Below are 65613 nucleotides of genomic sequence, written 5' to 3' on the forward strand. Positions count from 1 at the left end.
TGCTCGCAAGTCTTGGCATACTGTATTGCTTCTTCTTGCATCCTTGGCCAGTAGAGTCCCTGGCGGAGGATTTAGTCGGCTAAGGCTCGGCCACCCATGTGGCTTCCACATATCCCTTCATGGACCTCTGCCATGGCATATTTGGCTCCCTTGAATCCAAGGCACCGAAGTAGTGGTGCTGTGACCCCTCTCTTGTACAGTACGCCATCTAGGATGGTGTACTTTGCAGCTCTCATCCTTATCTTTCTTGCCTCGACCTTGTCTTCCAGTAGGATGTCATTCTGCAGGTAGCTGAGTATAGGGTCCATCCAGCTAGGCCCTTCCTCGATCTCATTAACTTGCTTTTCTTGGTATGTCGACTCATGTAGTATCTCGACGTAGACAACACTGGCCAAGCTTCGGAGCTCATCATTCACTAGCTTGGATAAGGCGCCGGTTGCGGTATTCTCGATCCTTGGTACTCAAACCATCTCGAGCCTCTTGAACCCCGCGATCATCATTCAAACATTTGCTAGATATGTGGTCATTCGCTCGTCTTTGGCCTCATACTCTCCATTCACTTGATTCACTACGAGTTAGGAGTCACTCTGGATGGATAGGTGTGTAACTTGGATGGCCTTGGCCACCCGGAGTCCAGCTAGTAATGCCTCGTACTCTGCTTCATTATTGGATGTTTGGAATGCGAATCGGAGAACATACTGGATTCAGAAACCTTTGGGGCTAGTGAGTATGAAGCCAACCCTGCTTCCTACTGCGTTACTCAAATCGTCCACAAACATCTCCCACAATCCGTGATCATGCTTCTCTGGTTCCTCTGCTTCTGGCTCGATCTCAGATAGGGTGCATTCGGCGATAAAGTCTGCCAAAGCTTGGCCCTTGATGGCCGTCCGAGGTTGGAACCAGATGTCATGCTCACTCAATTCTACCAATCAGGCTATCAACCATCCGGAGATGTCTGGCTTGTGCAGTACCTTCTTCAGTGGAAGGTCGGTGAGGACTATGATAGTATGGGCTTGGAAGTATGGTCGTAGCTTCCTAGCCGCGATCACCAGCGCGTAGGCTACCTTTTTTATCTCTGTGTACCTAGTCTCTACATCGATCAGAACATGGCTGACATAGTAGATGGGTCTCTAGACCTTGCCTTCTTCCTTTAGTAGTATAACGCTTACTGTAACAGGGGTGGCGGCTAGGTAGAGTTGTAGTTCTTCATTGGGCTTTGGTCGCCCAAGCAGTGGTGGACTCTCCAGGTACCCCTTCAATGCCTCAAACGCGCTTTGGCACTCTTCTGTCCATATGAAGTTTTTAAGACTTCGGAGGTTCTTCAATATCTTGAAGAATGGTAGGCATTTATCTCCCGATCGTGATACGAACCTTGAAAGGGCTGCGACCCTTCCATTCAACCTCTGCACCTCCCTGACCGTCCGAGGTGGTGCCATCTCTTGGATGGCCTTGATCTTGGATGGGTTGGCTTCTATTCCATGTACTGAGACCATGAACCCTAGGAACTTCTCTGATGTCACACCGAAGGCGCACTTTGTAGGGTTTAGTCTCATCTAGTTCCTTCTCAGTACCGTGAATGCTTCCTCCAGAACGGTCAGGCGTTGGTGGGCTTGGACGCTTTTCACGAGCATGTCATCCATGTACACCTCCATGTTAGGTCCGATTTGTTCCTTGAACATCTTATTGACCATCCTCTGATAGGTGGCCCCTGCATTCTTTAGTCTGAACGGCATGACGCGGTAGTAGTAGTTCTCCTTGTCCGTCTGGAATGCGGTGTAGGACTCATCATCCTCATGCATGAGGACCTGGTTATACCCAGAGTAGGTGTCCATGAAGCTTAACATCTCATGGTCGACAGTAGCATTGATCAACATGTCTATCTTGGGCAGTGGGTACTCATCCTTTGGGCATGCCTTGTTCAGGTCTGTATAATCGGCGCACATCCTCCATACCATGACCACGTTCGCAAGCCATGTTGAGAACTTCTCCTCCCTGACAAACCCAGACTGGCTCAACTTCTCGACCTCTTCCTTGATAGCTGCTTGTCGGTCAAGGGCAAAGTTACTCCGCTTTTGTTGGATGGGCTTTCTGGTTGAATCTACATGCAGCTGGTGTTCGGCTATGAACCTGGGTATGCCAAGCATGTCGGCGGTTGACCATGCGAAGACATCCATGTTGGCTTGGAGTAGTTGTCCTAGTTCTTCTTTCTGTTCATCGTTCAACAACGAACCAATTTGTACGGCTTTGGAAGGGTCATCCTTGCTAAGTGGCCATGAGATGAGGTCCTCCACCGGCCTTCCTCTTTTCTCGGTCAGTTCATCTCTTTGGTCGCTGACTAGGTTCTCCATGCATAGTGCCATCCCTCGAGTGTTGCCATTGTTCTTCTTGACAAAGGTGATATAGCATGCTCTGGCCTTCTTCTGATCACCTCAAACTTCGCCCACTCCATTGTCAGTAGGGAACTTCATCTTCAGGTGGAGTGGTGATACGACTCCTCTAAGGGCTATCAGAGATGGTCGCCCTAAGAGGTCGTTGAATGACACCACGGACCTGACGACCATGAAGTTTACCATGATGGTCACTTGTTGAGGATGCTCTCCAAAGGTGACGGGTAGCTCTATAGTGCCTCTGATGGAGGCAGTGGCGCCCAAGAATCCGTGGAGGTAGGTGGGCTCTGGCTTGAGTTGGTCATCCCCAAACCCAAATTGGCAGTAGGCTTCCAATGAGAGCACGTCCACAGACGCCCCTGTATCTATCAGTACCCTGTGCACTGGTCGATTGGCTATCTCCACCTGCACTACTAAGGCATCCTCATGTGGGAAGCTCACACCTTCCAGGTCTGTATCCGAGAAGGAGATCATCGTCTCGGTCTTTGCTACCTTGCTTGGCTTCTTTGCCACCCCCACTAATCTGACATGGGCTTTGGCCTTTCTGGTAGACTCTCGCCCCGGTCCTCAAAGTATGGTGAGGATGGGGGCTCGCTTGGTGCCACTTGGTTCTGGTACATCTCTCCTCTCTTCTATGTGCTCTCTCTCCCTATCTCGATCCGTCCTCCTTTCTTCCATTCTTGGTTCTTCTCTTTCTCGCTCAAGACCTCGATCTCCTTGGCCTAAACGGTCGTCACGTCTTCCTTTGATGTACTTGTTCAGACTTCCTGTCCTTACAAGTTGCTTTATCTCCCTCTTCAGTTGGTAGCTGTCTTCTGCATCATGCCCATTCTCCTTGTGGAAGAGACAGTACTTATTAGGGTTGCGCTTCTCTGGTCCTGCTAGCATGGGTCGTGGCCAGCGGAGTAAGTCACGGTCCTGGCTCTGCATAAGGATCTGAGACCTGGTGGTGTTCAGAGGTGTGAACTCAGGGCTGCGTGCTCTCTCACTTCTCTCAGGACGACAGTCGGTTCTTCCTGATGGGCGGTCGCCCTTCTCCTATCGACGTTCAATCCTCGACCTCTTACTTTCTTTACGTTCATTTGGTGCTGACCTCTTGTTGTCTTGTGGCTTGGCCTCGAACACCTTCTTTCGAGCTTATAGTACCTCGACCATGTTGGAGAATTCGTTACACCGCTCCAGAAGCTCTTTCATTGTCCTAGTCTCATGACGTGTCAGGTCTTTGATCTAGTCCAGGTCCCTGATGCCCCCAGCCAGGGCTGCATGCTGGGTCTGGTCGTCTAAGTCTCTGACCTCTAAGGACTCCTTGGTGAACCTGGAGACGTACTCCCTGAGGGACTCCCCAGGGTTCTGTACCACGTTCAGTAGGTTGACCATGGTCTTTTTCTGCTTGACGCTGCTCTAGAAGCGGGTGACGAATTGATCGCACAGCTCTGCGAATGAACCTATCGACATCGATCGTAGTCTGGAGAACCATGAAGTGGCTGCACCCTTGAGGGATGTAGGGAATGCACGGTAGGAGACCACGTCTGATCCCCCATATAGGGTCATCATCCCATTGAAGTAATTGATGTGGTCATTAGGGTCAGTGGTACCATTGTAGAGTTCGAACGTGGGTAACCTGAACCTGGAAGGGAGTGTGGCTGACATGATCTCTGCAGAGAATGGATGTTGTCCGGGTATCGAGTGTGTCTCGCCCTTGGTCTGCTTCTTCAGTCCTTCCAACTTCTCATCCAAATCTTGAAGTCTATTTGCTAGCTCTTCATCCTGTGACTGTCCCTCACGTTTGGCTGGTCGTTCACTACGACCTCGTTCTGGTCCTCTCCTTGAAGTCCCTTCCCTTCTTGAATGTTGGCGGGATGGTGAAGGGTCACATCGCAATGAACTTTGACGTGAACACGAGGGGCTCTCATCCCTATAGGTTTGGCTTTATCTTGGTGTGTGACTCCCTCCTAGTCGACCTTGGAACACCGACCTCTTGATGGACCCTTCTAGGTTGGGTACCACGGATCAGTGTGATGGTGTTCTCCCATGGTCTGATCGCACTGGAAGGTCTGCTGTTCTTCTGGGAGGTAGGGATGCCTCCCCCCGCTGCCTGGTGTTCCTCTTCGACGTATCACCCCTGGGAGGTGACCTCCTAGGCTTTGCTCTTGTCGAGGATCCATCCTACGACGGTGTGATGTTGTACGCCGCCTCAGGTAGTCGCGGAAGAGTTGTTGGTCGTGGAGGATCTGTCACTATAAGTCATTGATCTGACCCACAGTCGTTGGTGCATTAGGATCAGGTACTGGCTCCACAGCAGCTTCAATGGCTACTTCAGGGTTGAGGTTAACTACCCCAACTTGTTGGTTCTCGGGGACCTCCCTCTCTTAAGAGACATGGTCAGTAGCTTTGCAATGTGAGCTCTCTGGAGGAGGTTATCCGTTCCCCTCCCTCGTAGCATTGTTGGTGGAGGGAGCGGTCTTCCTGCCTCGTGGTGCCATGGAATGATTATGAGAACAAGCTAGTAGATACGATGGCTAGCATTGTTCCCACAAATGGCGCCAATCTGTTGCGTCAGGAAATCATCGATGGTCCTTTGAGTGCTGTAACCTGCAAAAGAACCTGGGTAACAAAGGAGAACTGGTGTGGTTCCAGCCTAGGACTCTCCGATGCCTAGGTTAGATCTTTCTGAGCAAATAGACGAATGAATAGAATTCAAGCTCGGCTGATGGGGTAGAATACCTTCCCTTTTATAATAGAGTATGGCAGTGTGGAGAGTCCCAGTTGATGTAGAGTGGCCTTCGTAGTTGATAGAGTCCCTGGGTAGCAGGGTTCCTCCTTGATTGGTTGTCTCCTTATGGGAGGTATTGTCCCAGTAGGGTTGATGTCCTTAATAGATGGATGCTTGCGTGTGGTGATAAAATCCGTGGTGTTTGAGTCTATTAGGGATTATATGACTGGTAGGCGGTGGCCTAGAGTCCTTGAGACGGTGCATGTCTTGTTGATGGCAGCGATGGCTTGGTCTTAGATAAAGAGTCTGGCGACGTTCGTAGGCCACGCTTGGTGAGGAGGCCTAGCCCGTAGGGGGTCGCGCCTGGTAGGAGGCTGCGCCCGTGGGGAGGCAGCGCTCGTGGGGAGGTCGTGCATGTGGATGAGGCCACGCCCATGGGGGGTTGCGCCTGGGAAGAGGCTGTGCCCGCGAGGAGGCCACACCCGTGAGTGAGGCTGTGCCTGGGAGGAGGCCGCGCTGGTGGGGAAGTCACCCCCGTGAGTGAGGCCGCGCCTGGGAGGAGGCAGCGCCCTTGGGGAGGCCGGGCCAGTGAGTGAGGCCGCGCCCGTGGGAGGTCGCTCCTGGGAGGAGGCCGCGCCCGTGAGTGTCTTTGAGGTTCACGTATGAGCTGGTTCTGAGACGGCCCACCATTTGGACCGGGACATGTGGCAACTCCCGATTGGTCCTTATAATCTTGGGCTTATCAAGAGGTATGAGGACAAGCAAATGAAACTGCATTGATAGTGAAACAAATCTTATCTCACCGTGGACGTAGGCAATCTTGCCGAAACACGAAAATCCTTGTGCGTATTGTATGATTGCTATTTATGTTTCCATTCTTCATTGCATCGTGTTAGGTTCTACAAAAACTTGAAAAAATCATAGAATTTTAGAAATCTTTATTTCTTCTTTCTGATTCCAATTTCTAAGACTTCAACAAATTGTAGAAACTATGGAGGCCAATTTCTTATGTTTGAAATCTTGTGAGACCTCTTTATGCAAGTGGCATAGGGGAATTGTACCAATAAGGGATGACATCAAAGGCAAAGAGATCATTACATGAGAGAGAAGCTAATGGTTAAGAGAAAGTTTTACCAAAGGAAATTAAAGAGATCCTTCACTTAAGGGACAAACATAAATACCGCTACCATAGTGGATTCCATTTGACTGGCTCTGGAGGGCGTTGGACGGTTACTTGTACGAAGAGAAAGTCCGCTTTCGATCACCATCCTCACGTTTTTTTTTTTTAAAGGTGTTATCCTCACGGTTGGATTCGAATAAAGTGTATTTGATGTACAAAGAGTTGATCCGTTTTCTATCACCATCCTCACTTGTCTTTTTAAAAGGTACTATCCTCCCGGTTGGATTCGAATAAAGTGTATTTAATGTACAAAGAGATGATCCGTTTTCTATCACCATCCTCACTTGTTTTTTTAAAAGGTAGCCTCCTCACGGTTGGATTCGAATAAAGTGTATTTGATGTTCCCAGACACTAACCGTTATTCCAATCCAACTATAATGAGGTGATTCATTTGAAGTACTAGTGGAGGGTCCACACGACCAGCTTTTCAAAGCAATAATTACGAAAGGCAGAATCATGAATAATCAAAATACGTATCCCATGATCTGGACCGTCAAAGTTGGATAAAATCGAACACTTGTTGGATGAGGCAGCATTAACATTCATATTCACTAGTAATCTGGTCTAGCTTTCCGCTCGTTCCAGATGAGGAACGGAACTGTAACTTGAAATCGTGAACGAGAAATTCCCGATAAAAAGAAAAAGGAAAAGGAAAAGAGAAAACAAAAAAAAACAAAACAAAAAGAATAGGCAGGTGTGACGTGGAAATACATCACGAGTGAAGTGGTGGACGACATCGTCGAGGCGCAGGCAGGCAATCAATGTACAGAGTTGGCGATTTTAACTGAGTTCGAGACTGCGTGAATCGCATTTGCCGGCGCCACTTGTCGAGCTCAGAGACATTGGCTTCGTAATAAGAGCCACGTGTCTACGCACGTGGAAACACCCTACCACCACGCACCACCCCCCCGGGGCCCATTCCTGTGAGTCTGTGACAGAGTACTCTGTAAAAGCCCCCATTTCCGCTTTTTTAGTTTTTTTTTTTAACTCTCACTCGTTTTGCCTGTGTTGTACCGTTGTTGTACCACTGTTCCCTACAACACTTTACTATTCAGCTGTCATTTGTACTTTCTCCGCACATACATGCAGTTATGCTTATGCACTCTATTTTAGAAAAATGGGAACCCCCACGGGCCCCATACTTCCCCCATTAAAATACAAAAAAAATAAAAAGCGAAACATTGGCCGGGTGGGCCGGGTCATAGCCCAATTCCCAATCAACTGTGACCGAACCGGATTAAAATAAAGGGTAAGTAAATTATCTTGTTTTGAATTGATTTCACTAGACTGACCCCTAAGAGAAAGAAGAGCCAATCAGAAGATTTTGTTGACTGAGAATTATTCTTTAATTAAGTCCATCTCAACAATCTAATCCTAATGGATCAAATTACCAAACTAATCGGTTTAATTAGGAGAAGAAAGAAGAATTCCTTCACTTATAATTATCTCTGCGCTTGGAAATCGTGAAGGACATTTCAGACCTTTAACATAAAAGAGAGGTAGATAGTTATGACGGTAGATTCATGTGTGAATCCTTTACCGTAATTGAAATAAAACTTTGTCCTAAACTATAACTATATTTTAGATACTTTCCTATTAAATATTTTAGAGAAAGTTTTCTTGCACCATAAGGTGAAAGAAAAAATACCCATCAATGATCATTAATGCCAAAAAAAATGGTCATTAATAATGCTTGTCCTTATCTATGAATGGTTGAAGATTCAAAATTACCTTTCACTATAATGCGATATTCTCTTAATGTCATTCAAAGACCTTGGTCAAGTCCTACCAAAAAACAACAAAAAAAAGACCTTGGTCAAGAAATTCTCATTTGACTGTGGGTGAAGTTAAACACGGTGCAAATATTTTTGCATAATTTTTAACTTACCTAACATTTTCACTTATGTATTTTTCAAATTCTAAAACCACCCCTCCTAATATCAATTATTTAAAGTCAGCCTAGGATTCCATCTACCCATCCTACCAAACAAACCCTATTCCCACCGAGTGCATTTTGACCTTGTCAATCACTTTAAAAGTCAGGGCAGAAGGTAGCCACCACTCAAGTCAATGGGCAAACTAATGCCATTAGATACGAAGGATTTAATTTCCATGTTTAATGCAATGAGATTTATTGTTCATGCATCATCCAAAGAGTTGTTACACTAACCTATTTTAATGAAGTCATGCAATGCGTTGCCCCTGCAACTAGATACAGAGGTGCGTAAAATAATTATCGTATTTTTAAAAAATTCCATCTTTTCATGAGGGGTTGGCGGTCATTTTGCATGCCCTTGTGTCTGTTTGCCACGTGATAAAAAAAAAAAAGCACATTGAAACCCTGAAGAAAAAAAAAGTTCATGAACATGGATGAGACGGTAAATAATGAAATTTGAGGTTGAAATTTAATACAAGGACAATTTATACCATTCCCTAATTAGATAACGGTCAAAATTATTAAATTTTCAATTCCTTTCACATGGCATAACTAAGTACCATGAAAAGAAGTATGATTTAGGCAAATAACAAATGTTGCTATGAAATATATCATCTTTCTCGACATCCTCACTCACAATTCTTTACATAATCGATACTTAAATTATAATAAGACCCATAAATATCCCTATAAAAAATTATGAAACTTAATCCACAGTTCAGGCAATTTGGACCACAGTTTCCTATATAAACACATACATTAACTATAAACATAGAAAAAGGTTCTAGAAAAAGAAGTATGCATTCCATATGAGTCCAAGATATTAGGAAAAAAAATCCTTTCTAACTCAAGTTCATTCTATTTATGAAGAAATGGAGTATACAAAAAAGGAAGCTATGCATTAATCCCATTCCATTTGAACCTTATAAAGGATATTTTGTAATACTTATAGTACAAATTTAGGATTTGTACGTGGTACAATCTTTGATTAATTATAGTTGAATGTGCACTATATTTTATCTACCCTTGATTTCTAATATATATGCTTTAGATTGTTAACAGATTAGCTATCGTATAAAGCCCACGTTAGCTATTAAAAAAAATGTAAATCTATGATCAGGTATGTCTGCTCAATGGGCTATCTTTGAAGGTTTCTCTTCCTCAGTGACACATAATTATATAAAAAAAGAGTGTACTTAATGTACAAAACTCTCGCCATTGTGGGGTTTTGGGAGGGTCATAACGTCCGCAGCCTTACTAGTTACCCTTGCTTTTTATATAGAGGCAGTTTCATATTTAAAATTTTTTTTTTTTTGTTAATAGATGGTGTCTATAGCCTTTCCTCTTTGTTGGATGAGCATGTTATGGTTGATTATATTTAATATAGGATGCAAATCTCTTCTTTCAGGGAGAGAGGGATCTAATGTCCCCTCAACTTGCTTGATTTTAGCACTCTTTTAGGATTTTCAAGGGACAATTAGCAATCTCTTAAACATTAAAACAGGGAGATTTACTGAGATAAAACAGAGTTACACCATTCCCGAGAATGAGTAGTAACATAAACCACATCTTGTGCTTGGGTTGCCGAATGGGGAGAGAGAGACTTGGATCCGGCTCCTCTCCAGGGAGCCCAATGTGCAGGGGACATCCAAGGGCTGGACTGTGTCACACACATCCCAGCGTGCACCCATTCACCCATCGGGATGTGTGGGGCACAACCTAACGGCTGGATGCCGCCTTGGGCAGTCCCTAGTCGCTAAGCCCCCTGGAGAGGAGCTCAATCTGCGATACTCATGGTTTTTTTGTTTTTTTTTTTAGGGAAATTGGATCCGTTGATTTGATCAATTCGAATCAAAACTAACTGACAGATAAAAAGCTGAAAAACCCAATAAGAGCTAAGGGGAAGGTATTCCTACACTAGAGATTCTTTCATCAATTCAATCAAATGGGGGGTAAGGGTGTTTATGCCATTTTGGATTGGCATTTATGTCAATGTGATTGCATTTAATGTTAGAAGAACCCATGCACGGGTGTGCATGAAAACTTTTGGCAAACGCTAATATATGAGAGAAAGAATCCTATCCAGTCCTGCGCTTACCGCTTAGTGAGGCGATCACACCTAGACACAAAACCGCCTTGGGATGCATGGAAATGACCACCTTGTCCCCATGTAAAGGTGGATTTTCCAAGGCATCATAAGGCGGTTATGTGTCTGGGCGTGGTCGCCACGCAAGGCGTGCGGCTGAGTAGTGTTCTATTCCCCTATATAATACACTAATGTCTATTTTATATATATAAAAACAAGATTTCAATGATTATAAACCAATAAAGGACTACTAAAAGAAATTGATAATGGATCAAAACTAACCACATCTAACCCAAAAGCCTAAGCTTCATGGTGGAGAAACCCTTCAAGATCATAAGCCCAGAAGTTGTACAATGTCCAACCAATGTGGGACTAAACTCCCCTTCCATTCTTGGCCATGGAATGCACTTCCTAAATCAAAAACTGATCAGATAAATACTTTACAATATTGAAACTTATTAAACACATTACCGATATGATTTCAATTTAACACAATATATACATAAAATTGAAAAAATAATATTAATAATTGAAACCAGACCAAATCAACCATTTGACACCCTTAATTCAAGGGTTGCAATGGCTGATATTTGTGTGGACTGTGGTCGTTAAGAATATACTAACTGTTTATTATTCTTTTAAGAATGATAGTTGACGGGATAAAATCATAAAACAATGGATAGGGTAGGGTGAAGGGGGTAGGGAGTCGAATACCAAAATTTCTAGACCCTTTTTTTAAGAGTATCGAGACTCCCCGGCTTATCTTTTCTTTGAAAAAACTAAAACTAAAATATGGGTGAGCGTTTTCTGTGGGGGAGAGCGTGACCCCTGCACACACACAAGAGCCAATGAGAGGGTGCGTTGGAGCATAGGGGTGGGATTTTTGCCTTTCATTAGGAGCAGGGTGGTTATTTCATCTTCCACTGTGTCTACTCATGGGCGATATATACTCCCTCATAGAAAACTTTTCTCCCTAAAAATTGGGAAAATGAATGCTAACCGGTGCTGCAGTGTGGCATGTACCTGCGCCCAGGCACAACTGTGCACGAAATGACTGGTGCTGTTTCCTCCAAATTTCTTTGGTCTGGAGACCATTGTTGGATGAGGAAACTATTCTAATTTTGCTTCAGCGAAGATGGATTTTACCCGTGCCATGGTAATCGAAGGACTTCAAAAAATGCAAAAGTTTGCAATGGAAGAAGAAGAGGAAGATAGAAAGATAATGATATTGATTGAAAAAAATACAAACAAAAGAAAATGGTAGATCAACATTCCATTCCTGGACTGCTAATGTTGATAACATGGTGCTAATGACCTGCTGATATTGAACATGATGCCTTTGTTTCAAACCTACTGATGTTGATAACATAGTGCCACTGGCCTGCTGATGTTGGTAGATCACATTGTTGTCATGGCGGCATGGCCTGTTGATGCTATAACATGATGTCTTTGTTTCTGGCCTACTGATGCTAATATGATGTCAAATAGCCTGTTGATGCTACAAACATGATGCCTCTTTCGAATGTTGATCCCCCTCAAGTAAAAGATGAAAATCTTATATATAGACTAAACTTGCACACTGTTGAGTTGTGGGTAGTTTCAACAACTTTCACTTCTCATTTTGAATTTGAATTTGAACTCTTTAAGTGATTATGTAATTGTTCATAATCTCCTACACCACCTTCCCACTTTGTTGTTCAAATTCAAGGAATCCATTTCACGACACGTGCAATGCATGGCCTTAAAGTATGTATAGTGTTTCGGTCAATGACCGAAAATAGGATGTAAATAGTGCACCCCCTGGTCCTTTCAGCCTTTCTAAGGGGTTGCACAGATCATTTCACGTGCAACTGTGCCTAATATAGTTATACGCCGCACTGCAGCACCGGTTAGCGTTCTGTCTCCCATATATATATTACTGTAATACAAATAGGCATTGAAGTCGTTTCACTTTCAATAGGTTGATGGGGTCTTTAGACTTGGTTGGGCTTAAATTTAATTAACTTAATTGTAGTGTTGTTAGCATTCTCTTTCATAATTTATATTTTAAAATACGATTGGCTCAGAAGATAAAGTTTTATTGGGCCCCACAGTACATATGATCCATAACTATAAAAACCAAATTGAAATATCATTGAATAGGAAAGAAGGGGGGGAATTAATGGAATTAGTTGGATGTTTAAGGTAATTTAATAATACAGTTATCAATCATAGAACATGGATCCAAGTGGCCCATTTTGGTGAACAAAAAAGTTACGTAAACCCCCTGGATTTCTGTTTTAGGGTTTATGGGGTTTAGTGGGCCCAATTAGGACGGTGGACGATTTTAATCCTTACTTCAATTTGCTCATTGGGTACTGCATCTGGTCAAGTAATGATTCCTTTCTTCTAAACCCTTTTGAAGGGCATCATCAATAGAACGTCAATTAGTCGGTTCGGTTGTGTCGATTTCGGGATGAGAATGGTGAATCCAAAAGCAAAACAATAAGAAAAGTTTGGTTTTGGGTTTATATTGGTTTGTTATTGGATTGGTTTTGGTTTGGGCCCGATTTGGATTCAATTTAATATTTAAGCTGGTTTTGGTGTTAGATTCCTTCGATTTCTAGTATGGTTCAATTTGATTTTAAGGTCATAATACTCTAATCCGAAACATGTCCAATAAGACCTCGGTCCAGTTCGATCCCAATTTTGACACCCTTTCATCATTATCTCAATCACATGGAATATGATAAAAAAAAGCTTTGCCTTTGTTAGGTACTTGGCCAATATGCCAAAAGTTCTGAAGTTGATGGAATACGTAAAATCAAGCCCTTTAACCTATTCCATACGAAGCTGGTCCAATTTAGAGCTTATACACTAGAGTGGGTCCCATTACATACATAACAGATCACCACGCTTCCGTAGTCGTCATTCTCGGCGACTCTCACTCTAGGCAGTTTTCATTTTGGTGATAAGTAGTCATTTTCAAGCAGTTCCACTTTGCTCCAGGTTTTTAACCTGACGATAGGTAACCCTTTCTTGACAGCGTTCACTCTACTCCAGATAACCCTTTCTATGTCTCGAATCCGTGACGTGGCATCTAGCTCTGATACCAAATGTTAGGTATTTGATCGATACGTCAAAAGCTTTAAAGCTGATGGAACACATTAAATCAAGTCATTTAACTTATCCCATATTAGACTAACTCAATCTAACACCTATAGAGTAAAGTGAGTCCCATTAAAAACATAATCCAGTCTTACGACCCTTGCACTTTTTTCCGTGCAAATATCTCATAAATAAACAGACAAGAGAGTATTACACATCAGTGTGACAGTGTCCACTGTGCAGTTATTTTTTTTTTTAATTTACTTTAAAATAAAACTAAAATAATTTATAGTTTATTAATTAATGCAATACATATAAACACTGCAAGTGCAAACATCATCCACCACCTCAAGAGAGCTTCAAGTGAGTGAAGTAAATTAATAATTAATTAAAAGACCCGAAAAGAAATGAAGAGCCCAACTTCATAACCAAGCTAACTCCACCAACCAATAACAAATTTAACAAAAAAAGAATTAAAAAAATAAAGATTCTGGCGTGCACTAAGTAACTTAAATAATACTCGTTACCCGAAATGCTAATTAACCAATTAGAAGATGGCACGTGTCAATCACCCTTATCTATAAACGTGTGCTCATGTGGAGCATTATTGGAGGATGGGAAAGGAGTTTAAGACGACTAATGGCAACACATTAAAGAGAACCCAACCGTCCAGCAAAATAAATAAAGAAAGGAGAATAAAACAATTGATTTGCATAAATAGGGGCGAAACAGATCGGGTTGGTCTAGGTTTGTAAAAACCACACCTTAATCCTGAGTCCTCTTAGCTCAGCCTAAACCTAACCCAGCCTTGAGGTTGGCCTGAGATCTAGCCCAAGCTCAACCCATTAGGCTCAATTTAGCCCAGTTCAGCCCTAATTGTCCTTGATCAGGTCGGGTTAGCCTTAATTGACCTTGATTTTTATCAAGGCTGACCTGATTGACCCTGAGTTTTTTTAGAATGAGATTGGTCTTTTTTTTTTTTGTTGGAAGACATCATCAATATCAATGATTCTTAAAAATAATATTAGAGGCTTAAACATAATATGTAGTAATTATTTATCAAAAAATAATTGATATATAGTTATATAAAATAAGGGTCCGGGGTAGACTAGGCAGGGCTTAGCCTAAGGCTTCAGCCTAGGCATAGTCTGGCCGGGACTTGGGCTGGAAAATCTGAACCCTATCCGAACCTAGGGCAGGCTTAGGTAGACTGAGGTTCACTAGACCAAACTTACACCCCTATGCATAAAAGCCTTGAGGTTGGTTATGAGGAATGGATCCAAATTGGAGTCTGAAGCAGGGTCGGGTACATGCCCATATTATCCCACCCCAACCCGGTTTGGTCCCTGCTTTTTATATATCTTCAATATCGAGCAAGCCAAAAGTTTTGACCAGATTGATTTTGACCTATTGGTTTGGATAAGATAAGAATGTCCGTAAAATTTGACATCTTCTACTACTATATATCTAATTGGGAGATTCTATTCATAAAATAGAAAAAAAAAATAAAATTAAAAATAAGCCAAGGAAGGGCGCGTGCTAGCTGTTGTTGCATGGCCCTTGGGGTCAAAGTCTAAACTGTAATAATTAGTTTGATTTGTATCTATAAATCTCTGTTAAATTGTAATCTAGGTATGGTTTTATAATAATAATATATAAGGGAAAAGGTTTCATACACAGACGTGTAAATCGTGTATGTGAGAAGGTGGAGATTTATGATTTTTCTAACTCTTTGTGAAAAACCCTCTCACATACACGATTTACACAGCAGTGTATGAAATCTTTTCCCTAATAATAATCAAGTACAACTATTAATTTTCTTTCAAAACAGTAATGTGGAATAAGAGAAGGAAGACCTTTAAGACAAAACAGAAGACAAAAAAGAACCAAATCCCTAGCCAACCCTTATGGGTCAGCATAAATGGCGGCGGCTGGTCAAGATTACCAGAGAGAATCTAGAAGCCAAATCCGCATGTGAGTAACTTGATATAAAGACTTACAAAGATTTGAACCCCCTCACGGAACTCCTTCCCCCTTCTTTTGTAAAGACAAACAAATTTAGAGATTCTTCACCCATTTTAAGATGGAGAAGCTTTTGCCTCACTTCAAGTAAGAGATGAAAATGCATGTATGTGTATCTTCCAAGTTCAATTCCAGCTCTACTTTACTAACAAGAACATGAAGAATTAAGGCATCTGTCTTAATCCCAAATTTTTGAAATGATCGAAGTGAAAGGTTAGGTTTAAGAATTAATTATAAAAACCAGAAAAAGAAAAAAGAAAAAATAGAAAAGAAAAAAAGAAAGCATAGATGCCTTCTTTTTCTTATTAGTGTTAATGGAGCAAAGTCATTATCAGAAATCGATTCCCATGGTGTGGTTAGGAGAAATTTACGGATTTCGTGTTCCCTCTTCTAATCTTAAATGTCTTTGGTGGTGAAGATGACATAAAGGTAAAATGAGAGAGTTGTTTAGGGATCAAATTCCTATATAGTTTGAGACCATAGAAAGCGATTAATAGAGAGAGAGAGAGGTATAGAGAAAATGGGATTTGGGTTTTGGATTATATTGCTTTAATTTTTTTTCTAATCTTAAATTACTTTAGTAGTTAATCTATGGATTAATGGTAATGATAAAAGGTGACGTTTGCCTAACATTATTTTGTGTTATTTGTCTTCGTGGATGCTTAAAACAACACATGCCTCTGTCTATCTCTTCCTTTTTAGAAGTTTGACCCTTCCATTTGTCTTTTATTTGTCTTTCATTATCTCCTATCATTAGTCAAATTTAATAATATCTTCTTATGTGTGCCTCTCTCACTCTTATTATTTATCTTTTAAAACTCCAAACTAATGGTTTCTAATGGATCACACAAATGTAATTTCACCCACATTGACGCGTCATTTGTGCTTCGTCATTTCTATCGTCACATAGCATGGTATATTGCTTATTTCTCGTATAAATATAATATAATCCAATACAATAGTATATTGTTATATGTTTAACTAGGCTCGATCTAGTGTATGAACGTTAGAGTAGGATAGGTATTAGAACTGAAATTAAGTCATAGGTTTGAGTTACAAAAAAGACTACTTAGGAGAGAGTTACCTGGAGTAAAATGAAAGCAGCATAAACCCTAGAGGGGATTAGATAAACCCAAGCTTAGATAGCTTTGAGTATCTGATTTCATTCCTAAGCCCATTAATAGTAGCCCAATACCTAATACATGGGATATAGGTTAGCTTATTTTCACCGAACCCATTGAACATTAAATCTAAAATCTTAGCTATGGATCTATGCCCATCCGACCTTAAGATGGGCTTTGTTCTGATTGGGTGGTCCTTTGAGATTCATGCATATGGGTCTACCAAACTTGGTGTAGAGAAGGGTCTATATTCTATGAAGGAGAAGATTTCGAATCACCATTTTTGGCATGCTTCATTATCTTTGATTAATTCCATTAGACGAAACTTAAAACTAGGGGTGGCAATTCTTAGATCCAGCTTCATTTTTGGGCTATATTAGCCCATACAGTTATTATTGGATCTGTACATGTTTAGGTCGAGTTTTGGGTCCATTACATGTATATGGGTAAAAGATAACACAGTGAGGTGGAGATTGGGATAGAGTGTTTTTCTAGATAGTGGAAAATTTTCTGGTTCTTTCAGGTTAATGTAAACATTTGTGTTGAATGGTTGAACCATATTAAGATCCTCATGTTCGCTTGGTGTTTTTTCCTCATATTTGCGGAAATGCGGAAAATTTTTATGATGGGTTAGGTGCTAAGTGTAACTGAAGCTCTTGGTTACATAAGATGGGGACTGCACATTCGAAATCTTCTAAACCAAAAAACATAACTTTGATGTGTTAAGCTTCAGTGGTTTAGCCCAACTTTGCAGCCCAAACTGTTGGGCTGGGTCTACCAAAACCAGTGATTTTTTTTGTTTGTGTGTATTGGGCTGAGCCTTTGTCATCCCAAGCCCGCTGACCTCCCTTTAATTTCTGAAGAACATTAGTATCGAAATCCGATTCCATCTCAAACTCTAGCAAAATTTCATCTCTTTCACTTCCCACGGACCCGTAACTTCCTTAAACCTTATTTGCTCGCACCCTCTCTGCTCTGCCTTGCTGACATGTAAGAGCAATATAGGTCCCTCGGCAGGCTGCTGGACGATTTTCTCCTGATTCTCCCCGTAACCGATCGAGATTGTTTAAAAAAGAAAAAGAAAAAGAGATTGAGTTTGAGATTGAGATTGCCTTCCCATCGCCACCACGGCACAAGGGGCAGAAACCCTAGATCATCTATCTCCTCCCTTTTTAAGATCATATTTCTCTTTTTATCTCTCATTCACTCACTCGCTCGCTCCAAACTGGAACAATCGGCCGGTGTTGGTAGTGTTCTGCATTACTTTCAGCAACAACATGTTTAGCAGCAGTAGTACTGGAGGCGAAAAAGACAAAGAAATATGTTGCAGTGATGACATTCTTAAGGAGATCTTATTTCGTTTGCCACTCAAATCAATCTTCAAATTCAAGTGTGTATCAAAGAGGTGGCACCACCTTATCTCCGACCCTCGTTTCCGTACCTGGTACGTGCAGTCCCAAGGAAGCAACAGCAGCAGCAGTAAAAGCAACAACGGCCCACTCTTAGGCTTCTTCCAAACCCCAACAATGAGCGTCTCCTCTGTTATGACCGGCGCTAGACCTATGTGGACATTCTTGGCAACCCTACCAAAAGTAGCAACTTCGAGTTGTAGTCCTCCTCTTGATGACAAATTTGTTGAATTAGTAGAAAAAAGAGGGGTAGATACCATCATCAATTTGGAATCATCTCAAGGAACTCTCGATGGGCTCGGCTACTTCATATGTTCTTCCAATGGCCTTTTTCTTATCTCCAGTCGCCCACCTATGACGACCTATTTCATATACAACCCTTTCTCAAGGGAGTCTTATCAACTTCCTCCTCCTCCTCTTAAGCAGAAACAGCAGCAGCAATCGTTTAGGCGACCATTCATGGGTCTTGTTGTCACCACTGATTATGAAGAAGATGATGTATGCTCTCTCAATGTTGCTTCTTCTTCAATCCGACACAGATACAAAGTGGTGTGTGCGACTGCGGCCACAGGTAGTATTGGGTCCAATATTGAGATTGAGATTTTCTCCTCCTCCGATGAGACAGGTGAATGGCAGCAATCCACTGTGGCCGTCACTGATGAGATTTATATCCACTTCTTAAAGCCAATGAATTTGAAGCCCAATGTGATAATTAAGAGGAACTATTTACTGGATGAGTTGTGATTATGACGAATTAATTTTGGTGTATGATCCGTATAACAACAAAGCTGATGAGCATATAGAGATGATTAAATCTCCATACAAGCGCGGCTACGTCTCCGTCCTTGGAGAATCTACTGACGGCCTACTCCAGATGGCAATTCACCATCTGCTTCACGAACGTACGCTCATTAATGTATGGGTTTTTCTTTCAAACGAGGAAGGGTACTACAACTACCATGGATGGTCGTTGAGACATAAGCTTCAAGTCAGTCCAGAACTGCAACTGTCACCCTATGTTGTTGATGATCCTCAATTCAATGATGGTTGTGGTTGTTTCAGTCTAGTGGCGTTCCATCCCCTCATAATCCAGACGCTCTATTCATCAATTTCAATGGCTACATCTTCCTATATTACATCAACACTTCAACAGTGGAACCAGTTCAGTGCCGTGACCGAACCCGCTACAATATTGGCCTAACCCCGTACTTTCTACCACTTTGGCACATCTCTCATCTCCCACTACGACATTAGTGAAAGATAGATACTTTTAATCATCCAACATGAGTGCACCACCATAATATACGTCGATCTTCTGCAGCTCAATGACTTGTATTGAAGGGACCGTGTGTTGACGTAAAATTTGAGAGTTTTCCAAAGCAAGATTGAGGCAATTAGCTTGCCGACCACTGGTTTTGCACTCTCTCTTCACACAAGAGAGAATTAGTAGCCATACAGGTTTTGGTGCTTCTTAATTTTATTTTGTCCATTCCTTTTTGAGTGTTTTTTATAAGTCTAGAATTTAATGGTAGTATATTTTTTACAGAAATTTTGAAATTCTTAGGGGAAGTATAAAGGAATAAATTCTGGATGTGCAGTTCCAACATGGGTAGCACTAATTATATCCCAATTGTAAAAAGGATCACCTATCACCTATCACCTATCACTGCCCAGATATGAAATTTTCCTTGTACTTTTTTCTTATGGTTGATATCAATTTATCGCAAACAAGAGGAAAAAAACAGGTTTGGGGGTTTGGGGGGGGGAGGAATTGTTGTAGATACCATCCTGTATCAGTGGATCGATACAGACCAGGGGTACAAAAAATTGTTTTTTAATTTGAAACCAGTGGTAAATCTGTCTGATCCAGACCGGGCAATCTGAATCGATATTGGCAAAGATCGATTCCAATTCCTTAAACCCCGAGGGAAGAGGGAATGTACCACAAGCATATCTAGATGGTTTACAAAACCAACTCTCATGGAACCGGCCACAAAGGCTGAAATTACAAGGGAAAAGACTAGCCCAAAGAGGCACGATAGGAATCCCTGCTTAGTCGATAAATCATTCACCAAACCCTTTCCCTTCTTTCTATCAAATTGCCTTTTCTCATGTACTGAATTCTTAATTATTTTTTTTTGGTCACGAAGAAATTTCTCTGTAGAATAAATTTCAACAGATGTTTTCAGTAGTGTGGGGGGTTTACTTGGCAACCGTTATCGTCTACGGTTCCCAAGATGGGGGTGAGACCCACCCGAGGCACCTGACCGAACACTCTGCTCGGATGGGGTCCACCCTCCTCTTACGAGTTTTTTTTTTTTTGTTTGTTTGCATAAGGGCCACTAAATTTGGTTGCCAAGCAAATTATTATAACATGCCACTTGTAAATTGCGCATTGTTGTGGGCTTTGCATAATTATAACAGCCATTGAACACATATGCACCCACTAATAATCATTGCACCTTCGGAAATTTCTGCCTTTTTTATGAGGTAAGACGGTCATTTCACGCGGATCTGTGTCTAGGTGCAGGAGCCACGTGCACACGATCAGGTAGCGTTCTCTTTCCCTTTATTTATGATGAAAGGGTTTATTTATAAATTTATATCTATAAAATGAGAGAAAATTATCTCCTCCAGGTCTCCGCCCGGCCTAGTTCTTCCAGTGCCTATAATACAGAGGGGGGCAATGACCACCCTATCCCTGCCTGAACACTCGGGTGGGGTCCACCCCCTGTATAGAATGGCACACAAGCATTGCCTTGGACAGGATTTTTCCATCTTTTCATGGGAGAAGCGTGTGTAGGCATAGGAGCCACGCATGTCATGCGAACAGTATGCTCTTTTCTCTTTTAAAATATAAATCAAAACTTAATAGGTTTTATTCAATTTAATCGGTTTTAAATGATTGAAACCAAAACCGAATGGTCTCATTTTTTAAACCAAAACCACACATTTATTGAACGACTTCACGATTCTATTGTAAATGGCTCGATACGATATCGGTAAACGATTTCAATTTTATTTATTTACTTTTTTTTTGATAAACAACGATTTCAATTTAATATACCCTTACAGGGTGGAGGGTGGAGGGTGGAGGGTGGTGGTTGGGGGGGGGGGGGGAGCATGCCAACATCCTTAAAATTAATCGGGAAGCTGCATAAGCACTACATCAACGCGAGGGCCAATGAAAGCACACAGGGGGCGCATTCAGTAGAGGTGGGATTTTTCATTTTCATTTTCATTTTCATTTTCACAAGAGGTGGGATTAGGGGTGCAATAGCGTTAGGCCTGTAAACGGATCGGATTCGGCTCAGATACGGATCGGATGTAATCGGATTCGGATATTTCTTGGTCGAATTCGGATACCTCTAAACGGATTCGGATGCGGATCGAATTCGGATTTTCGATCATCCGTTTACACCTCTGCCTTGTGTAACCCGAACCTTCCTCCCCTAGTGGATACAATTCACTCTCAATCTATAGTTTTAGATCATGATTCTCTTTTCCTCATATTCTAGAACCTGTTGAATCTTCAAAAACCCTCAAGATCATTATTTACTTAATTTTTTATAATTAAGTATTTGGATTCGGATTTTTATCGGAATATTCGGATTTTTTTTCAGATATCTCTAAATGAATTCAGATGCTCCGAAACGGATACGGATGCGGATCGAATTTGGATTTTCGGTTATCCATTTATAGCCTTAAATAGGGTAGGGTTGGACCAGGCTTTATAAAACCCTAGCCCAACCCTAATTTTCCTTAACTGGGCCCAGGCCCGACCTAACCTTAACTCAGAGTCTAAAAAATCCAACCCAGACCTGCCCTCAGGGTCGGGCCGGGCTGACTCTAATTGGCCCTGATCATGGGGAGGGGGAAGGAAGATGCATGGGCTGGACTGGGCGGGGAGAAAATTATCAATTTTACTTAAAATAACACTATAATAAATTGTTTATATTACTTATTATGTTCATATATAATATATTATATAACAAAATATGGGTGACATTTAAAGTTTATAATATATATATATATATATATATATATATATATATACTATATCAATATGTATAACTTAAAATAGGATCGGGTCGAGTCGGGCCAGGCTCAACCTGAGGCCTCAACCCTAACCCGACTCAACCCTGACTCAGGGTTAGAAATTTCTAGTCCTGACCCCTCCTCAGGACCAAGATATCTCAGCCCAGGCCTTGTTTGGGCTCAGGACGGGTTCGGGCCGACAGGGCCAAATTTGCACCCCTGTGGGATAGTCATTTCTCCCTTCCTATATCTAGGCGCAGGTGCCATGCAGCCTGGATTTTCCAAAATTAATAGGAAAAAGATCCCCCAGACAAGAGTGCGTGAAATGACACAGCCCCACACCCGCCCCCACATTGCAGATTAAAAATCTCATTCTCGATGATGCCCCTGTGCATGTTGCCATTGATCACCACGCAACTTGTTAGCGATCATTGCCCAAATTAATAACGAGGAAAGGAAAGCTCTTAAGCTGCGTAGGATACGCTAGCATCTTCTTGTGCTTATATCTATCATTCTTTCTGTGAAAAAACACGTGGCCCTTATAATACGAGGAGGGAGAGAGGGATGGACTCGTAGATTCTTTCTATGAAATAACATGTGTGCCCTTATAATGGGAGGAGGAGGGAGAGAGAGAGAGAGATACATTGACATAGGTGGGGTGGGACAAAACATCACAATCACATCCCAGGAAGGGCAAAATTTGTTAAAAAACAAGCAAAACTGTCTCATCAGTCGTCTTTCCCCTATAAATATCGTTCGTACTCTCTGTACGACCCTCACACCACACCCCCTGGATCCACTAGAGGTAGTCGTTCCCGCTGTGAAATATTGCTTTCGTCGCCCGATCTGCTCGATTCAAAGAATGGCTTCTCTCTTTCGATTCAAGATTCGTTAAAGAATACGATTTGAGTGATTACTCATCCACATCGGTCCCTCGATCTGGCGAAGTTCTGGTTTGGTGTCTCTCGCGCTCTGATTGATTCGAAGCTTTCATGGCTTCTTTTCTGTCCTTGGATTAAAGATTCAGCCAAGAACTTCCACTGCATGCTGTGCGCTTCCGTTCAGCATTATTGGGCATTTCTCATTCGCCATTATTCATTTTTCACAATCAACGGGAGGTCACTTTGGGTTTTCGTGAACCGTTAAGACTGAAAGTATGGCAAATCAGGAGATTCACATTCCCATAGACAACATATTGAGTCGGCGCCTCTACTTAGAAACGGTGATTCAACAGAGCAGACCACCGCGTAAGCCGATTCTGGAGTTTCTAATTGATCTTGACAACGTGAGTATATTCATTAGTGCGTTTGAGTTATTTTTATATGTCAGAAACATAGAAAGATTTCATTTCTTGATTAAAAGAATCACATATTTATTAAGTGGTCTTTACGTCTTTTGCTTCGTTGATTAAACGATTCAGATAATTATTAAGTTCTCTGCGTCTTTATTCAGGAATTCTTACGAAGGTCTACTGAACCACAATATTACTTTCATGATCTCTGCCTACGATGCAGTTCCGCTTTGGCCATCTGGCAAAATTATCCATGCGGGCATTCATTTTGGTGTACACGCTGTAAAAATTGGGCCACTACCCATCTCATTGCACAACCACACGAATGTGTGTACTGTGAGCGGACCGTAGCTGAATTCCACCGCATCCAGCAAATACAGTTTCCTGCTTTACATCCAGCATTGCTTCGTGCGATCAGGTAAAAATTTTAATTAATTCTTTTCTTTCTTTCTTTCTTTCTTTCTTTTTTTCCTTTACTTTCTTTATTGTTTCTTAGTAATATATTCATTTGCAGTTATAAGAAACGGCGGCCGTGGCGGGACGGGTATTGATGATGAGGAGGGAGGCTTAAGTTTCTTCTGAGTTCTGAGTTCTGAGTTCTGACTGATAAGGGAGGGTGTCCTACAAACTGAGTGCCTACAACATCACTCGATTGCCATCAAATACGTGCATACGGGCATCTCTGCAATGAACGAGGCAGACATTTGCGACAATGACGAGTGCGTAAGGCAGCAGTGACATTTCAAGGGACATGTACTTCGTATTTTCTTTGACATTTGTATTTGTCAGTACGGTCAAATACCTACAAAGATATCAATATACAAATATCCAACGGTTATATATATTTAAACTACTCCCATCACATGGCTAAAAGTGATCTTGCATGTTTGTTTCCAATATATCACAATTGCGTATCAACCCCCTTCAATTCCTTTGTAAAAATTTCCTTTTTTGTGTCTTCTCAAAACTGATTTCATTTCCTTTACTTGCAACCAATTGGAGCCTCCACATTTGAACCACCTTTGGTATGTTGATCGACTTTTCTGTTTGTAATTGGACTCAATGCACAGCGAAACTGATATATAACTAGGGCTGTCAATTTTGGATCGGAACCGGTAATCGGATCGAAATCATCCCTCTAGGAACCAGAATCGATCCACCCAAATAGCTTATTGGTCCGGATCTGGTCTGGTCCCCTGAACCGTTAAGAAACTGTTGGAATCGAAAGAAATGCATACACTTGAACTTGTCTTGCATCATTTTTTCTGTTTTAAAATGTTAAAAGATGATCCTTACTATTTTAATATACAGTTAAAGTGACTTTTATTATACAATTGCTGTTTAGTTGTTATTAGAACATGACCCAAAACTAAGCAAGACACTTGGCCCCTCAAATTCTAGTATTCTACCCCTCTCATATCTGTTGCACATAAAGGATATACATCAGTAGTTAATGAAATACCCTTGAAAGGTTGTAGGTTGCTTGAGATTTCTCATTCCAATGGGAAAAATGTTTTACATTTGGCTGCTCAACAAGGGCATGTTTGGACCCGATTAGGAAGTGGAACCGGACCTCCCATTAGTGAATGGTCCTGGATCTCATATTTGGAACCAATGAGCTTATTGGTCCAGATCTGGTTTTGACACCTTAGAGCCGGAACCACTAGAGAACCAGACCAGTTGACACCTCTATGTATAACCATGACCTTTTATCTTTGATCAAATGATGATGGGGTATCTTGTTGATATACTGGAACCGGACTAACACCTATCCAGGACTTGAAAAGAGAAGGGGTAATTACTATCACTACCCTACATTTAACCTATATTTACTAAAACTACCCTATTTTAAACTTCTTTTCTGAAACTACCCTGCTTTTAAACTTTTACATCACCTTCTACCCTCTTGTTTTTAAATACCTAGATTGCCCTTCCTTTTCACCTAGTAAACTGCTAGTCTATTTAACCTACCATTCTTCTTCTATTTTCTACTATTTTTGTCATTAAAATAGTAAAAAATGAAAGCACCCATCTGCCTCTTCTCTCCTTTTTTTTTTCTTCAATTTTTCTATTTAATTAATTTTTTATTCCACATTTCATCCTCATCGTTATTCTTCGAATAGATCATGGTTCTTAGTATCGGTATCGTATCGCCCAGTACCAATTTTGCTAGTCATCAATACCGATACCATATCGGTAGCACAGTACGAACAAGAGGTAAAATGGTCAAAAAACTCATTTTTAAGGAGATTCAAGGGTAATTTGGTTTGGTACAGCCGATCCAAGCTGATAGGTATCGGTTTTGTACCGATACCCGTTCTGATACCATGCACTAAAACCATGGAACAGATAAACTCTCTTCAAAGCACCCCACTTCTTCTCTCCCTGGAGTATAGTGAAAGCAGCAAAAACCCTGGAGGGGATTGGATAAACCCAAGCTTAGATCGTTTGAGTATCTGATTTCATTCCTAAAACTTCCTAGTACATGGGCTAGCTTATTTTCACCGAACCCATTGAACATTAAATCTCAATCTTAGTAATGGATCTATGTCCAATCCGACCTTAAGATGGGCTTTGTTCCGATTGGGTGGTCCTTTGGGATCCGTGCCTGTATCGTGAATGCAATAAGATAACCATTCAAATTTAGCTTGTGTTAATCAAAAGTAAGGACTATTGTTTTTCAAATTTTACATAGCTGGACGAGTTGTGATTTTCTAAGAATATACATGCTATGCAAAGAGTCATCAAAGATCTTAATCTAACAAAAGATTTTGCATATGGGTCTACCAAACTTGGGGTAGAGAAGGGTCTATACTCTATGAAGGAGAAGATTTCGAATCACCATTTTTGGTATGCTTCTATATCTTTGATTAATTCCATTAGACGAACTTTAAAACTAGGGTGGCAATTCTTAGACCCAGCTTCATTTTTGGGCTATAGTAGCCCATACAGTTATTATTGGACCTGTACATGTTTAGGTTGAGGTTTGGTTCCATTATATGTATATGGGTAAAATTGTAATTGTGGGGACTAAGATTTCTAAGGTGTCTATATATTGTCTTTGGGAGGGGGGAACCCTAAATACAAGAAAAAGAGATCACATAGCGAGATGGATATTGATGTAGAGTGTTTTTCTGGTTAGTGAAAAATCTCTGGTTCTTTCAGGTAGATATAAACATTTGTGTTGAATGGTTGAACCATGTTAAGATCCTCATGGTCGCTTGGTTTTTTCCTAATATTTACAAATTTGTCCAGATACTCATAACTCATTTAGTTGTAAATATTTTATCACTTGAATTACCAAAAAAAAAATATATTTTATCAGTTGGACCCATCAATGTTAGGAATGTGGAAAAATTTTATGATGGGTTTAGGTGCTAAGTGTAATTGAAGCTCCTGGTTACATAAGAAGATGGACTGCACATTTGAAAGCGTCTAAACCCACAAAAAAAAAAAAAAAAAAAAAAAAAAAAAAAAAACTTTGATGTGTTGAGCTTCTGTGGTTTAGCCTAATTTTGCAGTCCAAAGTGTTGGACTAGGTCAGCTAAAACCAGTTTTTATACTAAATCGTCCTGTATCGGATTTGAAATTTTGATTCTTTTCAGAATTACTCCTACTATTTGATGCATATAAGATGAAACTGTGGGTCATACCAATCAAATTACTTCTTTTAAATTTAAATATAAATAAAAACATTAGTGAAAATAAAACATCAATGGAAATCAACACATTGATTTTTTCGCAATTTTTTTTTAACCGTATGCATCCAAAGGTGCATGTACAGTTCCTAAAGGATACTATTTTGTCCTAATCAACCGACTTCATCACGAAAGATTACTTATTTTAGGCCAAGAGGTTGATAGCCAGATCTCGAATAAACTTATTGGTCTCATGGTATATCTTAGTATTCCTACTCCTAGGAGTGTAGAATGCTTCTATGTTTCTGCTTCACGAATATGATATTTTCTGGGCATTTCTAATAATATCAAGTGTTATTCCCATTTCGACATTTCTAATTTCTGGAATTTTGACCACAATTAGCGAAGGACCAGAGAAATTTTCTAGTTATGAATCGGGTATAGAACCAATGGGTGATGCTTGGTTACAAATTTTTTTTTTTTTTTTTTGGATGTGTACTGGGCTGGGCCTTTCTCATCCCAAGCCCGCTCACCTCCCCTTCTTTGAACTCAATTAAGTCATTGGTGAATGCTAGATTATATTTCTCCTTCCCAACTTTTATTCATGTCAATGCATTTATTTCTGTGATCTTGGCTTCTTCACAGCATGTTGAACTTACTAACATTCCAATACTCTACCTTGGTGATACACTGAACTTTTCTGTATGAACTTTTCCATGCTTTACCTTATCCTTCATGACCATAAGCCCCATTTCAATTAAAAATGCTCTAACGAAATTCTCCTCTACACTTAAAATTGTTATTGACACCTTGAGTTGTCTGGCCAATAGCTCATGTCTCCTTTCTAGATGTCTTTCTAGTTCATGTTTTTATCCTTGCTTCAAGGAATTAAATGCATGAATTTACTGTAAGAGAGCAGTAGATAAAAAAAGGGCGCACAAGGTTTAGTTTTGAGATTATTGTGTTAATTATTTTTGTTGCTTCTGTTCATCCGGTTATTGAACTTTTTGCCATTTATCCCCTTGTAGATTATCCTTAATCCATGAGTATGTACCTTCTTTTGTAATCTCTTGCTCATATGGGCAATTTTCTTCCCAATGATTAATGGCTTCATTATAGTTTGAATGAACAGTGTTGGTTACATTTGATGATCTTAGCTATTTTGAATTAAGTTATAAAGGACTAAAGGAGCAATATCATTGCCAGGACTTATATGGGACTTCTTTTAATAATTTTGGTATTCTCTCATTTGAAAAGAGCACAAATGGAAGGAAGATTGTACCCAGTTACTGTTACCTTGGTTGAGTCAGTCATAAGGTGTGTGTATTGCCTCTACAATGGGAGCAGAGTGGAAGAACTTAAGAGTTGCTTCTGGATTGCTGTGATTTATATGAAACATTTTAGTTAAAAGAGGGGGAACATAATTTGCATTGCTGAGCCCAAGTGATCAGGATTTCACTCTGTTGGGTAGCATTCTCAGCAGAGAAAAACCCAATTTGGGCACTTGTAGGATGGGAACTGACATCAGCCACACTACTGATGTCCACCCGGATCGTCTCGAGGGAGCCCAGTGCCCAGGTTGCTGCAAGGGGGTATCGGCTCAGCCCAACAGCTGGCAGCACCTGGGCATGCTGGGCTCCCTGGAGACGAGCTAAATTCTGTGTCCAACCCCCCCCCCCCCCGGTCTGTCATTGAGTCCAAAAGGTAGAACCTTTGTTACAGTTTAAGAACTTGTTTATGGTAATTTGTAAACACCAGTTCGTGTGGCTTTTCATGGTACAAGACTTGCTGCCATCCCCCTTTAATAACAAGCTTCAAATCATCAAATACTATATGGTTGGTTTGTGCACTCTCTTAAAAGTACTGAATTTTCAAGTGTCCAACAGCTTAAAAAAATAACAATAATTTTGCAAGCAGCTCTGGTCGACTTGTTTTACTGCAGAGAATGAGGTGTTTCCCATGATTGCAAGCAAAAATTACTCAAATTAGAGCATGGAAAGATTATGCAAGTCATAGATTTCATCTGAAGCAAATGATAGTTCCATACAATATTCTATTAACTACTCTGGAATGGAATAGCTACGAGAGCAAGTAACCTGAAGAACTAGCCTAAGCAAACGAGATGGCCAATAACCTCCCCATTGCAGAACCAATGAGTGTATTGGTGTTCTTGATTAAAACAAACCCAAATCCTCTATAGCATCTAATATTCATCTCCTTCATCTTCATCCCCTTCCGCGGACTCTGCACCAACCTCCTCATAGTCTTTCTCAAGAGCAGCCAAATCCTCCCGAGCTTCAGAGAACTCTCCTTCCTCCATCCCCTCACCAACATACCAATGTACAAAAGCACGCTTGGCATACATCAGGTCAAATTTGTGATCAATTCTTGAGAAAACCTCTGCAACACTAGTAGAGTTTGAAATCATGCATACTGCTCTTTGAACCTTGGCCAAGTCTCCTCCAGGGACTACAGTAGGGGGTTGGTAGTTGATTCCACACTTGAATCCAGTTGGGCACCAGTCCACAAACTGAATAGTCCTCTTAGTCTTGATCGTGGCAACAGCTGCATTCACATCCTTCGGTACCACATCACCTCTGTACATCAAACAACAAGCCATGTATTTCCCATGGCGTGGATCACACTTGGCCATCATGGAAGCTGGCTCAAATGCACTGTTAGTGATCTCTGCAACAGAAAGCTGTTCATGATACGCCTTCTCTGCTGATATCACAGGAGCATAAGAAGAAAGCATGAAATGGATACGCGGATATGGCACCAAGTTAGTCTGGAACTCTGTGACATCCACATTCAGAGCCCCATCAAAACGTAGAGAAGCTGTGAGCGAGGAAATAACCTAAACAATGTAATACAACTCAGCCTTAGTATGAGCTGAAATAGACAAAATTTGCAGTAACAGGGCAAAGTTTAGCCTCTCGATACCTGGGAAACGAGCCTGTTGAGATTGGTGTAGGTTGGCCTCTCGATATCTAGCGATCTACGACAGATGTCATAGATAGCCTCGTTGTCTAGGAGTACTGCGACATCAGTGTGTTCCAGAAGAGAATGAGTAGACAAGACACTATTGTAGGGCTCAACCACAGAGGTTGAAACCTGAGGGGAAGGGTAGACGGTGAAGCCAAGCTTTGATTTCTTTCCATAGTCGACAGAAAGCCTTTCCAGCAGGAGAGAACCGAGGCCAGAGCCAGTTCCACCTCCGACGGCGTGGAAAACCAGGAAACCTTGGAGGCCTGTGCAGTTGTCTGCCAGCTTCCTGATACGATCCAAGCAGAGATCGACAATCTCTTTCCCAACTGCAAAAAATGGACAGGAACCGAATCAATCCGTCAGATCCAAGATCGTGATTCAACGAATGAGGGAGTGGAAGGGAAAGGTTTCTTTTGGGTACTTGTGTAATGGCCCCTGGCGAAGTTGTTGGCTGCATCTTCTTTGCCGCTGATGAGTTGCTCAGGATGGAACAATTGGCGGTAGGTACCAGTTCTCACTTCATCGATCACAGTGGGTTCCAAATCCAAGAAAACGGCACGGGGAACGTGTTTCCCAGCCCCTGTTTCACTGAAAAACGTGTTGAAGGCGTCATCACCTCCGCCCACGGTTTTGTCGCTCGGCATTTGTCCATCGGGCTACAGACAGGCAAAGGAAGATCAAACCAAGCAAAGGCATGAGTAAATCACAAAAGATGAGACCGAGAGCATCCATACAAACATATTAACTGTATCACGATCTCCAATTCAGATTGCCGGAAAACCAGAGAGAAATATAGACTGATCAAAAGGAGAAATCAATTTAATTTGAATCTCTAGCATACAACAAAGAAGAAAGAAGTAGAAGCGATTAGACCAGTGAAGTATTATGGTAAGGAAGGAAGGAAGTGAAGCTCACCTGGATGCCATGCTCGAGACAGTAAAGCTCCCAACAGGCGTTCCCCACCTGGATTCCTGCTTGACCGATGTGGATGGAGATGCACTCTCTCATTTTTTTTCTATGATTGTTTGAGAAGAATGTTAGGTTATTTTGACACAGATCGTATACGAAGACGCCTAGGCGATATAGCGTACGAAAGAAACAAAGTTGTTTTAAGCAGAAAATTTTGCTTCGGGGGTGCCAAGCGTTCTTTATATATGTAAAGAAGGGGAGGGGAGTTCGCATGATCCAGGGGGAATAACCGTTAGGTTTCCACTTTCCCTCTCCGTTTGAATTTAAAATTTGAAACTCCTGAGCGTGGGAAAGGTCGCCCTTACAACATCGTATTCAACATTCATTTTTTCTCTAATATGAAGAAAAGGTAGATAGGAATCGTGTTGCCAAAAGTGAATTCTCTTTGAGGGAGTGTCCATCCAGTTTGAATCACCACAGGGGGAGTGAGGACTGTTTTATCTTGAATTTTAGTACATTAGGTGGAACCAATTGCGTTTACTTCTTGACCTCCTCCTTTCCCTCTTTCACAATAAGTGTCTGAGTAACCCTTGGAAAAATTTCTCTCACCGCACCTTGGGTCGTTGTCTCCCCTTTGCATGGGTCAATTGGTGACCATGGATGTTTTAGGAATCTTGGGGCGCTGGGGGTAGAGATAATCGTGATATTTTCTCCACACACGTGCGGCAGGCACTAAGAGTGCACTGGCATGTCGTAGGGTGGGATTTCTATCTTTCATGGGGTGTGGAGCAGTCATTTCACCACTCGTTGTGTCTGGGCGTGGTAGAACATTTTCCCTATTTAAAATTTCGAATGAAACGGTGAGTGATATCACTAACGTGTCGCTTAAAGTTACTCGCTGTGTCGGGGTGTGGCCTATGCCACCCCTCATGTTCGCTTAATGTCACTCATAGCTAGGTCAGGTCTCTGGAATAATGGGATCCACTTTACATTATGCAGTGCATCTCCTTTGTAATTATAATTTTATTTGATGAAGGGGTCAGTTGAATGTTTCCACCTCAATTTGAGTTACCAATCAAAGAACTTTTGAGAGAGAGAGAGAGAGAGAGTATCTCATAGTCATATATGCAACATTCTTATATGAAACCATTAAGACTTTGATTTACTATTTTTTTTTAACGTTTTTATGAGCTTTGGAGTAGTATTGCTTCCACTGTGACTAGGATGCTTTAGAAATTGAGCGTACAAGAGAACCCCAACTCCCCAACTATAGCAAGTGTTGTTTGTTATGGCAATTGTTGGTTCATGGTAACATAGGAACCTGAATAAAATCTCACATTTTCTTGGTAATTTTACACTTGGATTGGACTTTGCTAAGGAGGTGAGGAGTAATTTCTTAACTGGTTTTGATGCCTTTTAGGAGAAGAGGAATGCAAGGTTTGTTTTGAGATGAGATTTTTAATAACTACCATAATTGCTCATTGTCCATTAGCAGAGAGGTTCCAGCAATCTATTTATGTTGGGACTGGGAGAATATTTATTTGTACATGTAGGCATAGATCTAGAAGGGTGAAAACATGGTTTGCCCCTCCAATTGGGGTAATGAAACTCAAATGTTTATGGTTTTTTTTGGGTAACCTAGGCTTGTCAAGAGTGGGAGTGAAAACATGGTTTGCCCCTCTTGAGTGTTACGTGTGTCTTGTATTCTGTGGATCCACATAATTATTATTAGGTCTAATTGGATTCAATTGTGGTCCATTACCTATATGAGAAAGAATTGTATATGTGTGGGGATTAGGATTTGGTTTTGGTACATTACATGTATGGGATAGAATTTCTCTGTGATAAAAACCTATACACAAACAAATGGAGAGTAGTCTAGAGAGTTTTTTAAGTTTAATAGAATATCCAGTTCTATCGGGTGAATGTAGGCATTCATAAAGAAGAAAATAAGGATGAAGGCAACAAAAACCATATTAGATGCACTTTCAAATACAACACTACACAACACTAGTGAAAAAGTCCAACCCACTTAATCAAGGCATTGGGAAATAGATCCAAATCCTCTACTACCTTGTTGCCCGATAGGACCGTGCTGCCGAGACACGGTGCTGTGTGTAAAGACTGCCTTACCCCCACTCGGGCAAGGCGTTTGGGGTAGGGGTAAAGCGAACATTGCATACAGCACGGTCCTACCGGGCAGCTCAGCAGTAGAAGATCCAAATTGTTATGAAATAGAGAGAACTCTGGACTTGAAGGTTAGGCTAAATTGTTAAATATCCCTTTGCCGACACCAGTGACGCGGAATATGTCTCAGATGACGTTAAGAAATGGAAAAAATCCCTTTGCCCACTACTCTTCCCTTTTGAAATCTTTATCAGTTGTGGGAGGTAAGAGTTGTTTGGAGTTTAAGAAGTAGGTAGATTAAATAAAGGGTTAGGATTAAAATTAAATAAGTTGATGGATGAGATGGAAGGGGAGCTGAGAACTTTCAAATCAAAACCCCAAATTGAGTGATTCCAATCGTGTTGGAAAGATTAGATTGGTCTTAAAGCCAAGACGCCTTGACTTATTAGGAGTTAGTCTACCTTTTCTTAAGATAAAATCTAAAAAAATAAATTAGGAGTTTTCCAATCTATCTCATTAATGTGGTTATAATAACTACATACAACTCCCCGCCTCTAAGTAACGAACCTCATCTTTACTACTATCGTATAACATCTTAGTCTACTCTCTAACTCCTTAAGTTACTCTCTACTCACGTCGATAACTCCCATATAGGGATGTAAACGGATCGGGTTCGGCTCAGATAGTGCTATATCTACATCCGCATCCGATTAGCTTTCGGACGGATTCGGATAGTGTTAAACGGATACGGATACGGATCGGATATTTTATCCGTTTACATGTAAATATAGCTTTTTGGATAGCTATACCGTATCCGTATCCGTATCCGTTTAGCTTTCGGACGGATTCGGATAGTGCTAAACAGATACAGACCCGAATACGGAAACGGATTTCGGCTATTCATTTACATCCCTACTTCCATACATGTCATGTCACTCCTTTAGTCACGTGGATAGCTTTCATGCACCTGGTATCCCCTCCAGTTCCCTGTTCAGCCCAGTTCCCTAGTCCCTTTGGGCACAATGACCACCCTACCCTTGCCTGAACACTCTGCCTAGGTGGGATCCACCCCCCTTATTAGAAGGACTGGAACTAGGCCAGGTAGGGAGTTGGAGAGATAATTTTCCATCAAAGACTCGGAAAAAAAAAAAAAAAGAATTAAGGAAAAACAGCAGATATGCTGTGGGGATCATTCTTTTATTTTTCTCTCACTCTCTTCCTCCTAATTCTATCGGAAATAAGTATAGCTACAGATCAAGGGTGTTTTATTGTTCTAAATTATAATAACTCCATCGGTGGGTTTAATCAGATGTTAAATGATCATTGAACTTTGATAGATGGATCATTTGGACCGATCATGTACATCCAGCGCGACCAGAATCATCTAGTTCCAGCCTAAAGTTTATCCCGGCCCATGATCTACTCCATCTTCGTGGGCCTGAAATCGAAATTGAAATTTCAAGCCCAAACAACTACCCATGGATAAAATGATTCCATGACAAGACACTATTCAGAAATTAAACAAGGTATAATCAAGAGTTTAAATATATCTTGGGATTTCACCAATCCAGATCCTCTGCTGCCGAGCTGCCCGGCAGGACCGTGCAGCCCGGAAACAATGAGGCGTGCAGTGACTGCCTTGCCCCTGCCCAAACGCTTTGCCCGAGTGGGGGTAAGGCGGTCATTGTGTGCCTCACTGTGTCTGGGCTGCACGGTCCTGCCGGACAGCTCGGCAGTAGAGGATCACAATCTGGGATTTCATATACAGATCAAGACTGTTAATAACCCTTGTTTTTAAAAAAAGCTTGCAAGAATTGCCACAAAGAAAAGCCTAAAAAGAATAAAACATAATTAGGTCCCACAATCCTATTTTTGCTTTGCTTTAATAGGTGTATCTACTAGGTAGTAGGCATGCACTAATTTAAGTATGGTTTAAGATTGGTTATTATACATGTATTAGTCTAAAGTTATCATTGATTAAATTACTTTACAGGTACATGATGGGCTTAATTGGTCCTTGTTTATGAATTCAAGCGCTTTTACCTAGCTGAGTGGATCAAGATTTGATATTAAAGATGTGTCCTTTCAAGGGGTCACCTTTCGAAAAGCTTCATTAGGCATGTGTCTTTGGGGCTAAGTAGATTTAGAAACAGAATTAAGTAGTGAGATTAATCACTTGTCGATCCTGAATCACTGGAAAAGTTGCATTTAAGACAGCCCGCATGCGTCAAAAGGAACTATATTTGTTTAGATTTTGATGTCTTTCATCATGTCTTTTGATGTTAAGCAGTTAAGGGAGAGGATTTTCCAAGCAGGCGGCTTGGAAAACACATCAATCTTGGGTAAGGGTGTAAATCGGTCAGAAGTGGATATTCAGCTCGGTTCTAAAATTCAGTATTCGTATCGAATTTGTATGTTTCCAGTTCGGTTCTGATTCTATACTTGGTTTATACTATTGGAAGTAGTTCTCTGTCTGGGAGTGTGGCCTACGCCAGCACTCCCAATTTGTCTATCCCTCTCATCCTCAAAACAAAGGGGTAGACGCGTCTTTTCATCTGAAGAGGAGAGAAAGATAGACTCATGGGAGTGCTGGCATAGGCCACACTCCCGGACAGAAAACTTTTTCTCATATATTATAATATAATAGTATTACAAAAATCTAATACGAATACAAGTAAATATATTAATATTATAGTATATTAATATATTAGTATTATACTATATTAATATTGATATCCAAATTCAGTTTGGTTTTGGTTTTAACTGCTTGTTCTTATGTCGGATCCGAAAATTAAACAAATCCCACTTCGGTTCTATTCCCCAGTTCCTGATTGTAACTAAATTTGATTTGATTTGATTTGATTTGGATTATTCAGTCTGAATTTGGTATCAGTTTTTTGTTCTGATTCTAATTTAACACCCTTGATCTTGAGTGCCCATTGCGATTCAAGGACAGGAGGGAGAGAGGAGAGAGAATGTGTACATCAGCTCAGAAAACCTTTTTCCATAATAGTTAAGGGAGAATGTTTTCTGCGTAGGATGCATGGATCACACCGACTTACAACAGGGGCTAGAATGATCGTCATACCCCATGTATGGTGGAAATTCTGCCCCTTTTATGCCACCACATGCACTCTCATTGGTCGACGCATGTGGCGTGGCCACTGCATCCCACCCAGAAAACAGCTGCTGCCCAAAAGTTAAATAAAAAAAGTGAAAAAGAGATCCTATGTTCAGCTCAGTGAGTTGGGAGGTTGGGAATAATAGAATTTGGTCTAATCAGATACATTATCATATGACTCCATTAGGGGCCCAAAAAAAGCTTTTTTTGTAGTAGAAAATATTTATATAATACTAAATGGATTCATAGCCTGTGGGTCCAAGGGAAGAGGACCATTTGCTTTATCTTTAGGTTAATTGTATTTATTTCTTCTACACATGATACATCCTATTTGATTATGATCCAAATTGTTTGAGAAATGCATGAATTACCATTAATTTGTTTAATCAATCTAATAAAACATGTTAAAAAATGGATTAAGCATAGAATGGGCATAGCCCGTAAGAATTGGGATGTAGAGGTCATGGGGGGCACACCATAACTCAAGGAACTGTCCATATCAACTTGTGGTGAAGCAAACGAGGATCATGGGATTAGGTGGAGCAATTTATTTAACAGAGTTCAAGACAGAGCCCCATGACTTACAGTACAGTGTGGTCAGTAGTGTTTGCATGATTGCATCCAAGTGGATTCTCCATATACATTTCCATAGGTTTAGAGATTTTCCTTCTTGATTTGATCTATATTCTCCTTGAGTTTATTATTTATATATTCGTAACTGTTCTCTTAAGAGCCTTCAAGTTCCTACCCTTTTTCCTCTATTCCAGCTTCTCTTACCCTCAAAAAGAATTTCTCTTTTTTATTTTTCTTGTTATTATTTTTAAAGGTGTTTTTCATCATCTAATGCATTAAGGTTTTGGATTAGACTAGGGATGTAAACGGATAGCCGAAATTCCGTATCCCATCTGGTTAGGGATTTTCAAATCCGAAATTTTGGTTTTCGAAAAGTATCTGAATTCGTCCAAAAGATAATTCGATTCAAATATTTCCATTTCAGATCAGATAATATCTGCTTAATTTACTATCTGATTGTAAAATGCAACTATTTTAATATTTTTATAAAAACATACAATGTATTACTATATTACCCTTATTATAAACACTTTTATAAGGATATTTTGGTAGGTCCTAACCCAAATCCTTACCATGAGTCGATATAGGTTAGATACGTTTATTAATCGAATCAAATAATATCCGGATATCCGATAAACTCTTGAATTCAAATATGATGTTAGGTTTTCAAATTTTGTCGAATATTATAGCGGATACGAATATGTTATTATGTAAATGAATTCGAATTCAGATAATAGTAAATCCGAGCCGATTCTGATCTGTTTATATCCTTAGATTAGACCATCTAACAGCTCGATCACTTCAGACTACAAGACATGTCGAGCCTATCAGATGGGTTACACCCACCTACTCCACATGTGGAGGAAAACTTTCCCCAAATGTTTTCTAGTGGCTTTATTCTTTTATAACTATAATGCACAATCAGCTGAGATGACCTTTGAATATAGTGAGAGGAGAGGCCACAGTCATGAATTAATCATACAAAAGTCAAGTGATCTTTCAGGTTTCAATTAATTAAGCAGGTCAGATGCAAAGATACAAACCCATATGTGTCCTTTGTATTTGTTGTAATTGGGGAGGGGTGTGTCCTTTGTATTTGTTGTAATTGGGGAGGGGAGGGGGGGGGGGGGGGGAGAGAAGTGAGTGTGACTGTGTCTGGCCCCTTGAGGGGAGAGGAGGTAGTGGGGGTTGGAGAATGGTCTATGGCCCTAATATCAGATTTTATAAAGCAAAGCATGTGGCAACTGTTATTGAAGTGAGATTAAAGCTATGTTGGGCTCTCAATTGTTCCCTAAAGTGGCAGCATTACAACCTAAGCCACTCCCATCTCTTAAAATAATTTGGGAGATTTGGATGGTTTTATTAATTTGTTAATCTTTAATTTTGGAATCTTTGGTATCTTACCTCTTCTATAAAGTATTCTGTAAAGAAAAGAGAAGGACTTATTGGTGTGTAAAATTTTATGCTATTTGTTGAAGCCAAACAGATGACCAGGAGACATCCAAGTACACTCTCTTGTTTATGGATTAGCAGACCGATTTGCAACTAAACCGGACTTTTTTACACTAATCACGATTATTTTATCCAATGGTTTTATAAAGGATGGGCCAGCAGGATCCATAAATTTACTGTTTTGCCAGCTTCGAAATTGTATTGTGGGCCCTGTGAAGCCAAAAAGGGCCTGGTCCAAACACATCAAGAATTACAAAATGAGATAGGGATAGAGAGAGATGTCTTTATCTTTTGAGCTTCTTATGCTTTTCTGGTTGGATCTCCCATCAGTCACACCCTTTGGGCCTTAGAGAAATAATGTTATCATAGACTATGGAGCCTAAGTGGGCTTGGTGATTTGGGGCCAGAAAAAGCTTAGCTCATTATTACTTAATTGACTTGGGCTGGGGTCGAACTGGTTATTTTAGGAATGTTATGTTTGGACTAGCTTGAATGAATGAATAGTGATGGGTTTGCAAGGTGAGGACCACCAAAGGCACAAAAGCTTTGCCAAATGCACGGTAAACGAAACAACGCACGTGTGTGTGTTTCGGAAACCGATCCAATGGAATCTGATTGGGAAGGTCTAAAACCAATCTAGCGTGGGCCTGTGTTTCGGAAACCGATTCATTGGAACCTGATTGGGAAGGTCTAAATCCAATCTAGAGTGGGCCAGGTTCTTTTCTGCACCTGTTGCCAACCCAAAAGGCATACTTTACGTTAGGGCATAGGATGAACCTACATTGATTTCAGCACCACGGCTTTCGCAGGCTTATGCCTTTCCATAAGCACACGAGACCCAAATTTAATAATTCTTTTTCTTGTGGGTTTGACCCAAATTTAACCCCTTTGACGATCCAAAGACCAGCTTAGATAGGTTACACTCTTTAAAAGCTAGAGCCTGGAATTTTTATTTTTCAGAACAATAGTTTGGTTTAAACTTTTTAAGCCTCTCTCACTCTCTCCCTAAAATGGAAGGAAAAAATTATCTTAATAAAAATAAAGGAGAAAAGTTCTTTCTGGGGGAGCATAGGGGCCATCTCAGGCACAATGAGAGGCAAAATAACCATTCCACCCTCATGAAAGGTGGAAATCCCACCCCCCAAAGATGCTAGAGCATGTGCTCTCACGGGTTGCCACGTGTGCATGGCCCCCGTGCTCCCCCCACAAAGAACGTTCCCCCAAAAATAAATACGTTCTATATCAACCATGATAGGACCCGTTAACCTACCATGATATATAGGACCCAATAGTCTATTAGTTATAGCCTTAACAGCCCACTTGGGAGCTGTAGAAATAATTTGTCCATCATTCTTAAATATATAATATACAAATAGTAGTAAAAGTTTGCATAGTTAGATAAATGTAAAGAATACTATTCCCATTCCCAAGGGATCAGCTCAGATGGCAAAAGATCAACTCCTCAAATAAGAGGTGATGAGTTCAAACCATCTTGGGGCCTATTCCCACATCCCCTATCCCTCCCCCCCTCCTCCTCCTATTATTGAAGCTCTCCAATTCCAAAATATTATTCCCACAACCATCATTCATGTGAACCTCGCATTAGCCAAGTCAATCCATTCGGACTTGTAAATTTGTCTATCCCTGCAAGCCTTAGTACTGTCCCTGAGTCTCTGATTCTTATGGACGTCTTACAAGACCATGATTCATTTTGGTCACCACAAATTGAAGACCATCTTGTTGTACTAATCAAAGGGTCGAAACTGACATCACATATAACAAAAACAGATCCCCCATCCGATAACTTTCGATAATCATCAATGGTTAAGAATGAATCGTTATTACAAGAAAGGTTTATAACATCTGCTAATGAAGCATGAGAACAAAGCTTAAGGTCACAAATACATCTACCAATTAGTTGGACAATCATCATTGGATTAGGATTCAATTTGCGAATGACAATTGAATTACGTGCCGTCCAAATGAAATAAAAAGATATAGTAAGAATTGATAGAAGGTTATGCTTCTATCCTTTTTAACCAAAAAAAAAAAAAAAAGGGTTGAAAACAAAGGATTTAAAGAGAAGAAGATATTCAATCCTTAAGAGTTATGTCTAAATGTCCAATAACAAGAATTCTAGATAACTCACAAATAAAAAAAATTTGCCACTCAATGTCAATTTCTCTATTACAAAAGCTACAATAGGGATTAATAGGAAGAAAATTTGATATTTTACTTTTAGTATTTAACGCACCCCCACGACTTTCCATATGAATAGACAAAATTTAGGGTGGATTTTCAAGTGCTACACAAAATTTCAGAGGTTTTTTAGAAGTAACATTCACATCCAAATCATGTTGAATCTTTAGGCTCCGTTTGGTATGTATTTTAGATCGATTTTGTATTTTCAGACGATAAAATTATTGTTTTAATCATTCAATAATCCAAATTGAACTAGAATGCATATCAAACACAGCCTTAAACAACCATTTAAAGTCATTCAAATGATTAAAGCTTATAGGAATACGAGGATGGACAAGGCCACATGCATTGTCAAAAGTGAGTTAACATTCTAATTCCCATTTTGAACAAGTTTATTCACTTTGAATAGAATGGATTAACCAAATTAGATACAAGAATTCTAAAATCATTCAAATAAGGAAATCCAAAGATCATACCAAATTGAGATATTAGGACCATTTCCTATTTTTAGTAGGCTAATTGCTGCAACATAGGGATCACTTTAATGATACTATTCCAAATCAGAGATCCTCTCTTCAATAACTCTTCAATAAAGTAGAAGAATGCAACAGACTATTATTAGGGAAATAGTTCTCTTTCAGCACTTTAGCCCATAATTGGTCAGGATCAATAGGAAGATGCCATGCCAACTTAAGGAGTAAGGACTTATTTTGAATAGCTAATAATCTGAATCCCAGGCCTCCAAGAGATTTAGGCCTACATAGCAAATGCTACGCCACAAGATTACATTTACGTTGAATCTTCCCCTCCTCTCTTCAGAAACTTGAGTCACTAAAATCCAACTTTAAACATATCTTGATTGACAACAAGAAACAAGACATCCATTATATAAGCATAGAACTAAGGACAGATTTTATCAATATCAATTTCCTAGCTTGGGAGAGTAATGGCATTTTCCAAGTACCCAGTATCCCTTCCACTCTATGGATAAGAGTTTGTGAAATTTGAGTTTTATTTCTATAGAAGAAAAAAAATGGGCGTATTCAAATAAGTAGCATTCTCAAAATCAGACTAACACCTAAACTACATGAAACCATATTCCTAATTCTCTCCCCAACCCTCCAACTAAAAATTACACCACTTTTTAAAAATTAATTTGTTGCCATCTGAAAAATGCTTAAATTTGCACGCATAGTTGAAATAGCAATCTCACTAGCTTTACCCAAAAAAATAAAAAAAAGTATCATCACCAACGCTCCTTTCTTTCCTTCTAGCCACACACCTACAAATCTTTCTCGCGTCCTTCATTTTAACAATCAACATCCTTCTACCAAAGTGGTAAAAAACCCTCTTTAAGGAGCCCACCAAAGCACACTCTCTATCCCTGGAAAATAAACAATCCTACAGGAAATCCGAATTGACATCGAAATCAAATACAATAGGACTTCCTCGGAAGTAATGCCTTCCCTGATTTTGACCAAGTGCAAGCAATGCAAGAAATAGACACTAGAGCTTGTCATCTGTTTTTTACGCACCACCTACAATGATCTATCAAACCTCACTTTAATACCACGTGTTGGGAACGAATGCGCAAACACAAGAAAGAACCAAACAAAAAATCACAACACACGAGGAATTTAATGTGGTTCAACACGAATGCATAGATCATTTCTACTGAATAAAAAAAAAATTCATTTAGCTAGAAAAACACTCTACATCACTCTCCACCTCACAATGTGAGTTGCTTTGCTTATATTTACGGCTTTCTTTACATAGACAATATATAAGAAGTCCTAAAAACCATAATCCTCACATAATTACAACTTTATCCATGCATGTACAAATGATGGACCTAAAACCAAATCTAAACATATACAAATCCAACAATAATAATGTGGGCTGGTGAGGAATACAAGACATGAAACCCAAAATGTAGGATAACAATAAATTTTATGGATAGGTAAACCTAATGACTTTTTCCATATTTCAAGTTTTAGTTGAATTTAACTCGACTAAGTAGCAAACTAAAGCTTTGAAAATCTAAGTATTCATGAAGACCTTGGGAAGATACATGCCAATACATGAAATCCATGGATTCATGGATACACATGGGAGGATATTTGATTGAATTTAAATCAGATTTAAAGAATTTCGATTGAACTTTAACCTTTCCTGTGATAAAACTACCTTTGGTCTACTTATCAACAAAATTTGAGCCCCATCTTCAAGTGCCCCTTAGAGAACTCTTCCCTAAATATCAATTTTTTTTTAAATTGTTGAAATTTACAAGGGTATGAGAGCTCTAAAAATTGACAAGTATTCCTTTTATCTATCAAATGTTGGGATATCATCTTACAATGTGGCAAAAGTTAGTGAGTCAAATAAGGACCTTTTTCTTTAGAACAACAAGATTAGGTTTAAAAGTTTATGACATTTTAAACCTTCAGACAACCTAGCTCTCAAATATACGCATGCCATTCAATTATTTCTGTTTTTATTTTTTATTTTTGGTAAGAATCATTTCGTATGGATGGAAACCTCACCTTTTATGAGTCATAATATAGTTTGTCCTGATAAATATCTATGGTAAACTTACCTTTTTGTGGAACATATGATCAATATACTGGGCCCATTCAGGTTGGGCCCATTCAGGTGTAATACGTACCAGAGGTCCATAACTATGAATGACCATTTCTTGGACCCTTCTAAACCGTGGGCCCTTAGAATTGAATTATGTGTCTGACTCATGAGACCTCACGATTCACACTCACAACTGGATTTGATTTTTTTTTTTTTTGTTTTCTCATTTTTCAGGCTTGAGTCAAGGGACCGAGCTCCTCTCCAGGGAATTCAGCACGCCCAGGGGGCATTCAGCCGTTGGGTTGTGTTGCACACATCCTTAGGTGTGCATCGAGATGTGTCGAGAGGTGTGCGACACAGCCCAACCTTTGGATGCCTTTTGGACATGCCCTGTACACTGAGTTCCCTGGAGAGGAGTCGGATCTTGAGTCAAAACCCAAAGAAAGCTTGACAATATCAAATTTTAAATACGAATTACCTAAAAAACCAAGATAAATTAGAATGTAGAAAGGAATTAATAAACATAGTAGGACAAAAGTAATTTTGAACCTGTTCGGTTCCGATTCTTTGAAGCATCTACTTGGATGGTTCAAAGAATCGGAATTGGTTGCCGATCTTTGATTGGAATCGTTTGAATTCAGTAATTTTGAAATAATCAATTCACACTAGATTTATAGGATTCAGATCCAGTTTTGACTAATTTTAATAAAATCAGAATTAAAATCAACACAGACCGATTCAATTGCCGATTCCGTTTTCAGATCAATGTGAAAAGAACAAACTTTTTTTTTTTTTTTTGGTAGAATTTACTTGGGATTTAAAGGGTATAAAAATGTTACGAGAACGTGGCAAACCGTCAGAGTACTCTTTTAATTTAATTTTTTTTTCTGCTACAGCACATACACCGAAGCAACAGTAGATAAGGAAAAAGTACTGTTTCAGAAAAACCTGATTCCATTTAACCGCAGTTAATTAAATACTCGTTTCAACCCAACCACGGTTAATTGATTTAATACTGATTTTTTATTTAAAATAAAAAGGCTATTAAAGTTCTTTCCGTTTTTTCAAAGGGTGCGTTGGTCATATCGTGTGTGTCTGTCTGTGTTTGAGCGCAGGCACATGCCACGCTGCCTGTGAACAGTTAAGTTTCCCTTTTCCGAAGATTTTATAGAGAAATCTGAGGGAACATTTACGAGTTACTCCATCTGAAAATGGATATAAAATAAAACCCCAAGGCTCCAACCCAAGCCCATCGGCCAGCCAGTTGCTAGCACCCATTTTATGCTTCTTCGTTTGACCAAAGGTCTCTGCTTCTTCTTCTCTTTCTCTTTTTCTCTCTCACACTAACGAAGGAGAAGCTCAAAGGCGAAGACTCGTCCTGGACTGCTAACCCAACCGACATCAGTTTTTTTTTTTTTTATACAGAGAAAAAAAGGCAAAAAAGAAGTGGTCTTCGAACTCCGATCGAAGGACTAATGGAGTAATGGTGGCAAACCTAGATTTATTATAGTGCGCACTCCGTATATTCTTTTGCGACTACTGAGCCACTGAGTACTGAGGTTGACACTTTTATCCCTCTCTCTCTCATACAAGAGTCACGGACGGAAGAAAGCTCTAATCTCTCATCAATGGCTCAGAAACAAGAAGCAACAACCAGAGATGAGGGAGTAGCAGTGTCTACATTTTCTCTGAATCCGTGAAAGAATCGTCCATTTCTCCTTTACTCTCAACCAAAGAGGTGAAAGTTGCGAAACTCTTTGACCGGGGTTCCAATGGCGGAAAGCACTGAAGCGAAAAGTATGCCAGAAGCTGAGAAGAAGAAAGAGCAGAGCCTTCCATTTTACCAACTTTTCTCTTTTGCGGATAAGTACGACTGGTGTCTGATGATAGCAGGAAGCTTTGGTGCCGTCGTTCATGGTTCTGCCATGCCGGTTTTCTTCCTCCTGTTCGGTGATTTAGTGAATGGATTTGGTAAAAATCAGTACGATTTGAAGAAAATGACGGACGAAGTCTCCAAGGTTTGATACCCGATCTCTGCTCTGAAATCTGAATCTCATTTCCTCTTTTCTTTAATTAGTAAGCCTGTAGCGATATCGGATCTAAGATCTGTGTTTGAAATCTCTTCCGATGAATGCAGTATGCGCTCTACTTCGTCTATCTTGGACTCGTTGTGTGCTTATCCTCCTATGCAGGTGAGAAAACCTCGATTCCTCTGAAACTTGAATCCTGTCGTCCGATCTCATATCGGATAGGGTTGGTAGCGGCGTCACGTAGTCTATGATTTCCGTTTCCTTTCTCCTTTCCTCTTCTGTAGCTTCACCTGTCACATTCAAACATGGAATTGAGGATAATTTCCTCAAAAACATTTTCGAACTACTCTTCATCCTTATCTGCGCTGGAATGACGAGCAAATACCAAAATTCCACGATACTATAAATTCATCCTTGGTTCATACCTTCCTAGCATTCCTTAATAAATAATTAACAAGAATAGTTGTTATATAATTATTGCTGTTTGAGATGCTTTAATGAAGATGGAGCACATATAGATTAGATTATAGAGTGAGAGAACTGATTTCTTTTCCTTTTTTTTTTTTAATTTTTGGCAAATTTCTCGTTCTACAGAAATCGCTTGTTGGATGTATTCGGGAGAGAGGCAAGTGAGTACGCTGAGGAAGAAATATTTGGAAGCAGTGCTAAAGCAAGACGTTGGGTTCTTCGATACAGACGCAAGAACTGGGGACATCGTTTTTAGCGTTTCCACGGACACACTTCTCGTCCAAGATGCCATTAGCGAGAAGGTTCGTTGCGCCATCTCCACTTCTTCTTTCGTTTTCTCTGTCCAACGTCCGACCGTTATGGCCTGGGATTCTGATGGGAAAGTAAGACTGTAAGTGTAAAAACCCACCAGCATCGCGGTTGAACCGGTCGGGAATATCGTGTATATAGTCCGGTTCGTGACGGTAGACTTTAGCAAAGCCGATTTTTTTTTTTTTGGATTTTTTTTTTTGGATTAAGAGCTTATATAATAGGGGGGGGGGAAGCTTATATAATAGGAGGGGGGGGGGAATTAGGGGATGGGGACAAGCCCCAAGTGGTTTGTTTGAACTCATGACCTCTTATTTGAGGTTATTTGAGGAATAAGTCTTTTGCCAGCTAAGCTGACCCCTTGTGTAACAAAGCCGATTTAACATGCGCTACTCCACTTTGGTTGGGCGTATTTTCAGATTTTTGACGCTCTATGGAGCAAAAAGTAAAAACAGTTCCTCTTGTCCACGAGGCAATGACCGTGGGCAGGAGGCGCAAAATAGCAAAAGGTGGGGTGGGGGCTTGAGTGTGCTGCTGTAACCAGTAGAACTGTAGAAGCGATTGATTAACTCCATAATTTTGTTGATTATTATTATACAGGTGGGCAACTTCATACACTATCTTTCGACCTTTCTTGCCGGGTTAGTGGTGGGTTTCATATCGGCATGGAAGCTGGCACTGCTGAGCGTGGCCGTGATTCCAGGGATTGCCTTCGCTGGGGGTCTTTATGCATACACTCTCACGGGACTTACTTCCAAGAGTCGAGAATCGTACGCCAACGCAGGCATCATCGCTGAGCAGGTGACCCCACTCTCTCTTCTTTATATTTGATTGACCCCGATTGGGGAAGCTTTTGTTTGGAAAGTATCCTCTATCAAACGAGATTGTTGTGGGGAATACTTTTCCCCCACTACGCCGGTTCAGCAGATTACCAAAAGCATCGTACCTGTCCATGGTTCAGACATGAGAATCGGTTACTGGGAGTCGGTTCTTCCACCAATAGTGAGCCGTTCCTCAAGTGAGACTAACACATGGAAATGGCGTAACGCTCGTAACGACCGTTTAATTTGCTTTTCGGCTTTTAGCATTTCCGAATACTGTTGGAGCCTGAAGGGCTGCCGGCATGAAACTGACGAAATGGAGGAGTAGCTCGTGACATAAACAAGGGAGGGGTGGCGAAAAGAAAACACCTAGTATCTGACGAAGGAGAGGGACTGAAATTCTAACAGATGAATCAGAACTCACACTTCTAGATGTTGTTTAATTAATTTTTCCCCAATTCGCTTGTGGGTGTACTAATTTCTATGTTAAGTGCACTGAGCCACTGACCTGGCTAGGCTGGGAAGAGGTTTAAATGTATAATGGACTGAATCATGTGGTTCATTTGCAGGGAATTGCTCAAGTTCGGACGGTATACTCGTACGTGGGAGAGAGCAAGGCACTGAACTCCTATTCAGATGCAATACAGAACACATTGAAACTCGGATACAAGGCTGGGATGGCCAAGGGCCTTGGAATTGGATGTACCTATGGTATTGCATGCATGTCTTGGGCCCTTGTGTTTTGGTATGCCGGAGTTTTCATCAGGAATGGGCAGACGGATGGTGGGAAGGCCTTCACTGCAATTTTCTCTGCCATTGTTGGTGGCATGTATGATCACAGACTTCGAAATTTTTAACGCCCTTTTCATTTGATACGGCTGAATGTTAATTGAATTTCTTTAGCTCGTCAATTCTGTGGTCTCTGTTTTAAATATAGTTCTGGTTTATAGTTTTTTCATTTTTCTTTTCAAACAGGAGCTTGGGTCAGTCATTTTCAAATCTTGGTGCATTTAGCAAAGGGAAATCAGCTGGATACAAGCTTATGGAGATTATCAAGCAAAAACCCTCTATAATTCAAGACCCTTCAGATGGGAAGTGTTTGACAGAGGTTAATGGGAATATCGAATTTAAAGATGTTACATTTAGCTATCCATCTCGGCCAGATGTCATCATCTTCCACGATTTCTCAATTTTCTTCCCCGCGGGGAAAACAGTTGCTGTAGTTGGAGGTAGTGGATCAGGGAAGAGCACTGTAGTTTCGCTTATTGAAAGGTTCTACGATCCTAATCAGGGTAATTGATACTCTCCCCCCCCCCCCCCCCTTCCATTCTTACGCCATTAGCATTAAAGTTGGTTTGAGTTAGTCGTCCTGATTACTTTTGGTTTCCTCATGTAACTTGAGCAGGGCAGGTGTTGATGGACAATGTAGATTTAAAGACCTTGCAATTGAAGTGGTTACGGGATCAGATTGGTTTAGTGAACCAAGAACCAGCTTTGTTTGCAACTACCATACTTGAGAACATACTCTATGGAAAGCCTGAAGCAACCATTGCGGAAGTGGAAGCTGCTGCTTCTGCTGCAAATGCTCATAGCTTTATTACTTTGCTTCCAAATGGCTATAATACACAAGTGAGTACAGTTGCCCATTGGATTAAGATTCTATGATAATTGTGTAGAATTAGTGATAGGGTAAAGTGAGAGTCTATTTGACCCATGGCAGGAAAGAATTAATGAATGACACTGACAAAAGGAAATGGCATTACTGATGAGTATCCAGTTCCTATTTCTGTTGCAAATCGTTCTAATGGTGAATCAGAGTCAAGTAAAAGGACAATGAAAGTAATATTAGCCTGAATTGAAAACTTTCAGGGTTAAAGTTGAATCTATAATATAAATCTGTTTGTGAAATCAAACTCATTTCTTCAATCATGAAACTTTTAAACATCATGTGTTTTTTTTAACAAATTCAGGTAGGAGAGCGAGGAGTTCAGCTTTCTGGTGGTCAAAAACAGAGAATTGCCATTGCGAGAGCAATGCTGAAGAATCCGAAGGTCCTCCTACTTGATGAAGCTACTAGTGCCCTTGATGCAGGCTCAGAGAGCATTGTTCAGGAGGCTCTGGACCGCCTCATGGTTGGGAGAACTACTGTTGTTGTTGCCCATCGCCTCTCCACAATAAGAAATGTTGACACGATTGCTGTTATTCAACAAGGTCAAGTTGTTGAGACAGGAACCCACGATGAACTAATTGCCAAATCTGGAGCTTATGCCTCCTTAATTCGATTCCAGGAAATGGCAAGAAACAGAGATCTTGGGGCTCCTTCAACCTGTCGTTCAAGGTCATCACGTTTGAGCCACTCACTTTCTACAAAGTCTCTAAGCCTGAGGTCTGGTAGTTTAAGGAACTTGAGCTATCAGTACAGTACAGGTGCTGATGGTCGGATCGAGATGATATCAAATGCTGACCGCAAGAACCCAGCACCTAATGGATACTTCTTCCGACTTCTGAAGCTGAATGCACCTGAATGGCCATATGCAATAATGGGGGCTGTTGGATCAGTTCTGTCTGGGTTTATTGGCCCGACCTTTGCAATTGTTATGAGCAACATGATCGAGGTGTTCTACTACAGGGATTCTAATGCCATGGAGAGGAAAACAAAGGAGTTCGTCTTTATATACATCGGTACAGGTCTATATGCTGTTGTGGCATACTTGACACAGCACTATTTCTTCAGTATAATGGGGGAGAACCTAACAACTAGAGTTAGGCGGATGATGCTTGCAGGTATAATGGACCATCCCTTACATTTTTTGCATTCTTCTTCATATTGGGAAGTGCTCATTTCCTACCATGACTTTAAAGAGTTGTTCCGTCAGGGTAGATTGCTTATTTATAAAAATACACGGCCATCATCTATTTTTCATTTCTGTTTTCTTCAGCAATTCTGAGGAACGAAGTGGGATGGTTCGATGAAGAAGAGAACAACTCAAGCCTGGTCGCAGCTCGACTAGCCACTGATGCAGCAGATGTAAAATCCGCCATTGCTGAGAGGATCTCTGTTATACTACAAAACATGACATCGCTGCTGACATCATTCATTGTTGCTTTCATTATCGAATGGAGGGTTGCGCTCCTTATCCTGGCTACGTTCCCTCTTCTAGTCCTGGCCAACTTCGCCCAGGTACGCCATTATCTACACACTACACCTTGATAATTTACTTTGACTTCCTAAAATCAAAAAGATAAAAACTTTGATCATAGAGTTACCCCACCGTGAAATATATAATAGTTTCGTAGATGCACTGTCCAATGTATTAATCGGAGTACCAAGATTCTATCTGTCATTCTTTATTGCTGGGCAGTGGAGACTGCAAAAAATGGATTTTTTTTTCCTGATCGGGCAGTGTGACCCTGCAACTCCAGTGGGTAGTGATCAGTGAAGGCAGATAAGATAAAATTGGTTGGGTCCGGTGGAAACGTGTTGGTCAGTTGAGATTTGAGAATCTCGAAATTTTGTGTCAGATATCAGCGTGTAATCAGGATTTAGGAATCTTACCCTGTTTACAAACGATAAATCATAAACGACATGAAATCAAAATTGCACATACTTCCGTTCTGATTTCCAATCGCAAGTAACTCCTTAAAAAATTTCAATTGGTAAAACATAGAAAATGTGGAAACGAAGGTTTGAATCTTTGAAATACTGTTTCAACTTTTTCCAACGAATGATCCAATGACTAAAATGGGTGGATAAAATGCAACGAAGGTTTTCCTCCTTTCACTACTACGTCTTTTACTATTTGCGCTCTACCGAAAACCTAGGCAGCAGAGTAGTGTATTGAAGGATTTTTACACTATGGCCCATTTCCCTCTCCATGGCCTGTTCATGTTTGTAACAAGGACTCCCCCTTCACTCCATTCTGAATAAACATTTTGTTACCGAAAAAAAAAGATGAGAGGTAACTGGTAAGTGACACATGAGACGTGATTCAAAGACCCTGTGCGTTTGCTGTAGTATTTATTGTCTTGAAACCCACGGTATAGCTTCCGATGAGTCTTGGCTTGTGAATTTTTTTTTTCCGTTTTGTTTTTGTTGTTTTTTTGTGATAACTCCATGTTTGTTTGATATTTTATCCTCAATTTTTCCTCTCTGAGTACTTCTCAATTTTTTTTTTCCCTGCTAGTATGGGTACTTGTCGTTTTGCGTGTTGGTAACTGGCTGGCTGCAATTTCCCATGTGCTGGAATCACTTTTGTAGGACCTACGGTGACACTGTTGCCACTATTGTCTGTATTTTCGCCTTTTTAATAAGTTGTAGGGTCCCTAAGTTGTATTGGTTTAAAAAAAATTAGTTGTGTTGGGATTTGGGACCAAGTTTTTTCTCACAGTCAAGACTCCAGAGAATCTGTTCATCCATCCCATTTACCCTTTGATTGGACTGAGGGAGTGTATCGTAAAAATAGAGAAGAATAGGGATTAAAAGTTAATAATGGTTAGAGAGAGGTATCGATATCCGGTCACCTGGATCAGGTGGGTGATCTCTTTCAGTATCGCTAGCCACCAATTCTGATATCGTGTTGATACCATATTTGTACAATATATGGTTAAAAAATCTATTTTTTTTAATGAAAACTAGAGGTAAACTAATTCGATATTAGTTTACCTCTAATACTTGGTGTATTTACCAGACACACTATGTATCTACTATCTAGGCAGCAGCTAAGCTCTTGCTCTGGGTTTGGACCCTGGACCTTCTTTAATATTGACTCATTATCATTTAATTTATGTGAGAATTACCTTTAGCTTCTCTCGTAAAATCATTTGGATTAAAAGTCAACTCTGTGATTTTGTTGAACTTTACCTGTTAATCACCAAGTAAATAGATTGCTTCACACTTCACAGGCCAAGCTTTAACCCAGCTTGCCCATTCTGGTGGCCTTGTTTAATGATATTGCAGACTGGAATCATCCGTACATCTATACCCTCTTATAAATGGGCATTTGTTACCTCTGACACCAATTCATTCATTAATGGCATAAATGTGTATTTGATAGAAAAGTAAAAATAGTTGCCTATATATGTCATATATGCAATGAGGGTTATTACCTTATTATATTATCAAAAAAAAAAAAGTTATTAGCTTATATGAATTGTTCTAAATGGTTCAATTTACAGAAAATGATACACATGATATTTGTTTTTGACTCTATAATCTCCAATTAGGCTGACAGTTATTTTGGTTAATATCTGTCAAATGCAGCAACTTTCTTTGAAAGGTTTTGCTGGAGACACAGCCAAGGCACATGCTAAGACAAGCATGATTGCAGGAGAAGGTGTGAGCAACATTCGCACAGTGGCAGCCTTTAATGCCCAGGACAAGATCCTCTCCCTCTTCAGCCACGAGTTATGTATCCCACAGATGCAAAGCCTACGTCGCAGCCAGTCTTCTGGCCTTCTCTTTGGGGTCTCCCAGCTCGCTCTTTATGCCTCTGAGGCTCTCATACTCTGGTATGGTGCACATCTTGTCAGTAAAGGCACCTCTACCTTCTCTAAGGTCATCAAGGTCTTTGTTGTCCTTGTCATCACAGCTAATTCAGTAGCAGAGACTGTTAGCCTTGCTCCTGAGATAATAAGGGGAGGGGAGGCTATTAGCTCTGTTTTCTCAATTCTTGATCGCTCTACCAAGATTGATCCAGATGACCCAGAGGCTGAACCAGTTGAGTCAATCCGAGGGGAAATTGAGCTCCGCCACATTGACTTTGCTTACCCGGCTAGACCTGAGCTCATGGTGTTTAAAGACCTCAACCTCAGGATCCGAGCTGGGCAGAGTCAAGCCCTTGTTGGTGCCAGTGGGTCTGGCAAGAGCTCTGTAATTGCACTGATCGAGCGCTTCTATGATCCATTGGTTGGGAAAGTTATGATTGATGGAAAAGACATTCGGCGGCTTAACTTAAATTCCCTCAGGCTCAAGATTGGGTTGGTTCAACAAGAGCCGGCCCTGTTTGCAGCAAGCATCTTTGAGAACATTGCATATGGGAAGGATGGAGCCACAGAGGCTGAAGTAATTGAGGCAGCTAATGCTGCCAATGTGCATGGGTTCGTGAGTGGATTACCAGATAGGTATAAAACACCAGTGGGGGAGAGAGGAGTGCAACTCTCAGGTGGACAGAAACAGAGAATAGCTATTGCTAGAGCTGTGCTAAAAGACCCAGCAGTGTTACTACTAGATGAGGCCACAAGTGCACTAGACGCAGAGTCAGAGTGTGTCCTCCAAGAAGCCCTTGAAAGGCTAATGAGGGGGCGGACCACGGTGCTTGTAGCCCACAGGCTCTCAACTATTCGAGGGGTGGACAGCATTGGTGTGGTACAGGATGGCCGCATTGTAGAACAAGGCAGCCACGCTGAGCTGATCAGCCGGGCTGATGGAGCTTATTCAAGGCTTCTGCAGCTGCAGCACCATCACATTTGAACAGTTTTGATTGAAGCAGCATAGCCTCTGTTGGGTTGGATGATGTCTGGGTTCCCCATTAACGTGTGTATCCAATCCCCTCTTACCTCTTCGGTCCAACTTTCTTACTCTCCGAATGAGTGAATGATGGATGATGTATGTAGATATGAGCATGAGTTGGCTGTTTGATGTGGAAAGACTCTTTGGGGATTGCTCCTTTTTACAATGGGGAAGCATAAGACAATTCATAAATAGATAAGGTGCATTAGTTTGTAATTAGTGTTGCAGTGTTACCAGCTTTTTCCCTTTTTGTTTTGTTGGGCATGAACAAAACTTTATTACTAGAGCAGCGCGCGTGACCAAATACCAACTTTCTAATTCTCTTTTTAATCACCCCTTCGGAGACTCCAAGTGAAGAGACCCTTGAGGCCGACAGCTCTTCTGTCACTTCTTTGGAAGAAATGCTAGAACTTTTGCCTCGTGAAACTAGTGTGGATCTTGATGAGGAATTTTCTTCCTCCATATTTTTTGAAGAGCAGGCTTTCTCTTGTGCAAGTATCACAAAGCTTCATTCTTCGTTGTGCCTTCTGCATGATTTCAAGGAATCTCTGAAGCTCCTTGAAAAAGATGATGGTTTGGATGGCCATGTTATCTATATTGGATGGAATCTTTGCTTAAGGTTTGCCCTGTAGTACCTTTTCTCCAAGGAATGGAAAACTTCAATTATAATTGTCCTAGGGTACTTGTATTTTCTTCTCTTTGCCTAAAACAAAATTTGGGATTGGATCAGCTTGCTGAGACTGATCCCAATTTTGTCAATCCAGAATAGGTTTATGTGATCGATCGATCTAATCTATATCGACCAATGCAACCGATCCGATTAAAGCCCGGCCCGATTATTAAACGTGTTGGACTTAAGTCCAACACGTTTATAATTGATCGTTCCCAGGGGGTCCTAGCCTGTTATATGTCCGACCGAACCAACATTATATGTCCAACCGAACCAACCGACTATACGCCCGACCTAGCCTGTCCGGTAAAAGCTCAACCTAGCCCGAGCCTTTAATCATCGATTTCAAAATCCTGAAAATATGATAGATGTCAATTTTTTTATTCATGATGACCAGAACCTAAAAAATAAGATCGAAGGACCCTAACAGGAGTATCTTCCCAAGCACAAAATATTAAAGCGCAAGGTTATTAATCTCAATTTTAGGCTTTACTTATCTTTGAGGTCAAAAGGCTCAAACAAACGTAAATGCAGAATCAAGATTCAGATTGCTTAATCCAGCCAAGCTAGCCAAAGATCACAATATTACCCGAAGGTTGAATCTACCTTGCATTTGGAATTAATATTTGAATCTCGAATCAAGTAAAGACCGAGATCTTGGTACAATAACAAACTTAACCTTATCCCAATTTAATGGGGTCGACTACATGGATCCAAATAAAATAAAGTAGGAAAAACAGAGTTCTAAGGGAAAAAAAAAAGATAGGAAATGAGAGATGAAAAAGGAAGAGGAGAAATGAAAGATTAGAACTAAATAGAAAAGTGAATGATGAATGTGAGTAAGAGAAAAGAGGCATAACCTAGCCCATTAGGAGAATCTTAGCAAAATGGGGTCTGCCATGGATCCTTGCCCTCCAATAGTCTTGGTCAAAGGTCATATTTGGAACAAGCCCTAACATATGCATGTCCTTCCTCATCGTGACTACTCGTTTAGCTAAAGACCAAGATCTTGGTATTAGGCCAATTCACACCTAATGGAAATGATTTATCATTTCTAAGCCCATAGCCCGGTTAAGACTCAATTCTAGTATCTTATTATAATTCGATACCGACCAAGTCCATTCAAGCTCGGCCCAATTAGCTAAACGAGTGATCATGATGAGGCCTGACCAAGACCGATTGATTGACACCCCTAGGTCCACCCTCTTAAACTAATCTTTCTAACTATTTAATATTTTTATAAGATAATAAATATTTTGACCTAAACACATTACGCAAGAAACTAAATATGAATATCAGGCTCTCAGACTCAGCATGAATATAGAAAAGGGAAAATGTTGTCTAGGGGAGGGGGGAAGCCACGCCATACACAGTAAAGGTGGGATGGAGTGACTGCCTCGCCCCCATGAAATGCGAAGAATTCAACTCCTCGAGATACCAACACGTGTGTTTTCATTGGTTGGCGTGTGCAATCCTTGCGCTCCCCACAGAGAATACTCTTCCCCAGTAAAAATTGAAAAAAAAACAATTGATTTTCTTGGACCAAGTTTGACTCATCCAAATCACCACTTTTGAATAGAGCAAGTTAAGTTAAGGGAAGAAAAACTTTACTTTTCAACAGTGCTTTATTCATTCTTTCGTAAAGGTGAACAGTGTTCCTACCACACACAAAAAAAAAAGTAAAAGTGAAAAGTGTAAAACTATAGAGATAATTACAAGGGGGTGCAAACTGTTGTACAAAAGGTTGTCTCTATAAGAAAATCATAAGAATGAGAGGGTCCCAATATGTTTGGTCCTCCATACAGAGACTCGTATGGCTGGAGCAGCTTTTATAAATGATTGCATGTGCTGAAAGAAAGGAATTGAAGAAGAAGAAGAAGAAGATGGGGAAGATGGGGAGTGCAGTGCACTTGAGTGAAGTGTACAAACTAACGTACTGTCCGACACTGGAAATATGATCATCACACAGATTCACAGGCCATACAGTGACGAGTGAAAGAAAGAACAAACAGCTCTCACCATCAATCATGTTTTGACAAACCTGGAATGTAACGATGGGAGCGCCAGGAAGAGGTAGAAGTAGAAAATTATCTCCTCCAGTTCCTCTAATAGGGGGTGGTGGATCTCATCTGGGCAATGTGTTCGGGCAAGGGTAGAATGATCATTTCAACCTCCCATGTTGGAGAAACTGGGGAATTGGATCAGATAAGGAACTGGAGGAGATAAAGATCTAATAGAGAGTAGGACACACCGTTTTAAAAATTGGATCGGACCCCTTGAATAAGCAGATTTGAATCGGAATCGACTATGATCAATTTTGGTGAATTTCTATAAAATCAATTTTTTTAGAATAGTTGAGTTTTCAGACTTCACATTGATTCTAAGGGTTGTAGGAAGTGTGGGGTTAGATCTCGTTGCAACTGTCACGACCCTTGAATTCTCAAGGTAATGAAACTTAATTTCAACCGGTAAAAACAACAAACAAAACAATTTTGTTCATAAACTTCAAGATTTTTTTGTTGGGCCCAGGCCCAACCCAACCCTAACTCAGGACTTGAAAAATCCAACATTGACCAGCCCTCAGGGTCGGATCGGCTTGACCTTGATTGACCCTGCCCTGATCATGGGGGAGGGGGAAAAGAGATACATGGGCTGGACTGGGTCGGGGAGAAAATTATCAATTTTTTATAAAATAACATTATAATAAAATATATTATATCACTTATTATCTTCATATATAATCTATTATATAACAAAATGTGGGTGACATTTAAAGTTTATAATATATATTTTATAGTATAATTTAAAATAGGGTCAGACCAGATCGAGTCGAGGCAGGTTCAACCAGAGGCTTCAACCCTGACCCGACCCGACCTTGACTCAAGGCTAAAAATTTCCAACCTTGACCCGCCCTCAGGGCCAAAATATCTCAGCTCAGACCCTGTTCAGGCTCAAGACAGGTTCGGGTAAACATGACCAAACTTACACCCCTATACATTATGATCAAGGTACTTTCTTCCCAACATTTTCAATTCCTTAGAGACAAACTGAAGATTCTATTTGTCAAATCCTCCGCTTGAGGGGGTGTATCAATAGAATATAAAGACGCCTTTCATAGACAATGTATATCCGATAACTTGTGGATTCATATTCTATCTTGTCCTCTACTTGTCCTCCAAGTATTTCCTTTCTATTATTATAACTCTATATATGTATAGGAACAATAACCTAAAAGGATTCTCTCCAATCTTGTAATCTCTATATATTGTTATCACATGGACACTTAAAATTGAGGAATGAAATACTATTAAAATCTCTGAATTATCAAAATGGAAGTGGGCCACACAGCCCGGGCCCTCGAGAATAAGTACGTGTAACAGTATAGATTTCTGAGGCAAGCATTGTGGTTTCTTTGTTCTGCCTCTGCCATGTGCCACTGAGAAACAGAAAGAAGAGGAGAAGACAGGTCATGGTGAGTGGAAGTCATAGTCTCACGAGACGATTTAGACTTTCTATATCAAAACAACTGAACCGCTCTGTCCTCTTACTTCATGGTCTGGACCTACTTTAAACCCTGATATACCCACTACACAGACCTTACAGACTCACTACCCCTCGACTCCTAAAGGGCAATACTAGCTGGTTCATTTAATTACTGGTGATTTATTGTGTTTAACAACAAGTCATGATCTAGCTAGCTAGCGAAGAAGTGTCACGTATCTGGCCTCACATTTCATTTTAAAATGCGCATTGTTAAGAAAACAACGATCAGAAGTGATGATTTACAGAAGAAAAATGAAAAATAGAGCAGGTACACAACGCACAACATAAAGGATTTACGTGGTTCACCCCCAAGATGAGAAGCTACGTCCACGGCCGAACAATAGAACAAATTTCACTATGTTTGAAATGTAACAAACTCTCACATACAGCCCTCCTATAGGTAAGAATATTATATAGAGAAGCCCTAACCTAGAAAGTACAGAAAAACTCCCAGACTCAAAAATTGTCAAATCGGTCAGGGTTGGATCAAAACATAACATATGTCGAAATACATATCATTTCGAAGGTCTTGACGATCCCAACACGTATTTCATCACCATTGGCGGTGAAGTATGCCCTTTTTGGACTATTCGAGGTCGTTTTAAGGCCGAAACGGTCCTTCGAAGATCCACTGAACCACTTTCTAGACCAAAATCAGGCGTCACCAATAACACGCATTTCATGGCACATTCTGACGTGATCCATCCCCACGTGATACGATACTGTCCACTTTGGCTAAGGTTCAGTCTATGGTTTTAAAACACGTCATTCTAAGTAAAAGGACTACAACATATATATATATTTCATGACACATCTACAGGCAAAGTGAGACTATTCCGTGATTCCGTGGTTCTAAAAGCAAAAGAATCTGTCTCGACTCCACTGTTACGCTAAACGCAAATAGATCCATAATTTCATGTGCCATTGTCTGCCTGCCTCCACGCGATGTGAGACGATAGAAGATAACAACAGGTCGTTACGCATGTTTTAATGGCCAGGCATAGTGGGCAGGATTCAGAACTGGTCTCGGCATTTTGTGCTTGGTGGCTTGCTTAAGAGAGTGTCCTTAGGGGGCGGGGCCTCCTCTATAGTGATATATATAGTCTCTCTCGTGGAGTTATACTAAGATATCTAACTCTTATCATTTAAAGCAAGGCAAGATAGTGACACACCCTAGCAATTTAATTTTGACCTGTATCCATTGCCGTGGTGAGCATGTGATGTTAGGGATTGATGGGTCTTTTCATGGTAACTATTTTCTTTTATTGAATTGTTATATCAAACACTAAAGCCCAAGAATGAATCAACCTAATGAAACAAATGGGTACTTGTTCTTATTTGTATTTTATGGTGATTCACTGCCCTTTCTGTCATTTTCCCTAAAGTCCCCCTTTCCCATGCAATCCAATTCAAGTGAAACCTGGTCCATTTGAGGGGTGACCCACTAATTTCCGGTTCATTTTCACTCAAATCAAGAAAAGTTGTCTGTTCATACTGCTACTTCTTGTCTCTTTCATGTCCTTAGTATACCTTGACATAGTTTTATAGATTCAATTAAAATCATGTTTAGATATAACATTAGTTGAGGTACCATGGAAAACTTCTTTCTTCTAGAGATTGTTGATCTCGTTGAGAGTTTGAATCAAGAAAATCAAATAGAGAAGCTAAGAAATCCATTGCAGATGAAAATGATTTGGGGTTTGTGTTTTTGTCTAACCTGAAATGGTATCAACATGTCTTAATATCACTACTTAGGTCATCCATTTAACAATTTTCTTGATATCCCATTTTTTACTTTTTGATCGATCTACTAATTATGTATGCAAACAACCGCTAGCTCGGTTGGTTGGAGGCATTGTAAGTTGAGTGCATGTCCTCTAGGAGGTCAAGGGATCAACTTTCTTGAATTGCATAGTATGCCAAAAAAGGCTCCCCTCTCCCCCTCCCCCTCCCCCTCCCCCTCCCCCTTAGTTGTATAATGTGGACTTGTCTTAGCCTTTCCCCTTAGCTTGTAATGGGCCTGTGGGCCCTTGAGTAGGATAATCCAAAAAAATAAAAAAATCTACTAATTATGTTTCGAAACATTTGGTTCGGTTCAATGTATGATAGGGATCTTGGGTCACCTCCATTATAAGACCTGTACAATGCGTTTGTGGCATTAAAAGAAGCGAAAATATGAGGATAATAATAAAAAAGGGTCCTTCTAGACAGCACTATGCCGAATGAAGTATAATGTTGTATTTAACACTTGGCAGTACATGGGTTATATTCCATTTGATAGAGGACCCCATATACATCTCAATGGCCAAATTTTAGTCCAAGTAAACAAGGAAAGTTTGTTCAAACTCTGATTCAAAGTTTTAGTAAAATTGTCAAAAGAGCACCAAATGGAAATGAATATAAAATGACATCTTTTATAATTTTAGCTACTTTCTCTACTCATTTTAAGTTGAAATTGTACCAATGAGATAATTGTTTGATCTTCTATCATATGGACTAACCCATGTACTATCATATGACAAATAGTAAAGCGTTAAACTTCACTATGCATAGTGACGAGAAAGAAAACCTAAAAGAATTTTTTTTATCACAAAATCTGTGAAGTCAGCATTTTTTTCCATTAAGTTTTGTTGAATTTTTAATCTCCTCTAATATTCCCAGCTCTCAAGAGTACATATAAAATGAGATTTTTATATAACTGTATATTTTACATAGCAACTAAAATTAACAAGAAGATTTATAAAAGTTTGACAATTCTTAATGGCATTAATCAACACTTAAATTGTGCTTTTTCAGTATTTTTGCTCCCTTACAATTCTTAAGGGCATTATCAACACTTAAACTGTCACCCCTAGTGGCCTATGGGCCTTCTTTCATTGTTCATATATTTCAAAAATAATAATAATAATTATTATTATATTAAGGGCAAGAGATCTATACTAGGTCGCATAGTCTCTACACAAGCGTCTGGGTCAATGGGTGAGCACACCTAAGTATCTACCCAGGGGATAGAGACATCATCTCATAGTACCCTACAAGAGAGCATAGGAAACACCACCAAGTAGAGATCTTTTCCCCTTATATTAATTCTTTGCATTTCAAAATCTCACCTTATATTGGAATCAGCAAGTCTTGGAACCCAGCCAAGACAGGGTTAGGCCCAAACAGTTTCTGGGTCCAACCCAGCCCAAGCCATGTGGTGGGCTAATGAGTGGTCTCAAAATATATATGCGGGCCGCCTGTTGGATGAGCTAAATGCTCAACTTCCTCGCCAAGGTTGGCCCCCAAAGCCCTAATCTCGTATTACTCTTCTACTAAAGGAATAATAGTCCTTGGATATTCTGATTTTTCTAAATGTAAATCTTAATTCTGAGTTTCCAGAGATCCAGACCGTTCAAAGGTTTGGATCATGTAACATGAAATGACCTCTCTACCTCCCTATGTATGAAACCATTTTGGGGCTCCTCATTGGTGCACTTCGTACGCCACTTGCTCAGAGAACCATCCATCTCCCAAATTTTATATTGCGATATGCACAATTTTAATTGGGTTCAAACTTAAACAGGTTGTCACAATTACAAGGAGTATCAAAAGTACCATGAGACCTACTTGTACATAAAATTTGGCTTCAATCATATGCACCGACTTGGAATCCCTTGGGATATTTTGAAAAATACTAAAACCTAAAGGGGTATTTGTGAACCCCAAGGGGAAGGGTATTACTCCAAGTTGACGCCTGCAATTGGGAACAACAGGAAACCATCCAAGTTGACGCCTACAATTGGGGACAATAGGAACATGGTTTCAGCCAAAAAAATTTCCCTGATTATCTAAAGTACAACACAACCTGTTCTCACTCTCATAATTCATATTTCAGGCATGCTATATGTGGACCTTTAGCTCACCATTGCCCGAACTGTCAATTCTTCGTGGTTTGAATACACACACATACATAGGGGAGGGGAGGGGAGGGGAGAGGCGTGGGTGGGGCTGGAAAATTAAGATAGAGTAGTTAGGTTTTTAATGTGTCCCTTGAGCATATGTTTTTTATTGCAATAATCTTCTCACATTATGTCCCCATACTATATATATATATACTACCTCTAGCTAGTGCAAAACAAACACAAGTTTTAGACATTTGCCCCATTAGAATTTTACCTTACAATGGCCCATGCATGCAGTGCTAAAGGACACAAACGCAGACCCTTCTCCTCCAAATAAACCAATGGGCAACTAATGCTGCAACTCGACTTGGCCAATGACAAATTTGGTATCCGTCGGTGGCCATTGTACTTGAGAGGAGAAAAATTCAAGAACATGTTCTTGGCCACCATTGAATGCACTTTAAAGGTGCATTGGGCAATGCACCACACTTGGGAGAATAAAAATTCATTTGAACATACATTACCCCTATGGAGGCTTGCACATAGCTCCCCTAAATGGATGTTAAAACATCGAAAAATCGAATTTGGGATTTGATCGAGCATAATTATTTTTTTTGGTTGCATTTGATTTGCTAACACTAAAGGAGATTTTTGGAGTTAAGAGGTGGTATTTACTGCCGCTAAATCCTTTACCAACGGATTTTTTCTCGTTAGAAATCTGCCGCAAATTGTGCTGTAGCTAATGATTTTTGGCAGTATTTGCGATCATGTGTGTTTGTAGATTTAGTGGTGTCTTTAACCATCACTAAAAGTAATATTTAGTAGCACTAATTGTGTCATGCACTTGATGAATTGTTTTTTGTTACCTGGAAAAATTTGCAGAAACTTTGACTCCATTTATCTCAAGTTTTGGTTGGGGAATTCAGGGAATAAGAATAATTCCACCCTAATTGCTTGGGACAAAATGTGTCTTCCGAAATCCCAAGGTGGTTTAGGCTTTCGCAAGGCAGAACACCATAATGAAGCCCTTTTGTTAAAACTGGGGTGGAGGGTAATCTCTGAACCTCATTTCCTGTGGTCTCGGATTTTGCAAGTCAAGTACTTCCCTAAGGTTACCTTTTTTTTACCCCAGAACCCGATTAAGAAAAGGTTCTCGAGTTTGGAATAGTATTTCTCATATCATTCCCCTCCTGGAAGGGATGGTGATTAGGAAAGTTGGGAATGATGAACACTCTTACTTTTGGACTGATCGGTGGATACCTTCCAAGCCTATGTGTCTTTTAAACTATGTCATTTCTCCATTATCTTCTTCTAACAAGGGGTCCTCAATAGCTAATCTTGTTTCAGAGGAGGGAAGATTTCCATCACAAATAACTAATTTGTTACCTGCAAACATATCCCCTCTGCTTCTTAATTTTAATTTTTCTAATTCTGATGATTGGTGGTTTTGATCTTTGGCCAAAGATGGCAAATTTAATACTAAACTCGCTGCTAGATCTCTAATCTCTCTCACTGCCACTTCTAGTTATTTTCTTTCCTCTTGGTGGAATTTCTTTTGGAAACTTAAGATTCACCCCAAATTAAAATTTTTTTTTCTGGCGTGTGCTAAATGCAGGACTTCCTATCAAAGCTTTTATTTCCAAATGGCTTCAGATCGACCCTACCTGTGTTTTTTGTGGAGATTGTATTGAATCCTATTGGCACTTATTTCTATCTTACGATTGGGTCAAACACATCTGGGTCGCCAGACCCCTGGGATTAAGAATTGAGTTCCTGGCCAATGCTTTTTTGAAAGATCTTTGTCTCAATCTTTTGTCTTCTCGCCAGTTAGACAAGCGCTCTATCATCTGAATTTTTGAGGTATTTATTATTACTTGTTATTTTTATCTGGGCTATTAGAAACAAAGTTGTTATTGGTTCTGAAAAACCAAATGCAAGTTGGGTTCTTAAACAGGTTACTCATTGGATAGCAAATCTTAATATTTTTCCCCCCACCTCTTTCTTCCCATCATGTAACAGAGAATTCTGAGGAGTTGTGCACCATTTCTAGTTGGTCTTCACTTCCAATGCTTAAACATCCTGTTTTAATTTGTGCAGGCTTCTAGATTCTAGGAGTAAATCTGGCAGGCTGGTCGTAGATTTTTTTGTTAGATGGAAGATTTTTGTTCCTAGCCGCAGGGTATATTACAACTTCATCTTTTTTGGAACCAGAACTTTTCAGTATTAGAACGGGCCTCGACCATCTGCCAGCATAGGGTTGAAGATAAAAGAAGTGTGGTGCTACAATCAATCGATCACTGATGTTCTTCCATCTCCAACTAATGATCCTTGAACTTGGTATCTTATTAAAGACTTGGTATATATAAGTAATAGGAATCCTAAAATCTCATATGATATGATGGACAAATTTTGTTTAGCCATTGCACTGAACCTAGCTGTATATGCACAAGCCAAAAATCATGTATATATCTCCTTGGTTTATTCTTAATAGCTTTTTTTTAGCATAAAAAAAAATTGTCTCATGCATTGGGTATGCGTTTTTTTCTTTTTTTTTTCTAACTACCACTGCTAAATATTTTAATTTTATTATTAAATGCAACAGGATTAGAGCTATTAGCTATGTGTGGATGGATAGCAAATTAAGCTAGAGTATTTAGGTTTCTACCACCCAAAAATATATATATAAAAAAACCCTAGAGAATTTAGGTCTTTAACGGCCTAACAGGTCCCTTGAGCATGTGTTTTGACTTGTAATACTATTCTCATGTCATGTCCCCGTGCTAGATACTACCGCTAGCTAGCTCAAAACAAACGCAAATTTCAAGCTTTTGCCAGAGTCTTATTGTAGCTTACAATGGCCATGCGGTTAAGAAAGACACAAACGTACACTCTTCTATCTCTTCGTGGTCTTATATTTTAATGTGAATCAAAAATGAATCACACTGCTTTTTCTGATGTTGATTAGACTGGTTGCCCTGATGATCGTGAATCCTGATGAGGCATAAAACACCCCACCTATCAGAGGCTGCCACGTGGCCGATCCGACCTCAATCCGAGAACCGAGTTGGGCCGAGCAGGAAATTGGGCCGACCCCATATCCGATAAGTCACCTAACAAAGCCTGGTTGGTGCGAGCTTTCCGGCGGCGAGGCCGAGATTATACGGGTTAGCCAGGGAGTCCTAGCCGACCTCATGGCCGAGACCAACCTCCTCTCGGGCCGACCTCCATGGCCGACCCACGGGCCGACCTCGTAGGCCGAGCCCTCCTCCATTGAGACTCCCATAGCACCCACCAGGGATCTCAGAGACCACGTCGGCACATCCAGGGAATCACGGGATAAGGACCGAGCCACGATCCCAGCGCAACACGAGAATCACACTCTACATGGACTCTTACCTTAATAAGAGTCCGGCCAAAAATAACTCTCCACTCCGGTCTACGCGAGAGAACCTTAGAAAGAAGGACTCCTACCATACTAGGACTCTCCCAACCGTCTCATCTCCTCCTTACTCTATAAATACCCAGGTATGGAGCTCTATTCCACATCTTGCTTTTACTCGATTCGGCGTGAAGACTCGCCACACGCCCTCTTGCGCTCATTGCTTGGTTTTGCGGGTTCATCCGGCGAACCAATGCTATCCATCGACAACTATGCTATCTGTCATGATTCTAATGTAATATCTTGGAGCTCCCTTAAATAAGCTATGGTGGCACGCTCAAGTATCGAAGCAAAATATAGGATTGTCACTAACAATGCAGCCGAACTCACTTGGCTCCAATCTCTCCTCAAAGAACTCCATGTGTTCCATCCATCAAGTCCAGTCTTATGGTGTGACAATTTTGAAGTCACCTACCTCACTGTCAATCCAGTATTTCATGCCCTCACAAATTAAGCATGTTGATATCAAGGTTCTAAAACTCGGGTTTCAATTCGGTTTCGACCAGTCAAAAACTGAATTCGTCTCGATTTCGACCATATCTCGGTCGAAACCTGAAACTTTCTCCAGACTAATTCGAACATTGGTTTCGAGACCCAAAAGTTTTTTTTTTTTTTTTGCCTTGATTCTTGTTATGTTGCATATTTTTGACATTTTAAATCCATTCCATGCATTAGTTTCACATTGAGAATACTAAAAATAATACTTGTTTTGATCCAAGTTTGATACTGTATGTTGTTCTTGAACATAGTATCGAATAAGGTTTGACCGGAACATAACACCATCAATAAAAATCAGATTTAAGCAATCTTAGATTTATTAGAAAGCTTTGTTTTGATAGCTTTCCAACAAGTCTAAGATTGTTTAAATCTGGTTTATATCGAAGAAGTTATGTACCGGTTAAACTTAATTTGGTGTGCGCGAATGCTGTCAAAATCGCTCTGAATGAAAATATTTTTTTGAACATCAAACCAAATGAATATTTTACTGCATTTTTTGTTTTTAGTAATGTTTTACCATATTAAGATTTATGGAATTTTTAGATTTGAGAAAAACCCCAGCATTAGAAAGTTGAAAATTGTA

At 40.3% G+C, this 65613-nt stretch overlaps 3 protein-coding genes across 3 annotated transcripts; 2 read left to right on the top strand and 1 right to left on the bottom strand.

The window, feature by feature from the left end:
• The first annotated feature begins 17809 nt into the window (after positions 1-17809).
• Positions 17810-18685, top strand: LOC122671232 (F-box/kelch-repeat protein At3g06240-like). The gene has a single exon (XM_043868345.1). It carries the CDS (start codon positions 17810-17812, stop codon positions 18683-18685), a length of 876 nt encoding a protein of 291 aa, XP_043724280.1.
• Positions 18686-29044: 10359 nt separating this feature from the next.
• On the bottom strand, positions 29045-30925 carry LOC122670440 (tubulin alpha chain-like). The gene is made up of 4 exons (XM_043867313.1): positions 30812-30925; positions 30318-30552; positions 29852-30222; positions 29045-29765 (listed from the first exon to the last, which is right to left on the bottom strand). Exons 1-4 carry the CDS (start codon positions 30902-30904, stop codon positions 29112-29114), a joined length of 1353 nt encoding a protein of 450 aa, XP_043723248.1. The 5' UTR covers positions 30905-30925; the 3' UTR covers positions 29045-29111.
• A 13415-nt stretch (positions 30926-44340) lies between these two features.
• LOC122671456 (ABC transporter B family member 19) lies at positions 44341-53212 on the top strand. The gene is made up of 10 exons (XM_043868668.1): positions 44341-44878; positions 44998-45052; positions 45485-45660; positions 46268-46468; positions 47058-47317; positions 47464-47780; positions 47894-48117; positions 48459-49272; positions 49428-49669; positions 51749-53212. The coding sequence occupies exons 1-10, from the start codon at positions 44633-44635 to the stop codon at positions 52955-52957; spliced, it is 3744 nt and encodes a 1247-aa protein (XP_043724603.1). The 5' UTR covers positions 44341-44632; the 3' UTR covers positions 52958-53212.
• The last annotated feature ends 12401 nt before the right edge of the window (positions 53213-65613 follow it).

The sequence above is a fragment of the Telopea speciosissima genome, chromosome 8 (assembly GCF_018873765.1).
Source record: "Telopea speciosissima isolate NSW1024214 ecotype Mountain lineage chromosome 8, Tspe_v1, whole genome shotgun sequence".
Classification (NCBI taxonomy): domain Eukaryota; kingdom Viridiplantae; phylum Streptophyta; class Magnoliopsida; order Proteales; family Proteaceae; genus Telopea; species Telopea speciosissima.

What these genes read in the sequence shown, in the direction of transcription:
- LOC122671232 (XM_043868345.1), top strand. Translation starts at nt 17,810, where the DNA reads ATGTTTAGCAGCAGTAGTACTGGAGGCGAAAAAGACAAAGAAATATGT.
- LOC122670440 (XM_043867313.1), bottom strand. Translation starts at nt 30,904, where the DNA reads ATGAGAGAGTGCATCTCCATCCACATCGGTCAAGCAGGAATCCAGGTG. An exon ending in CGCCAGGGGCCATTACACAA is followed by an intron (nt 30,223 to 30,317) that starts GTACCCAAAAGA and finishes CATTTTTTGCAG; the next exon opens with TTGGGAAAGAGATTGTCGAT. An exon ending in TCAACAGGCTCGTTTCCCAG is followed by an intron (nt 29,766 to 29,851) that starts GTATCGAGAGGC and finishes TACATTGTTTAG; the next exon opens with GTTATTTCCTCGCTCACAGC.
- LOC122671456 (XM_043868668.1), top strand. Translation starts at nt 44,633, where the DNA reads ATGGCGGAAAGCACTGAAGCGAAAAGTATGCCAGAAGCTGAGAAGAAG. An exon ending in TGACGGACGAAGTCTCCAAG is followed by an intron (nt 44,879 to 44,997) that starts GTTTGATACCCG and finishes CGATGAATGCAG; the next exon opens with TATGCGCTCTACTTCGTCTA. An exon ending in CAAATGGCTATAATACACAA is followed by an intron (nt 48,118 to 48,458) that starts GTGAGTACAGTT and finishes TAACAAATTCAG; the next exon opens with GTAGGAGAGCGAGGAGTTCA.